Here is a 72089-nt window from a genome sequence, read left to right on the forward strand (position 1 = left end):
AACAGGTGCCCTCTGCAGTGGAGGCCTGGAGCCCTAACCACTGGACTGCCAGGGAATTCCCTGTCATTTTCTTTTCTTTTCTTTCTTTTTTTTACTATCTGAGGAGACGACTACTTATTGATACCTGAAAGTGATTGGAAAATTTAGAAGATGTGCTAGAGATTTCTTTTAGTGGTGAAAAACCAGAAGATTCAATAAAGTTAGGGTAAGTTATTGGAAATAATAAAATTAATTTGTTTGCACCCTACCAAGAAAGTTAATAAACTGAACTTTAATAAACTCAGTAAAGTTATACTCAATAATGCTTTGTGGAGAGGATGTTTACCTTGGAAATGAGAAGAAGAGATGAGTACTGTAAAATTGGGCATTGGGAGAACAAAGTTTGCAGCAGAGATGACCACCGTCCAGGTTACAGGGGAGAAAAGGACAGGATACAAAGTGCATGCTGATCATAATGTGACTCCCATTCAAAATGAAAACTCTGGTTTATGCTAATAAATGTTTATTTTGAAAACACGTATAGTCTGGTATTGGGTACTTTACACTGAGTTTCAATATCAGACATATGTGAAGGATAGAATAAAACTTTCATACCACAACTCAGATGTGAAAGAATTTAAACTGTCCTTTTTATCTATATAACCAATCACATCTTAATTTTGAGTTCTCAGCCTTGATAAAGTCATAAGAAAAATTTATGTCTAATCTGAAAATCAGTGTGGTTTTGGTGAGAATGAGCCAACAGTGAACACTGTCTTCTCTATTGGGTAACTGAGAGTAGCAACAAATTTTACATATTTCTGTAATTTAGCAAAACAACTGGCTACTAGGGAAATCTTGGGAGAAATTTGTACCCAAGAAATTCTAAACATTTTCACCACATTAGGGCATGATGTGAATTGTAGATCCAAGGGAGATAATGGAGATGTTTTGGTGGCAGCTGGTAGCAACAGGGTAGTCCTTTTGCCTCATTTGTATGGAAAACTTTGCAAAGGCTCTGTGCTGCCTGCCCTGAGGTAATTCAGCAAGCCGGGGGACTTCAAATCTGAAAAAGTTCTATCCAGTCTTGGAGGCTCTGATATTAAGAACTGGAGATGGCAAAGTCCATTTAAGGCCCAAGTCTCACTCAAAGTGAAGCGCACCAACATAAGAACCACACCCTGGGCAGGGTCCAGCTGTGAAGGCTCAGATCCAGAAGATTGTTCCTAAGAACTAACCATGTCTGCACCTGCTCCAGGGGACTTCCTTCTGGATCCTTTCTCCAGAAGTTGTGCAACACTTGAACAACTCTAATCCATACATTTCTGTCACAGTGAAAGAAATCTGTCACAGTGAATTATATTTCCAGAGCCCTTAACAAATGCCAGACACTGTTCTAGGAGCTCTATATGAATTAACTTATGTGGGTAATTTTATTACCCTATGATAAGCAAACTTGGTGTAGTAACTAACAGACCTTAATTAGATGAAAGAATTTCAAACCTCCTAAGGACCAAAGGGAAGATCTTCCCACATATTCAGAATATTGGAGCTGGAAGGAAACTTAGAAACTAACTGGTCCAGGGGTTTTATTCCACCAATAAAAGAAGGACTAGGTTCAGCCTTGTAGAAAAGAAAGTGCTGATGATATTTTAGAAGTGGGGGAAGAAGAAAGAGGGAAAGAATAGGAGAGATTTTTGAGTCAGAGAGCCCTCCCAATGGCTTATACCTTACTGTTTCACTTCTTTTAAGGGGACTATATGGTGGTTTTTAGCCTATAAACCATCCATTAAGGTCTCTTGGTCTAATTCAGGTCCCTTCTCTTCAAATGGAAACTGAAGGCCATAGAGGTGCAATGACAGTGGCGAGGGTCACACAATGCAGCGGTGGCAGAGTTGCCTCTAGAGCCCTGGATTCTAATTTCTTCTAGCACACTGTGGTACATTTTCCCCACGCCCTGTTACACAACACACAACTGTAGGTGGGTCTTCAGCAGATTTGCATTAACTGACCAATGTAATAATTCTAACATGGAGGGAGTGTTCTGGGTCAGGGAGCACTGGTATAGATTTGTGGGACAGTGACCACAAATGTCCACTTTTTACTCTCTTCTCTGTTTATGTTACAGTCTTGCATTTACACTGCTTCTTGAGGACATATCAAGTGGTAACAGCTACTACGTTGACATGTATGATCTTGAACAAGTTAGATAATCTCTTTGGACCTTAGTTTTCTCATTTAAAAAAAGACAAATAATACAACAAGCAAAACTCTTGATGCTTCTCTCTGCTAAGTTCTGTTCACTTCTCTCCACCAGTCAGACCTCTCACATGGATGACCCGTATGGGGTTCAGGGAACATAATTCAAGCATTCTTTATTCCCACACACTCTAGGAGAATAAGATCCAGAGAGTGGAATCCTCTCAATAGCTACGTTTAATCTCAATACATAATTAAAAACAAAACCAAAAACTCTCAGTAAACTAGAAATGAAAGAAAATTTCCTTAAGCTGATAAAGGATAACTTTGAAGAAACTGTAGTTAACAGTCTACCCTCACCACTTGTATTCTACATTGTACCATCTTTCCTAGCCAGTGCAATATGACAAAAATGATAAAAAGCATACAAATTAGAAAAATAAATCAGTAAAATTATTGCTTTTTTTTTTTTCTTTCGGTACGCAGGCCTCTCACTGTTGTGGCCTCTCCTGTTGCGGAGCACAGGCTCCGGACGCGCAGGTTCAGCGGCCATGGCCTACGGGTCCAGCCACTCCGCGGCATGTGGGATCCTCCCGGACAGGGGCACGAACCTGTGTCCCCTGCATCGGCAGGCACACTCTCAACCACTGCGCCACCAGGGAAGCCCCAATATTGCTATTTTTAAACAATATGATTGTGTCCATAGCAAACCTATGTAACCTACAAAAGAAAAACACCTACTAGAACTAATAATTTAATAATACTAGAGGATTCAAGGTCAAAATACAAAGTCAGTTGCTTTTCCATATACTGGGAAAATAATGGAAAATAAAATTTCAGGGAGTGGTTAGGTCCATTGGTAGGACTTGGTGCTTTCACTGTTGTGGGACTAGGTTCAATTCCTGGCTGGGAAACTGAGATCCCACAAGCTGTGCAACGTGGCCAGAAAAAAAAAAAAGAAAGAAAGAAAAAAATTTCGAACAACACCATTTACAATAGCATCAAAATACATTAAGTACCTAGTAAATGATCTAATGACATATATAGAACACCTCTACACCAAAAACTACAAAATATCACTAAGAGAAATTAAAGACCTAAATAAATGGAGAGGTAGACGGTGAAAGGGTAAGCTTTACACTGGTAACATGTCTATTTTCCCTAAAGAAATAGAAACTTGAGATGTGTCACAATCTTAAACATAAAACACAATCTGTCAAACTTCTGAAAGAAAACTTAGGAAAATATCTTCATGACCTAAGATCTGCTTAGAGACTTCTTAGGACACAAAAAGCTCTAACCACTAAAAACATTTGATGTTAGACTTTATCAAAATTAATTTTTTGCTTGTAAAAAGACACAATTAAGAAAAAATAGACAAGGCAGAATAGGAAAAAATGTTTGTACCTAGACTCTACAACAACTTGTCACAAAAAATGAAAAATGAGCAATCCAATTAAAACTGGGCAAAACCTTTGAGCATGATTTGACAAAAGAAGATATATGAATGATCAATATATGCATGAAAATGTGCTTAAGACCATTCATTAATCATTAGGTAAACTAAGGCCACAATAAAATATACAATGAAATATTTATCAGAATGCTAATAATTTTTAACCTGATAATATTAAATGTTGGTAAGGATGTGGAGCAACTGGAACTCTCATACATTGCTGGTGATAGTATTAACTGATATAATTACTTCGAAGGACTGTTCAGCAGTTTCTAAATTCAAACACATCTACCTTTTCACCCAGCAATTATGTTCCTTGATATTTATCCCATATTCCATAAAAATATATATCCTCAAAAAGACTTGGGGACTTCCCTGGTGGCGCAGTGGTTAAGAATCTGTCTCCCAGTGCAGGGGACACGGGTTCGAGCCCTGGTCCGGGGAGATTCCACATACCACAGAACAACTAAGTCCATGTGCCACAGCTACTGAGCCTGTGCTCTAGAACCCACGTGCCACAACTACTGAAGCCCACGTGCCTAGAGCCTGTGCTCCACAATGAGAGAAGCCACCGCAATGAGAAGCTTGCGCACCGCAACGAAGAGTAGCCCCCACTCGCTGCAACCAGAGAAAGCCCGTGCACAGCAACGAAGACTCAACACAGCCAAAAATAAATAAATAAATTTATTAAAAAAAGACTTGTACAAGAATCTTTGTAAGGATCTATTCATTATAGTCCCAAACTGAAAACAACCCAAACATTTGTCAACAGGAGGATGAATAAATAAATGATAATATATTCATATAGTGGTAAAATACTAAGCAATTAAAAAACACAAAGTACTGATATATGCAGAAACATTTATTCTTCCCAAAAACATTATGTCAAATTTTTTTAAAAAAGAAAAAAGAGAAGATAATGTATGATTCTATTTATATAATATCCAATATCAGGCAAAACTAATTTGTAGTGGTAAATCAGAAAGAGATTGCTTTAGAATGGGGATTGTACACTGATCAGAAAGAGGTATATGGGAACTTCTTGGGGTGATGGATATGTTCTATATTGGAGGGGAGGTAGATATATAAGTAGATGCAATTGTCAAAATACATCAAACTAAACATTTGAGATCTGTGCATTTTATTCGTAACTAATAAGTTTTTGTAGATTCTCATCATTAAAACAGAACTACGTTCATGTATAAACGAGTGTCACAAATTATAATGTAAAAAATCAAAAATACACGTGAATTTAGTATATGGTAATGATGTAATATTAATGGGGGAAAGATTGATTACTCAATTAATCAGATTGGGAACTCTAGTGGAGACCTGAAAAGAACAAAATTGTGTCCAAATTGGGGGGGGGGGAAGCAACAAAATTAAGAGACAATTTAAAAAATTAAAAATATCTATGACACTCAGCTTCAGTCATATTAGGAAAAATGTAAATTAAAATACACTGAAATACTATCAGATTTGCAAAGATAACAATCTTTTGCACATGGGGAGAGGGAAGGGTAAGCTGAGAGAAAGTGAGAGAGTAGCATTGTCATATATACACTACCAAATGTAAAATAGATAGCTAATGGTAAGCAGCTGCATAGCACAGGGAGATCAGCTCTGTGCTTGTGATCACCTAGAGGGGTGGGATAGGGAGGGTGGGAGGGAGACGCAAGAGGGAGGAGATATGGGGATATATGTATACATATAGCTGATTCACTTTGTTATAAAGCAGAGACTAACACACCATTGTAAAACAATTATACTCCAATAAAGATGTTAAAAAATATATGCAGTAATATCTTGAAAGGCCTCTTTTTTTTCTGAGCAGAAGGTCTCAACAGTGGGCTTAAAATATTCAGTAAACCATGTTATAAATAGATGAGCAGTCATTCGGGTTTTGTTGTTTTATTTACAGAACACAGGCAGAGTAGATTAATCACAATTCTTTTTTTATTATTAATTTTTATTGGAGTATGGTTGCTTTAGAATATTGTGTTAGCCTCCACTGCACAACAAAATGAATCAGCCATACACATACAGATATCCCCTCCCTTTTGGACTTCCCTCCCATTTAGGTTACCACAGTGCATTAGGTAGAGTTCCCTGTGCTATACAGTATGCTCCCATCAGTTGTCTATTTTATACATAGTATCAATAATGTATATGTGTCAATACCAGTCTCCCAATTCCTCCCTCCCCACCCCTTCCCCCCTTGGTATCCATACATTTGTTCTCTAAATCTATGTCTCTATTTCTGCTTTGCAAATGAGATCATCTATACCTTTTTTCTAGAGTCCACATATATGCATTATTATACGATCTTTTCTATTTCTGACATAGTTCACTCTGTATAACACTGTCTAGGTCTATCCTTGCCTCTACAAATGACCCAATTTCATTCCTTTCTATGGCTGAGTAATATTCCATTGTATATATTTACCACATCTTTATCCATTCCTCTGTTAATGGACATTTAGGTTGCTTCCATGTCCTGTCTAATGTATATAGTGCTGCTATGAACACTGGGGTGCATGTGTCATTTTGAATTATGTTTTTTTCTGGGTATATGCCCAGTAGTGGGATTGTTGGGTCATATGGTAGTTCTGCTTTTAGATTTTTGAGGAACCTCCATACTGTTTTCCATAGTGGCTGTATCAATTTACATTCCCACCAACAGTGCAAGAGGGTTCCCTTTTCTCCGCACCCTCTTCATCATTTACTGTTTGTAGATTTTTTGATGATGGCCATTCTGACTGGTGTGAGGTGATACCTCATTGTAGTTTTGATCTGCATTTCTCTAATAATTAGTGATGTTGAACATCTTTTCATGTGTTTGTTGGCCATCTGTATGTCTTCTTCGGAGAAATGTCTATTTAGGTCTTCTGCCCATTTTTGGATTGGGTTGTTTGTTCTTTTGATATTGAGCTGTATAAGTTGCTTGTATATTTTGGAGATTAATCCTTTGTCAGTTGCTTCATTTGCAAATATTTTCTCCCATTCTGAGGGTTGTCTTTTCATCTTATTTATGGTTTCCTTTGCTGTGCAAAACCTTTTAAGTTTAATTAGGTCCCATTTGTTTATTTTAATTTTAATTTTCATTACTCTAGGAGGTGGGTCAAAAAAGGTGTTGTTGTTATTTATGTTGGATTAATCACAATTCTTATGGGCCCTAAGATTTTGGAATGGTAAATGAGCATTGCCTTCAACTTAAAATCACCAGTTACATTAGCCTCTAACAAGGGAATCAGCCTGTTCTTTGAAGCTTTGAAGCCAGGTATTGACTTCTCCTTTCTAGCTATGAAAGTCCTTTATGGCATCTTCTTCTAGTATAAGCCTGTTTCATCTACATTAAAAATCTGTTGTTTGACTAAAAATAGAGTCACCATGTGATCCAGCAATCCTACTTCTGGGCACATATCTGGAGAAAACTATAATTCAAAAAGATACCTGCACTACAATGTTCATAGCAACATTATTTACAATAGTCAAGACATGGAAACAACCTAAATGTCCATGGACAGATGAATGGGTAAAGAAGATGTGGTATATGTATATGAATATTACTCAGCCTAAAAAAGAATGAAATAATACCATGTTGAGGCAACATGGATGGACCTAGAGATTATCATGCTAAGTGAAGTAAGTCAGACAGAGAAAGACAAGTAATATATGATATTACTTATATGTGGAATCCAAAAAAATGATACAAATAAACTTATTTACAAAACAGAAATAGACTCACAGACATAGAAAACAAACTTATGGTTACCAAAGGGGTTAGCAGGACAGGGAGAGAGATAAATTAGGATTGGATGATTAACAGATACACACTACTACATATGAAACAGATAAAAAGCAAGGACCTACTGTACAACATAGCAGTCCATTTCCTGATCTTCTCTAAGCCTGAACCCATGGTAGGAAACTTGAGTTTCTCTCTCAACTTGATCCCAACTTATTGGGTATTTGATTACACAACATCCTACATTTTAACATCCTCAAGAAAGCAATAAAGTAAACATCTGCATCTAGACTCTTTTACTCTTGATTCAAAATCTGATGGAGCCCAAACCTGGCACCTACTCATCATTCCTAGCCTTAAATCAGAGCCAAATGTTTCATATATACTCAAATCTCAAGATATCAGTCCTAAAGCAAGGATATCACTGACATTTCCTACACTGCACTTGGTTAAAACACTACCTTTAAAACTCCCATAAATGTAATACTTACTCTATTATTAGAGTTTACCTGAATCTCACTGAAAAGTTGAAACCCATTCTTACATCTGCAGTGATCCTTGAGTTGTCAGCAACATAAAAGTGAGTTTATTCTAATACTAGACTCATTTAATTCAAAATCACATGGAAAACTTTCTAATGATACTGGTCATTAATATCTTCTAGAATATATCTTGATGCCAATCCAAATGCTAATCTTAATTACCATGAAACATACTGACACCAGAATGATTTCTGGATGATTCCTGTTCAATTAGATTTGTAACCAGATGTACAGAATAAAAATAGAATAAGTCACAAACTAAAATGTACAACAATGATAATTTTCTCGTATTTTTTATAATTTAACTTCTATTTCTAATCTCCATTCTCCATACTGCCAGATAAATAGTCTTTAATCTTGCCAATTCTGGTTAATTTCAGATATGTCAGAGTTTTCTCACTCAACCGAATATTTCCCCCTTCCACTTATCTCTGAGAACAATTCCAGGATCAGGTGTGTGTGGGACACAGTGCAGAAAGGCATATATTGGTCTAGCCCTTTTTTAAAAGTCCCTTTTTAATCCATGTAGACATCTGGTTCATGCCATTTAGTCTTCAAGATCATTCCTCTATGTTGGCATCTCTTAAGATGTCCATATTTCTGTAGGTTTCAGATCATCATTCCATGCACTTTGCTTCTTTGTCTCAAATATGGTCCCTGCAGGAGACTTAGTGTGCTACCTTAAGCTCACTAAATATAAGCTCCTGAGAGGAAGGAATGCTGTCTATCTTGTTCATCATTGTTCTCAGAACATAGAATAACACCTCAAATGAAATACATACTCAATAAATGCTTGCTAGCTGAGGGACTTTTTGTTCCTTGATGTCCCCACCCAGCCATCTCTAACCTACTTCCGTGCTTTGGTAGAATAGAGAATTTCTATCATATTACTTATATGTATGTCTCTGGCCATGAATCAGCCATGAGAATTGGATTTCCCATAACTTATCTGGAGGTTTATGGAATCTACCCCACAATTGTGTCCTCACTGAATTCCCTAGAACATATGTTGGGTACTACAAGTCATGACCCTAGTGTACCCCAATAAATTGGGCTTCTAATATCTCTCAATATCCATTTTGGCAATTTGGCACTTTCAAAAAATACAGAAATTTAACCCCTCAAGTTATCAAACAGTAACACAGACCTTTATAGACTATCTCTTGAGTAGGTGGCAAGAGTGGGGAGCAGTAAGACGTGATGGATATTGCAACATACAGCACACAGTAAAACTTTCCAAAATTCCTCTTTAGAGATCTCTCTCCACAATGTGCATTAATCACAGCACCTGCCTACCCCAGACTCTTTAGATTTTTCCCAAATCTCCAGTTTCCTGATCTCACTCATGACCATCTTTCCCAATCTCCTTACTTCTCTTGCCCCTCGTCCTACCTTCTAGAGCTTTTTTCTATATCTTACCTTTGTGTACCTTCAAGTTTCCTCTTTTCATTAGAAAGACTCTAGAAGCTGTGGTTTCAGATACAGAAGCTGACATGTAAGACATACTGATTACAATCATATGCTATCCAAGTATCTATGAGAATTGTACTCTTGCCAATTAAAAACATAGAGAGAACCTGGAATGCAATTAGTTGAATCCAATCTAATGGCAAAGAGGCCTGATGGAGGACCAGTGGTTGGGGGTGGTCATAAACCCAAATTAGGCTTGAAATTTTGTCAAGATGAATTCAAGGACAGTGAGCTGCAAGACTATCCCATTTATAGGGCATGGATTTGAAGTATCTATTGGCATGGAGAGTGTAAAACAAGGTTTGACTAATTTTTCACAGTTTTGAGAAAATTAAACCTAGAGGTCTGTTCCATATGCAATATCAGTTCACCTACACCATAAAGCCAAGGTGCTTGACAGGTTATGGCAGAGACTGCTGGATGCCCACCAAACGTTCACTCTCTCCTTATTCAGTAACAACATGGGGCAATAATGTGACCAGATGAACATCCAGATTCCCCACTCACTCCCTTTGCAGATAAGAGTAGTCATATGACTGCATTTTGGGCAATGGTATGTAGGCAGAAGTTGTTGGGTGGTACTTCTGGGAAAACTCTTCAGAGAGGATGAGGCTGACTCAAAAGGGAAGGCTTTCTGTTCTTCTTTCTTCCTACTTCAAATGGGAAAATTGTTGCTACAACCCTGATGCAACCTTTAGGATGGAATCCATGTGCTAATCATGACAGAAAAGAAAGCTAGAAGGAGCACAGAACGTTGACAATTTTATAAAAGTCAAATTCAGTAGGAGGAAGATAATATCATGAGTGAAGGGTAGAACTTGAAGTGGTAGGGACCCTTCATGACCCAATTAAATTTTGTGAACCTCCTTGCAAAGACTTAATTTTTGCAGGGATAAGCATCTTTTAGGTAAAGAAAAACAAATTCCTCACATTTTTAAGCCATCATCATTTAGATTTCTGTGACTGGCAATTAATCAAATTCCTAACATTTAGTAACTTTAAATTATGTCAATATGCTAAAATTGTTTCTTTAATGGATATGGGGCTTTATTCCAATAAAAAGAGAAGGATTGATATGATAAAGTTAAAAAAACATTATTTTCTCTGTTGAAAAATAATCTTTAACTATTTAGTGTTTAAAACATTTGTAATATTTAAGATAATATGTATATTGAAATGCCTAACAACTATAAGACTTCAATATTTAAAATGTGTAATAAGTAAATGATTTAGAATTGGGGGTGGTGAGAAAAAATAAATATTTATTTGAGTTCTAATGTGTTTTGCACCTAATTCTCTAAACATTTTCTAATTAAGGAAGAATATTCATTATAATCTTAGGAAACAGCTCCAAATACTCTAAATAATTGGCATATTTTCTTGAAGACAGCACCTTTTTTTCTAATATTCCATGGATTAAATCTGATGACCTTGAAGTGATGATGTGTGTGTGTTCTTTTTCTCTTCATTGTGGTTCTCATTTGTCTCTTCATTTAATAATTTATACAAGCTGTCATTTTTCTGTTTTATATCATAAAGAATGGAATCCATAGAATAGCCAAATTCAACAAGAGCATAAACCTTACCTCTGAATTTATAAGAACACCCAGTGGAATGCAATCAGCAACTAACTTGCCAGATGCATTAAATGCAAGGGATCCAGGGGACCTTTAGAGAAACAAGTATCATAACAAAGTGTGTCAGAGCTCCAAACCTCTATTAGAAATTTTCTTTGGGTAAACATAGGGTAAGCATGATAAGTGGCAGCACAGGATCTGACCAACCCAGCTTGATAATGCTCTGGATTTAGAGAAACAATAACACAACATTTATTTCCTTGATCAGACCTCCTGGGAGACCAGTTAAGTAAGACAAACCACTAAATGATTGAAAGAGAATTTGTTTAATAGAATTGTTGTTTTAAGTTGAATGTTATGAGAGAATTTTACTGTTGTAAACATCATTGAGGAGAACATCAGAGTCACCACACTTTTTTTTTTTTAACATCTTTATTGGGGCATAATTGCTTTACAATGGTGTGTTAGTTTCTGCTTTATAACAAAGTGAATCAGTTATACATATACATATGTTCCCATATGTCTTCCCTCTTGCATCGGCCTCCCTCCCACCCTCCCTATCCCACCCCTCCAGGCTGTCACAAAGCACCAAGCCAATATCCCTGTGTCATGCGGCTGCTTCCCACTAGCTAATCTACCTTACGTTTCTTAGTGTGTATATGTCCATGACTCTCTCTCGCCCTGTCACAGCTCACACTTCCCCCTCCCCATATCCTCAAGTCCATTCTCCAGTAGGTCTGCGTCTTTATTCCTGTCTTACCCCTAGGTTCTGCATGACATTTTTTTTTCTTAAGTTCCATATATATGGGTTAGCATACGGTATTTGTCTTTCTCTTTCTGACTTACTTCACTCTGTATGACAGACTCTAGTTCTATCCACCTCATTACAAATAGCTCAATTTCGTTTCTTTTTATGGCTGAGTAATATTCCATTGTATATATGTGCCACGTCTTCTTTATCCATTCATCCGATGATGGGCACTTAGGTTGTTTCCATCTCCAGGCTATTGTAAATAGAGCTGCAATGAATATTTTGGTACATGACTCTTTTTGAATTTTGGTTTTCTCAGGGTATATGCCCAGTAGTGGGATTGCTGGGTCATATGGTAGTTCTATTTGTAGTTTTTTAAGGAACCTCCATACTGTTCTCCATTGGCTGAACCAATTCACATTCCCACCAGCAGTGCAAGAGTGTTCCCTTTTCTCCACACCCTCTCCAGCATTTATTGTTTCTTGATTTTTTGATGATGGCCATTCTACGGGTGTGAGATGATATCTCATTGTAGTTTTGATTTGCATTTGTCTAATGATTAATGATGTTGAGCATTCTTTCATGTGTTTGTTGGCAGTCTGTATATCTTCTTTGGAGAAATGTCTATTTAGGTCTTCTGCCCAGTTTTGGATTGGGTTGTTTGTTTTTTTGTTATAAAGCTGCATGAGCTGCTTGTAAATTTTGGAGATTAATCCTTTGTCAGTTTCTTCATTTGTAAATATTTTCTCCCATTCTGAGGGTTGTCTTTTGGTCTTGTTTATGGTTTCCTTTGCTGTGCAAAAGCTTTGAAGTTTCATTAGGTCCCATTTGTTTATTTTTGTTTTTATTTCCATTACTCTAGGAGGTGGGTCAGAAAGGATCTTGCTTTGATTTATGTCATAGAGTGTTCTGCCTATGTTTTCCTCTAAGAGTTTGATAGTTTCTGGCCTTACATTTAGGTCTTTAATCCATTTTGAGCTTATTTTTGTGTATGGTGTTAGGGAGTGATCTAATCTCATACTTTTACATGTACCTGTCCAGTTTTCCCAGCACCACTTATTGAAGAGGCTGTCCTTTCTCCACTGTACATTCCTGCCTCCTTTATCAAAGATAAGGTGACCATATGTGCGTGGGTTTATCTCTGGGCTTTCTATCCTGTTCCATTGATCTATCTTTCTGTTTTTGTGCCAGTACCATACTGTCTTGATTACTGTAGCTTTGTAGTATAGTCTGAAGTCAGGGAGCCTGATTCCTCCAGCTCCTTTTTTCGTTCTCAAGATTGCTTTGGCTATTCGGGGTCTTTTGTGTTTCCATACAAATTGTGAAATTTTTTGTTCTAGTTCTGTGAAAAATGCCAGTGGTAGTTTGATAGGGATTGCATTAAACCTATAGATTGCTTTGGGTAGTAGAGTCATTTTCACAATGTTGATTCTTCCAATCCAAGAACATGGTATATCTCTCCATCTATTTGTATCATCTTTAATTTCTTTCATCAGTGTCTTATAATTTTCTGCATACAGGTCTTTTGTCTCCTTAGGTAGGTTTATTCCTAGATATTTTATTCTTTTTGTTGCAATGGTAAATGGGAGTGTTTTCTTGATTTCAGTTTCAGATTTTTCATCATTAGTATATAGGAATGCCAGAGATTTCTGTGCATTAATTTTGTATCCTGCTACTTTACCAAATTCATTGATTAGCTCCAGTAGTTTTCTGTTAGCATCTTTAGGATTCTCTATGTATAGTATCATGTCATCTGCAAACAGTGACAGCTTTACTTCTTCTTTTTGGATTTGGATTCCTTTTATTTCCTTTTCTTCTCTGATTGCTGTGGCTAAAACTTCCAAAACTATGTTGAATAACAGTGGTGAGAGTGGGCAACCTTGTCTTGTTCCTGATCTTAGTGGAAATGCTTTCAGTTTTTCACCATTGAGGATGATGTTTGCTGTGGGCTTGTCATATATGGCCTTTATTATGTTGAGGAAAGTTCCCTCTATGCCTACTTTCTGCAGGGTTTTTATCATAAATGGGTGTTGAATTTTGTCAAAAGCTTTCTCTGCATCTATTGAGATAATCATATGGTTTTTCTCCTTCAATTTGTTAATATGGTTTATCACATTGCTAGATTTGCGTATATTGAATAATCCTTACATTCCTGGAATAAACCCCACTTGATCATGGTGTATGATCCTTTTAATGTGCTGTTGGATTCTGTTTGCTAGTATTTTGTTGAGGATTTTTGCATCTATGTGCATCAGTGATATTGACCTGTAGTTTTCTTTCTTTGTGACATCCTTTTCTGGTTTTGGTATCAAGGTGATGGTGGCCTCGTAGAAGGAATTTGGAAGTGTTCCTCCCTCTGCTATATTTTGGAAGAGTTTGAGAAGGATAGGTGTTAGCTCTTCTCTAAATGTTTGATAGAATTCGCCTGTGAAGCCATCTGGTCCTGGGCTTTTGTTTGTTGGAAGATTTTTAATCACAGTTTCAATTTCAGTGCTTGTTGATTCATCTGTTCATATTTTCTATTTCTTCCTGATTCAGTCTTGGCAGGTTGTGCATTTCTTAGAATTTGTCCATTTCTTCCAGATTGTCCATTTTATTGGCATAGAGTTGCTTGTAGTAATCTCTTATGATCTTTTTTATTTCTGCAGTGTCTGTTGTTACTTCTCCTTTTTCATTTCTACAGAGTCACCATACTTTTAAGAGCAATTTATTTGATTTGTGATTACTTAAATACATGAGAAGTTTTGTTAGATTGACCATTTACTAGGAAAGAAAAAAGAATGTAGTACACTAAATTTATAAATGCAGTTGAAAATGCCTAGGAAATATAATTAACTAAGCTATAAAAATCCCACTTAAAAATACTTGTTAAATTTTCATTAACATAAAGTTACATTGTTAAGTATCACTTTTGTTTTTCTGTTGCTTTCTTCCCCTATTGTTTGGGTTTTTGCTGTTGTTGTTACTCAGTATATTTAAAATATCTAACCATAAATATCTACAAAGTGTTTTATGCGTCCTCAAGCTACTTTCAGTAAATTCCAAAATTCACATTGACACTCTCCTTGGATTATATTGATCAGCCCAATAGAGCAGTGCAAACAAAGAATTTCTCACAAAAAACAAGGATGAGGGAAATGCCAGAAACTGAACACTGTAGGTTTTGTCCTGACAAATTTTCTACCCAGGAAAACTATTACAATCTTTTTAAAGAAGTTTAAAAAATCTCATTGGGTCTCTTAGAGTCCCTTCAATTTCAAACTTCATCCTCATCCTTGATATTATCTTGCTCTTATTGGGTTTTCATGGATTCTCTCTATCATTTTAGGGGTGGTTTTGACTAATTCATCCCAGAGTTGTCTGCAAAATTTGTTTTACAAAATTTTATATTTTGGAAATTTGCAACAGTCTGGAAAAAATACATTACCAGGGAGAGGGCAGAAGCAAGAAGAACTACAATCCTGCAGCCTGTGGAACAAAAAACACGTTCACAGAAAGATAGACAAGATGAAAAGGCAGAGGGCTATATACCAGATGAAGGAAAAAGGTAAAAACACAAGAAAAACAAATAAATGAAGTGAAGATAGGCAGCCTTCCAGAAAAAGAATTCAGAATAATGATAGTGAAGATGATCCAGGACCTCAGAAAAAGAATGGAGGCAAAGAGCAAGAAGATGCAAGAAATGTTTAACAAAGACCTAGAAGGATTAAAGAACAAGCACCTAGAAGAATTAAAGAACAAACAAACAGAGATGAACAATACAATAACTGAAATGAAAAACACAGTAGAATGAATCAATAGCACAGTAACTGAGGCAGGAGAACTGATAGGTGACCTGGAAGACAGAATGGTGGAATTCACTGCCACAGAACAGAATAAAGAAAAAAGAATGAAAAGAAATGAAGACAGCCTAAGAGACCTCTGGGACAACATTAAATGCAACAACACTCACATAATAGGGGTCCCAGAAGGAGAAGAGAGAGAGAAACGACCCAAGAAAATATTTGAACAGATTATAGTCAAAAACTTCCCTAACATGGGAAAGAAAATAGTCATCCAAGTCCAGGAAGCACAGAGAGTCCCAGACAGGATAAATCCAAGGAGAAACACGCTGAGACACATAGTAATCAAACTGACAAAACTTAAACACAAAGAAAAATTATTGAAAGCAACAAGGGAAAAATGATAAATAGCATACAAGGGAACACCCATAGGTTAACAGCTGATTTCTCAGCAGAAACTCTATAAGCCAGAAGGGAGTGGCATGACATATTTAAAGTGATGAAAGGGAAGAAACTACAAACAAGTTTACTCTACCAGGCAAGGATCTCATTCAGATTCAATGGAGAAATAAAAAGCTTTACAGAAAAACAAAAGCTAAGAGAATTCAGCACCACCAAACCAGCTCTACAACAAATGCTAAAAGAACTTCTCTAAGTGGGAAACACAAGAGAAGAAAAGGACCTATAAAAACAAACCCAAAACAATTAAGAAAATGGTAATAGGAACGTACAAATCGATAATTACCTTAAATGTGAATGGATTAAATGCTCCAACCAAAAGACACAGGCTCGCTGAATGGATACAAAAACAAGACCCATATATATGCTGTCTACAAGAGTCCCACTTCAGACCTAGGGACACATACAGACTGTAAGAGAGGGGATGGAAAAAGATATTCCATGCAAATGGTAATCAAAAGAAAGCTGGAGTAGCAATACTCATATCAGATAAAATAGACTTAAAAATAAACAATGTTGCAAGAGACAAGAAAGGACACTACATAATGATCAAGGGATCAATCCAAGAAGGAGATGTAACAATTATAAATATATATGCACCCAACATAGGAGCACCTCAGTACATAAGACAACTGTTAATAGCTATAAAAGAGGAAATCGACAGTAACACAATAATAGTGAGGGACTTTAAAACCTCAATTACACCAATGGACAGATCATCCAGATGAAAATTAATGAGGAAACACAAGCTTTAAATGACACAATAGACCTGATAGATTTAATTGATATTTTTAGAACATTCCATCCAAAAACAGCAGATTACACTTTCTTCTCAAGTGCACACAGAACATTCTCCAGGACAGATCACATGTTGGGTCACAAATCAAGCCTCAGTAAATTTAAGAAAGTTGAAATCATATCAAGCCTGTTTTCTGACTACAACACTCTGAGATTAGAAATCATTACAGGGGAAAAAAATGTAAAAAACACAAACACATGGAGGCTAAACAATATGTTACTAAATAACCAAGAGATCACTGAAGAAATCAAAGAGGAAATTTAAAAAAACCTAGAGACAAATGACAACGAAAACATGAGGATCTAAAATGTATGGGATGCAGCAAAAGCAGTTCTAAGAGAGAAGTTTATAGCAATACAAGCCTACCTCAAGAAACAAGAAAAATCTCAAATAAACAATCTAACCTTAAACCTAAAGGAATTAGAGAAAGAAGAAGAAACAAAACCCAAAGTCAGTAGAAGGAAAGAAATCGTAAAGATCAGAGCAGAAATAAATGAAATAGAAACAAAAATCAATAAAACTAAAAGCTGGTTCTTTGAGAAGATAAACAAAATTGGTAAACATTTAGCCAGACTCATCAAGAAAAAGGGGGAGAGCACTCAAATGAAGAAAATTAGAAATGAAAATGGAAAAGTTACAACAGACACAGCAGAAATACAAAGCATCCTAAGAGACTACTACAAGCAGCTTCAGGCCAATAAAATGGGCAACCTGGAAGAAATGGACAAATTCTTAGAAAGATATAACCTTCCAAGATTGAACCAGGAAGAAATAGAAAATATGAACAGACCAATGACAAGTAATGAAATTGAAACTGTAATTAAAAATCTTCCAACAAACAAAAGTCAAGGACCAGATGGCTTTACAGGCGAATTCGGTCAAACATTTAGAGAACAGCTAACACCCATCCTTCTCAAACTCCTCCAAAAAATTGGAGAGGAAGGAACACTCCCAACTCATTCTATGAGGCCATAATCACCCTGGCACCAAAACCAGACAAAGATACTACAAAAAAAGAAATTTATAGACCAATATCACTGATGAATATAGATGCAAAAATCCTCAACAAAATACCAGCAAACAAAATCCAACAACACATTAAAAGGATCATACACCATGATCAAGTGGGATTTATCCCAAGGATGCAAGGATTCTTCAGTATATGCGAATCAATCAATGTGATACACCATATTAACAAATTGAAGAAGAAAAACCATGTGATCATCTCAATAGATGCAGAAAAAGCTTTTGACAAAATTCAACACCAGTTATGATAAAAACTCCCCAGAAAGTGGGCATAGAGGGAACGTACCTCAACATAATAAAGGCCATATATGACAAACACACAGCAAACATCATTCTCAACGGTGAAAAACTGAAAGCATTTCCTCTAAGATCGGGAACAAGACAAGGATGCCCACTCTCACTGTTATTATTCAACGTAGTTTTGGAAGTCTTAGCGATGGTAATCAGAGAAGAAAAAGAAATAACAGGAATACAAACTGGAAAAGAAGAAGTAAAACTGTCACTCTTTGCAGATGATATGATACTATACATACAGAATCCTAAAGATGCCACCAGAAAACTACTAGAGCTAATCAATGAATTTGGTAAAGTAACAGGAAACAAAATTATTTCACAGAAATCTCTTGCATTCCTATACACTGATGATGAAAAATCTGAAAGAGAAATTAAGAAAACACTCCCATTTACCACTGCAACGAAAAGAATAAAATACCTAGGAATAAGCTACCTAGGGAGACAAAAGACCTGTGTGCAGAAAACTATAAGACACTGATGAAAGAAATTAAAGATGATACAAACAGATGGAGAGATATACCATGTTCTTGGATTGGAAGAATCAATACTGTGAAAATGCCTATACCCAAAGCAATCTACAGATTCAATGCAATCCCTATCAAATTACCAATGGCATTTTTTACAGAACTAGAACAAAATATCTTAAAATTTGTATGGAGACACAAAGGACCCTGAATAGCCAAAGCAGTCTTGAGTGGAAAAGACAGAGCTGGAGGAATCAGACTCCTGACTTCAGACTATATTTAAAGCTACAATAATCAAGAGAATACAGTACTGGCACAAAAACAGAAATATAGATCAATAGAACAGGATAGAAAGCCCAAAGATAAACCCACGCACCTACGGTCAACTAATCTATGACAAAGGAGGCAAGGATATACAATGGAGAAAAGACAGTCTCTTCAATAACTGGTGCTGGGAAAACTGGACAGCTACATGTAAAAGAATGAAATTAGAACACTCGCTAACACCATACACAAAAATAAACTCAAAATGGATTAGAGGCCTAAATATAAGGCCAGACACTATAAAACTCTTAGAGGAAATCATAGGAAGAACATTCTTTGACATAAATCACAGCAACATCTTTTTTGATCCACCTCCGAAAGTAATGGAAATAAAAACAAAAATAAACAAATGGAACCTAATGAAACTTAAAAGCTTTTGCAAAGCAAAGGAAACTACAAACAAGACCAAAAGACAACCTTCAGAATGGGAGAAAATATTTGCAAGCGAATCAACGGACAAAAGATTAATCTTCAAAATATATAAACAGCTCATGCAGCTCAATAATAAAAAAAAAAAACAACCCAATCAAAAAATGGGCAGAAGAGTTAAATAGACATTTCTCCAAAGAAGATATACAGGTGGCTAAGAAGCTCCTAAAAAGCTCCTCAACATCATTAATTATTAGAGAAATGCAAATCAAAACTACAATGAGGTATCACCTCACACCAGTTAGAATGGGCATCATCAGAAAATCTACAAACAACAAATGCTGGAGATGGTGTGGCGAAAAGGGAACCCTCTTGCACTGCTGGTGGGAATGTAAATTGATACACTACGCAGAACACTATGGAGGTTCCTTAAAAAACTAAAAATAGAATTACCATATGATCCAGCAATCCCACTACTGGGCATATACCCAGAGAAAGCCACAATTCAAAAAGACACATGCACCCTAATGTTCATTGCAGCACTATTTACAATAGCCAGGTTATGGAAGCAACTAAATGCTGATCGACAGACGAATGGATAAAGAAGATGTGTTATGTATATACAATGGAATATTACTCAGCTATTAAAAGGGACGAAATTGGTTCATTTGTAGAGACATGGATGTATCTATTGACTGTCATACAGAGTGAAATAAGTCAGAAAGCAAAAAACAAATACCGTATATTAATGCATATATGTGGAACCTAGGAAAATGGTACAGATGAACCAGTTTGTAGGGCAGAAATTGATACACAGATGTAGAGAACAAATGTATGGGCACCAAGGGGGGAAAGTGGTGGTGGGGGAGTGATGAATTTGGAGATTGAGATTGACATATATACACTAATATGTATAAAATGGATAACTAATAAGAACCTGCTGTATAAAAAATAAATTAAATAAAATTTAGAAAAAAATTACATTACCAGATATATCTGGCTCCTGTTGTATGAATATCTGACAATATCGGGCCTCTTGGTGAGTGAGGAAGAGGATCTGTTCACTTTTTTCTTCATGGGTGCCACCAAGTGTCACTCTTCTCCAAAACTAAGGTTAGTGCTAATGCAGGTACCCTTAGCTTCCCAAATCCTGGGACGTCCAGGATTTGTTACCAAATCTGTGCCAGTCATGGGGGGCATTGCAGGCATCAACAGGACCTTGCAAAATCTCACTTAATCTGCAATATTTCTTTACCTCCAAGGTTGGCCAACCTGTAAACTTCAGCAGGGTGCTTTTACCACTACTCCGTGTCTTCCTCTACCATCTCCTCCTATGAGTTTCTCTCGTCTATGGTAGCACATGGTCTCTACTTGTGGTTCCAGAATTTGTTTAATGGTGCACACAACAGCAATTCAGTCCCCAGAAGTCTTGTCTTACATGGTGCAGAAGGGCAAAGAGGTACCCAAAACCTTTCTCCTTATAAGAAAGACTCTATTAGGAAATTGTATTTCCAAAGTAGTGAGTTAAAAAACAAATTCCTGTAGGGGGAGTTCCTTAGACTTCATATGAAAGAGCTCACTGAACACTGCAATTCTGGTTCTCCATCTCATATAACCAGATCTAAACTGCAATTATTTCCTCAATAAGCATTATTAAGATATCATAATTTTCTCTACAATATCCTTTTAAATTTGAGGGTGTATTTTGAAGACCATTGTAACTTAATGGGGATATATTTCTACTTATTTATACTATAAGCCAAAGAGTGTGGGAGTCATGATGAAGGTTATCTCTTTCCTAACTACATTTTAAAAAATTTCATTGCACAACACAAAGTCAGCCTTTCCTCAGTATCTTGTTTCTATACCTTTCTCCCTCAAAATTGCACTCAGCATAACAGCTATTCCTTCCAAAACTTTTCAAATATCTCTTCCAACCCTGTTTTCCCTAACTCTTCTATTTCATCACCTCTTCTCCTATCTCTAACCTCCCACTCTCTTTCGTTCAGAATGTTTTTTCTACTGTGTTCCTTCTCTAGAAATCAATCACTTCCCTCTCAGCTTCTTCTAGTTCCTGTGACCTCAATCAGGCCTAGACACTGAGCAAAGCAACCAATGAATTTTACTTAGAAAGAGGAACTAGAGGAAGGGCATATATAGTTATATTTCAATATCTTCCTAGGCACAATGCAGTTAAATTAACAAAAATCAACATAAAGAATACATTGCAGTGATAGCAGATTGTTCAGAAACAAATATATCACTAGTGGCACTGGAAAATCATAGTTTTTCAGAAAAATAATCTTACAATATGTGAAAGGATTCATTCAAATTCTTTCTGATTCAGTGATTCCATTTCAGAAATATGCCCCCAAGAGGAAAGTAAATGTCAAAATGTATAATGATGTCTGAAGCCGTGCACTGTGAAGTGAGGTAACAGAGGGTGTCATAAGTACGATACCTGATTCACAGTCAAAATAATAATAGGAGCTGTCTATATAGGATGCAGCCCCAGAATCTGAATAAAAATAAAGTACTCCCATGCTGTGAAATGTAAGCAAACAAGATTCAACATATAATAGAAGGAATATGCCATGGTCTAGTTCTCCCCAACGGGAGTCCAGAAGAGTCATTTGTAGATTTGTTTTGATAAGGCTTGGTAGTTCCCAGTTCCCAAGAGGGCGCCTAAAGTGTACCAAGTGGCAATCAATGAGCTATAATGTTGGAAACCATAATATCAAATAGCAAGTAAAATATCTGGATTGACTATCAAATAGTTCTCAATCATTTTTGCTCCCTAATACTTTTAATGGATATCATATGCTCCAATCAGGCAGAGAAGCTCACTAGAACTAGAAAAGTTTTTCTCAATTAGTTGGATATGGCAAGGATGTGCAAAGATGGGTAGTAGGTGGAAGGTAAAAAGAGAAGAAGAGAGCAAATTAGTCTCCTTGAGCTTCTAAGACCTGTGTAGTCAGAAAAATCCACTTTCTTCCAAGATTTTGATACTGATACAAACCCGCAGGTCACTTCACCACCATCCTACTTAGCCTTGGAGAATCACTGTCCTACTCTAGGATCAAAGTTTAAGTATGTGTATATGCATCTCCAGTACAATCGGTAGAGAAGAAACATCCTTCTCAACTGATACAAGACAAAGTTAGAAAACACTTGTACTTCCAGTCAATGCTTCCAAAAGTATTCCATGTCATGATATTTTGGGGGTAATTTGGTATAAACTGGAGGGGATCTGAAGGCCCTAGTGAGGCTGCTGCAGCAGGAAATGAGTGGTCCAAGGGTTCCAACAACTTCAGGCAGCACCCCAATCAACTAAGGGCTTAGGGGATCAATATCTCACCTGGAGCATTGGGTCACAGTATAACAAAAGTTGGGAAAGTCTGTTTAGAGGAGAGGGGATCAAGATCTACCACAGTCCAAGTGACTTATCTATCATAAGCCCTTTACTCTGATTCTATGTCTTTTAAACATTCCAATGGCTGGATGAAACACCCCAACACAAGGTGTAGGAGGAGCAGGTAAATCCTCCATCCCTCGTTGCTCTCACGGACCACTTGGTAGCAAGATGTTTCACTGCAGCCTCTCCAGAGAAGTCTTGCCAGCCAAGTGGCTGTACCTGTTTTGTGACCTTACTGCCTTTCTTCACGCCTTTTTATGATCAAGACCAGCATGACAATGCACCACTTCATGGTCTCACATCTCTGCTGGTCTCATGCCCTTCTCCCAAGCCCTTGTCCACTTGAGTTAATGCTGCCCAAATAAAGGGTCAACAATTTAATCCTTGCCTCAGGTTCCAATGTCTAGAAACCTCGGGCTAAAACAGCCATTACACTTTCTCTCCTGTTTTCTCTCTTTTTACCTAAGCTGAGTTGTATTTTTCTCACTTGCGATCAAGAACCCTGACAACTGTAAGCTCAGTACAAATGTTTACACCACTGGATTTGTTCCTAGCACCCTATAATATTTCTTTGATCACTTTATCACAATTTTTAATGTCTGTCTTCCTGCATTAGACTCTAAGCATCATGGGAATAAGGGCCATATATTTTTTGTATATTACTAAAAAGTCAGCATCTACCACCGAATTCAGCATAAAGTAGGCAATCAGTAAATATTCAAATTTTTTAATGAATAACTGAATTAATTAATTAATTCTATCTTTCAATTACCTTGGGACTAAGGTATATGCCATGGTCTAGTTCTACCCAAGTGTTCAACCAAGTGTTCTAAACCTTGAGTGATATATTCAATACACAAAACTTTTAAAAATTGGTATTTCGGTTTGTAAATTTGTCTTCTGTGAGTCTGGCCAATGAGAATTAATCAAGCTGTATGTGTTTAGCTCTGAAACTAATAAATTTGAGTTACTAAATCTAAGACATACACAAACATTTTTTAGTAGTTACCAGCTCTGAGATTTGGGGTATGTCATTGAAACTCTTGGATATGATCTTTTCATTCACCAAATGATAATGAGTGTTTTCCTCTGCCAATCTTATAGGCCATTTTGAGGACCCAATACTTCAAATGATGTGAATGCTCTTTGTACCTGTGAAACGCTGCATATATGTTGTGTTTGTCATGAGTATGACTACAAATGACAACCACCACATAAGGAAGTTCCAGCCTGAAACAATGATCTCTGACTTTCTAACCCAGCAATGAGAAAAGCAACTGTATAATATTTTTGAAAATGATTTCCATATTGCTTAACTTTTTATTGTAACATTCAGAAGAATTTTAACTCTTCTTTGTCTACCTTCTACTGCCTAGATGTGGCATTAGGGTGGAAGTGGGGAAGATGATAAATTTCTTAACATAATCAAGGAGCACAGTAAAGTATTTTTCTCTAATAAAAGGCCTGTTATCTTCCTAAGATAAATTTTGTTTCCAATCTCTAGACTAATTGATATAAGTTGATATTGATATTAAGTTGAAATTAAATAGTAATTTCTTCAGACATGTAATAGGATCAGACTATAATGCTGCTTTATAACCTGATTTTGTTTGCTTAGTTACAAAGCAAACATGTATAGCTCTACATCAAAAAAAAAAGGATTTTTCCTTCATACATAACAACACATTTCATTTTTTTAATGTACAATGATTAACTAATTCCCTGAAATTAGACAGTTTCATTATTTTTAGTATAATTAATACCCCAGTAATGAAGTTCTTTTACAACCACCTTAGCTTGATATATTTTGGATATTTTGGGATTAAATGCAGGACATATAGTAGTTTAGATTTTTTAAGTTAGGAATTTACAAACATAAAGACACTATATTTAGGGGCTTCCCTTGTGGTGCAGTGGTTGAGAGTCCGCCTGCCGATGCAGGGGACATGGGTTCGTGCCCCAGTCTGGGAAGATCCCACATGCCGCGGAGCGGTTGGGCCTGTGAGCCATGGCCACTGAGCCTGCACGTCCGGAGCCTGTGCTCCGCAACGGGAGAGGTCACAACAGTGAGAGGCTCGCGTACCGCAAAACAAAAAAACAAAAAACCACTGTATTTAGCATCAAGTTTTTAATCAGTATTTTTCCATGAAGGGAAAGCAATGATAATTACCTATTCAGAAGTATCTCCCTAGGAAAAGATACAACTCATCCCTGGAAATCCCATCTACCCAGTTACTAATGCCTCTCCTAACCCATGGTTTCTGTCTCTAGATGACAGTTTTCAAAATTTATCAGTCCTGACCCAACAAAAACCCTGGCTCCAAGATCATCATGACTACTTTTTGTTAGAGTGAAGAGGGAAGAAGTAGAAGGGCTGCAGGGTCCCTGAGCTTCCTCCTTCACACGCAGCCTCTCACAAATCAGAAATGCCCTTGTTCCTTCTGGGAAACTACAGCAGCTTTATTCAGAAACACAGAAGTTGTGTACTGGTTCTCTGTCCAGATATTTGCTTCCTGGGGGGTAGAGAAAAGGAAGTGGTTTCAGCAATACCTCCTGACATCTGTGCCTCTAGTCCAATCTACTCTCTTGTGCTACGCTAGCCTCTGTCACCAATTCATATGTACTGTCCTTTCTTCTCCTGTCTAGGCACAGAACACCTCCCAGGTAGAAAGAAAAAAACAGAGACACCCTGCATAGGGCCATCTGAAGTAACATATGGAGGTTGACATAGCTGAAGTGTAATCCTTTTCCAAGTCAGTGAATTGAGGGTACAATAAGACTAAACTCTCAAACACTGATATTATTCATTCTTTCCACTGATGTTGAGCATTTGCATGTAGGAGGCACTATTAGGCATGGATGATATAACAGGAAACAAAGGAGAGAGTCTTTGCCCTTGTGGAGCTTATATTCTAGTGGGGAGAGAAAATGTAAACAAATAAAATATATAACACTTCATATATTGATAAATTTTATTTTTAAAGAATGTAAAGGAAATGGAGGAGAGAGTTTCTATTCCATATGAGTTAGTCAGGCAAGGCCTCACTGATAATGTGCCCTATGAACAGACATGTGAGAAAATGGAGGGATAGACCACACGGTTATCTAGGGGGGAAATAGTCTAAGCAGAGGGAACAGGCAGTGCACAGGCCCTGAGACAAGAGTGTGTTGAGCATTTTCACGGAATAACATGAAGGCTCCTGTGGCTGAAGTTGAGAGCATGAGGGGAAAGCATTAGGAGATGAGGTCAGAAAAGTATATCTGGATAGCTAGATGACATTGGTAGAGTCTAATAGAACACTGTGAAAACCTTTGTACTCTCTCTAATGTGAGATGGAAAATCACTGGGTGCATTTTAAGAGAAAACAAACATAATCTTTCTCAATCCCTGTTCAGCTGCTTGAGTGTAGGCTTTCCTGCGTGCCACAACTACTGAAGCCCACATGCCTGGAGCCTGTGCTCCGCAACAAGAGAAGCCACTGCAACGAGAAGCCCACGCACTGCAACGAAGAGTAGCCCCCGCTCACCACAACTAGAGAAAGCCTGCACATAGCAACGAAGACCCAATGCAGCCAAAAATAAATAAATTAATTAATTTAAAAAATAATAATAATGCTGACAGTTCTAACCACTGCAATAAGACAAGGGGGAAAAGGGCATACAAATTGAAAAGGAAAAAATAAAACTACCTCTGTTTGCAGATGACATGATTGTCTACATAGAAAATCCCCAAGAATATACAGAAAGAAAACCCAAAAAACAAACACACAAACAAACAAAAAAACACCTCCTAGATCCAATAAATGAATTCTGTACGGTCAATGAATACAAGATCAATGTGCAAAAATCAACTGCATTTCCGTATACTGACAGCAAACAGGTAGAAATATAAATTTAACACATGCTACGTACTTACTAATTTGTTAATAAGTACAATGTGTTAATTGTTCTGGGATTGTTTTTGCAGGGTTTTTTGTTGTTGTTGTTTCTTTCTTCTTCTTCTTTTGCTTTCTTCCCTGTGGTTTGATGACTATCTTTATTGTTATGTTGGTTTCCTTTCTCTTGTTTGTGTGAGTATCTATTACAGATCTTTGGTTTGTGGTTACCATGAGGTTTATATATAGCGATATTTTATATATATATATGATTATTTAAGTTGCTAACTCTTGAGTTCAAATGCATTTTAACCCTCCATTTTTACAACCTGCCACACATGTGTTTATTGTTTTTGACATCATATTTTACATCTTTTTATTTTGTGTATCTCAAATATTTATTACAGATATAGATGATTTTATGACTCTTTAACCTTCCTACTAGATTCATAAATGATTAATTTACTACCTTTACTGTATATTTTGCCTTTACCAATGAGATTTTTCCTTTCATAATTTGTATATTTCTAGTTGTGGCCTGAACATCAGTTTAAATTTTATTTTGGTATCTCTACTCTTGGAAGTGGAACTTTGATACCCCCATATTCCAACATGACCTCATCTTCTTGGACAATATGTATATGACACCTGCTTCTGGAGCCTGACTCAGAGCCTTTGGGCTTGTACTTATACCCTTTCCTGATCGTCCTCAGTCCTGGAGAAAGACAGGAATTCCTACTAGTGCAAGGAGGCGTGAGAACATTGAGGATTTAGGATATTACTATAAATATGACCTTGCTATAGTCACTGAATTCACCATGGGTCTCCCCATGTTTACTTTAGGCTAATGGCCATATCTAGAATACAACCTAGAATACATCACCTACTGGCCAAAGGTACCACAGATTTCAGGCTAACCCTTCACATTCTGTACTAGACCTTGAGATACCACTCCAAAGGGAAAAGGAAGATTTTGAAAATATTTCTATGTCAGCATCAGTGACCTGGGTTAGGTGGAGGACAGGAGACCATTGTAGGGAAAGCACCAATAGAGACTGGACATATCACTCATAAAGTCTGCCACCTGCAGTATTCCTAGAGATCCTGGGAAAGATTACTTCTCTCTCAAATTTCCCTAGAACCTGAGAGGAGGTTATTTCACATTTAATTGGATCTTTTCCCTGAATCTCCACAGTCTCTCTGCTCCAGTGGGTATGATAGACCTGCCAAACAAGGTCTGCTGTCAAGTGAATTGACTCATTGCCTTTATGACTCTTCCCATTCTCCTGGCAATCTCCTCCATTCTGGAGACATGGAGGCAAGACAGGTAAACATTCACAACATTTCTCAGAGCATCGCAAGATTTAAAGTTTGAAAAGTCCTTCCTATGCTAATTGAAGAACCTTCACCCCCTAGTGTATAAATAGTTTCATGAGTTCCCCTCCTCTTCATTCTTTTGAAACTCTGGGTACTATGGCACCATAAGACAGAAGTCTATCAGATGCCTCTTTCAGCGGCAACTGACTGTCCAGTCCCTTTTGCCAAAGTTTGCAGGAATAAGTTCTCCTGCTCTCCAGGTTATGATTGCTCTGAGGACATACTAGTCCCTACCTCTGACATTTGCCCATTCTCTTGGTTTTAAGTGAGGTTTTCCTCACCCAACCTGGGAGGGTCACCACATCTATAGAGAAGATGTTGTGTGCGGAGCTGGAAGATGTGGGGCTAAAAGATGCTCCAAGATCTCTATTTTCCCTAGCTGTGCATCCTTACCAAGAGGAATGGAGGATGCTCTGGCGAATAGGAGCCATGGCAGCTCTGAAAGCTTAGGAGCCCTATGGTCTCTTATTTGGATAATAAACTGGCAAAAGCAAACCAGGTTTCTTTTCATGTCTTAAAATTCTAATTAACAAAGAGAAGTGCCAGCTTTTACCATCCACTAAGAAAGTTGTATTTTTCAGGAATTTGTGCTTTGTATAATAGTCCATCTCTATCTTGGCTAGCCTTTGTGCTTCACAGCAGTAGCCTAGTGGCTCTTAATCTGATGTCCCTGGATCATTTATGAAAGTTTTGAGCCTCCCAAGTTATCTGAAAAATTTCTACCTTTGTGTCTTTGTATATTTGAGAAGATAAAGTGTCCATATATTATAGTAAGATCTCAGAGGAACATGTAATAATGAATATCCATCAAGTTTGCAGTTCATCTGCTCCTTAACTGTCATGTCTTACTATTAAATCCTTGATTCATGGTTGGAATGTTCCAGTGGCACCATTTCTTCTCTGTCTCTGGTTCTGTCATTCATTCCCATTTTTGTCATATAATCTTGTTCTTTCTCAAACATTGCTTTGACTTAAACCACCTTTATATATCTACCTCTGAATAAAAGCTTACCCAGAACATTTATTTGTCACTCTTCTAGAGGGTGAAATATCAAAGGCGTTATAAAACAGAATGTATATGTATCTATATGGATGGAATTTCTTTGTTACCCTCTCTTCTTCCATATATTCAACAAGGCAGGTCTGGAGTCTGTGCCCTCAGATGCTGCCTCCTCCAGACTCCTGATCCTCACAGATGCTAAACATAAACAAATCAACAGAGAAAGACCTGCACCTAGTAGCTTAGACAAGCTCTAGCTTGTTTCAACGCTTATGCACACATCTGTATTCCAGGGGTAGATTGACTCAGGGAAAAGGCTTTGTAAAGTCATAAAGGTCTATAACATAGGCTAAAAAGAGCTACCTTTGGAATCTGGATCTGAAATTGTGTTGGAGGAGGTAACCAAGAGGACATGACCTCCAGTTGACCTGAGACCCAGACCTGGGCAATCAGAAGCTCTTCATGCCCTCCACTGTATTTGAAGTGTACGTCCTGCCCACTGTCTTCACACTGGGAGCTGTTTTCAAGGATACAGCCTTGACAGAACAATGTGTTGTTGAGAGCATCTGGAGAGTATACATGACTGAACCCAGTTAAGGCCTCTATATAAACTTATAAGATTTGGCAAGAGGGTGCAGAAATCTACTCATCTGGTAGCCATCCAAGACAAGCCTCCTAAGTAAGTTTCCTTGCTTGTTAAACCTGCCACCTACCAGTCTGGAGTGCTTTGCCTCTTTCTTCTGTCTCTCCTTGCCTTCCGTGTATGGGGGCCAGTTAGTGACACAACAGTTGGTGAGCCAGCCAGGAGACCAACATTATGGGCCTTGGGAAACTGACATCTATGGGGGAAATCCTGAGTTGGTCATCAACCTCTACATGCGGAGGGGTGGCTTCTGTGCTAGATGTGTGTGGACTGCCAAGTGAGTACAGGGATGCCCTGAAAATGCCAGCTGCTTTAATACATTTGTTTGAGAAACTACACATAGTGAGTGCACTGTGGCAAGGAAGAGAAATGAATGGCTGCTTCAGTGGGCTGCCTCTACTTGGGCAGTTAGGCTGGCCACCAATACCCAACTGGAAGCTGAAGCCTGAATTAGAAAGTTGCAACAGGAGGTGAAGTTAGAGAAGGATGTGCTGTTGTCCACTGCTCTGCTAGCTCAGGGCTGGCAGAAAGGTGGAAGAGCAGAATAATCAGTTGGAGACCTTGACGCACTGTTTTACAAAGGTAGGAGGGCACAATCTGCCACAGGTTAAGGTCCAAGTGCTTGTGACAAAGCCTGATTAAGATGTTAAGAGGTAAAATCCCTGGGAAAGTGAACAGAACAAGGGGAAGGATATTATGATGATTGACCATAAAGCAGACGGTGCTCCTCATGCCATCTGAGCCCCCATACAAAGGAAAATTTTAAATAACAATTACTCTAGACTTCCAATAATAGAGAAATATAGCCCAAAACACCTAGGAGAAAACTTGCATTCTTTCTCTGTCCCTCGAAGTTGTAAATCTTATCATGTCTTTAAAATATAAACACCCCAGGAGATAACTAAAACACTGCCCAACACAGTGGGCAAATACTGAAAGAAAGCCTGGGAAGGGGGACAGAATTTTTAAATTACAGACTGCTATAGAATCTCTCTTGCTCAAAATCTAATCCACAGCCTCCATAAGGTTATTCATCAAGGACAAATACAAATCTTAAAAGTCTTCCCCAAAAATACTAATAAAAAGCATCTGCCATTTAAGTGGGTACCTGATTCATGGCTAAAGTTTTTGAATAAAAACTGTGGGGTCTATGTTTAAATTTCTGTGTATGTTTACATATATCTATGGCTATATGTTATGTATATGTGGTATTTTTCTACCTCTGAAGGATATTGCCAAAATTATTTTTTAAGAGCTCTATTTAACTGACATAAAGAAAAAATGAAACTTGATGTCAATAATATACTTATATAAAACTGAAACTTCATTTTATTTCATCTACTAAAAAGACAAAATTTTCTTATATTATTGGTCAAATAAAAATTGATGCTAAACTTTCTTTAGGTTTATTTTATATAAATGTATGTTATTAACATAAATGTTCTTACAAAAGTGCTTCATCTTCAAGAGACTCATGAGAAAGATATCTTACAAATAAGGTTTCTGATAACTAAGATCATTTTGCTTTCACATGGACCTTTCAAGAACTTCCCCAAGGTTACCTGCACAGTTCCACAATATGTCATGGGATGATAATTCAAGATCTGTCCTTCCTTTTCTTCCTCACATCAGTAAAATGGGCCCATTACATTAATAATATAATGTTCACCTGAAGACTTGCCTCTGCTGCAGGACACTCTGTAGGCTTTGCTGAAACATCTGCAAGACAGAGGATAAGCAGTGAACCTGCAAAAATTCAATGCCTAGGCACTACCATGAAGTTTTGGAAGTTGTCTGGTCAGGTAAGATGTGCGCTGTCCCAGGAGCTGTAATTGATAAGATGCAAGCCTATCAAACTCCTAAGAATGTAAACGAGATGAAAAGCTTTGCAGGGATTTGGGGGTTTGGGAAGAGTTTTATTCCACCTGGCACAGCGCCTCTGTCCCTTATACTTCTTAGTAAAAAGAAGGCATATGGGGGGCTGGGGATCAGAGCAGCAAGCCACCTTTGAGAAGGCAAAAATACTAATGAAACAAATTAAAGCTCTGGGCATCACCCAAGCAGGGCTACCATTTGATTTAGATGTATCGGTGATTCTGGAAGGTGTGAGTTAGGCACTGTGGCAGAGACAAAAGAAGGAGAGAGTATAGTTAGGATTCTGGAAGGGGGCAGAAACCCGATAGACTCCCACAGAGCAACAGCCCCTAGCAGTGTACACAGCACTCCTCAAGGTACGGCATCTCACAAAGGAACAGCACATCATGGTAAGAACTTCCCTTCCTATCAGGGGGTGGATTAAAAATATGTTCCATCAACCCACCTCCGCCATGGCTCAAACCCCCACTCTAACTTAGCTGCAGCCTATTTGCAGCAAAGGAGCACCCTATCTGCCAGCCCACTGTCTCTAAAAATGTGGGCACTACTAGGCCTTGTAGAGTATGTAGATTCTCCAAATAGCACCCCTCTATTCCTGTGGTAGCCCCCTGAAGCCTATAAAAAGTGAATGAAAAACATTCCCTCTGGGGCTTCCCTGGTGGCGCAATGGTTGGGAGTCCGCCTGCCGATGCAGGGGACACGGGTTCGTGCCCCAGTCTGGGAAGATCCCACATGCCGCGGAGCGGCTGGGCCCGTGAGCCATGGCCACTGAGCCTGTGCGTCCGGAGCCTGTGGTCCGCAACGCAGAGAGCCCACAACAGTGAGAAGCCCGTGTACCGCAAAAAAAAAAAAAAAAAAACATTCCCTCTGTGTCTGGTATTCAGATGCCTGCAAACACAGAAGCCAGTGGGCTAGCCTCAAGCAGTTTGGCTGGCGGATCATTCATGAACTCGGGCCATTAACCCCTTGTACTGACTGCTGGGCTTTTCTAATGGGATTAACCCTATGGCTTGAACAATGGGGAGCCGAGGGGTGGACGATCATAAGTAAGCCCCTGGGAGTCAGGGTATGTGGAAAGACATTTGGGTTCACCTGCAAGAGCCTGAGGCCATCCTCACTGTCTTCCATGTTCCAGCTCATTAGACACTGACATCTCTTGGCAATCAGGAAGCTGTTGCCCTAGCTTAGGTACAAGCCCTACAAACTGACCCTTCAGTAGATACAGCGGATTGAGTGTACAAAAAGAGTGGCCACCGCAACACCTGGGTAGGATGACGTAGTGTCAAGGATGCCAGGTTGCCTTTAAAATATAGTGACTTGTTTAATACAGTAACGGCATGTTTTGTGTACTCTAAACAACATCCAAGGCAACTGCCAAAGTAGTCTGGAACCATCCAGCAGAGTTCCCAATTGGTGAGGGATTGACAGATTGATTATATTACCCCCTCCCTCTGAGTGAGGTTTCTAAGTATGCCTTGGTGAGTGTGTATACTGTGTCTGGCTTAACTCAAGCTCTTTCCTGTTGCCAAGCAAATCAGGCTACCACCATTAGGGGTTTAAAGAAGCTGAGAACCATGTAAAGGTACCCTCATCAAATAGACATTATTTAAGGGTCACATTTCAAAAGTCATGATATGCAAGACTGGGAAGAAGAACAAGACCTTAAATGGAGGTTCCATCTCCCCTATAACCTGCAAGCAGCAGGTTAATAAAAAAGAAAAATAGAATATTAAAACAGCAGGGCTTCCCTGGTGGCACAGTGGTTGAGAGTCCGCCTGCCGATGCAGGGGACACGGGTTCGTACCCCGGTCCGGGAAGATCCCACATGCCGCGGAGCGGCTGGGCCCACGAGCCATGGCCACTGAGCCTGCGCGTCCGGAGCCTGTGCTCCGCAACGGGAGAGGCCACAACAGTGAGAGGCCTGCGTATCGCAAACAAACAAACAAACAGAAAACAGCAGAGTAAATTACTAACAGGAAAACCCACCTTGGCTGGGTGGACCAAAGTCATGTCCCAGGCTTTCATACATTTGAATGATTAACCAGCAGGGCCTGTTGCCCTATGTGCCAGACTGGGGACCACTGCTGAGGCACTAAATATCGTAAGGGTATGGGAATCACAAGAAACAGCCATTGGATCAATGAGCTATGCTGCTGAGAACATCAAGCCCCGTCACGCCTAGGTAAGGAATTGTCTACTGAAATTTTCAGTGGGACATCCTGTCATCGGGCCCTTTCCAGATTCTTAGACAGCAATATCATAGAATTGAATATGGCCTCCACAAGATTCTTAGGCAAGCAGAGCTTTTTATTTAAAGAGATAACTTGCGCGGAAGAGCGAAGGCAGAAGAAAAGTGCCAGCTCCCCCCGTAGAAGGGCCGAGTTGCTTTTATAACAAAAGTGAGGTTTTGTCTCATTTCCAGAAATCATCAGACTTCTTTGATCTGCAGCAGGTGATCAAAGGGTGGCTATCAGGAATAGGGAGTGCTTCTGTGAGGGGAAAGAAATGCATGAGACTTTTCTGCAAGAAAGCACAGGAAGAGGTAAGTTTAAAATGTATAGTTGAGTTTTTTGTCTTGTGGCAACCAGGTATACTCATTAGTGTAACAGAGATAAAGCTAACTTTTTATTCCTAGTTTTTTATCTCTGGAACTCTGGCCCCCAGGGCCTTTGTTCCTTAGCTGGCAAGGCCTGTTTTGCTCAAGGCCGTTCCCTGGTCCTTTTCCAAAATGGCTGCATTCTTGTCTTCCTGTCTCAGTCCCGCCAGGATGGGTGAGATACTTCACACCCCTGGGTGAGGGAGAACTACTAGATCTCCATTGGGGCCCAACTGCCCTGCTACAAACTGGACTTGCTGAAACACACTGTAACTGGAACGGGATACACACCATTAAAAGAGGAGAAAAGGTAAGGGTTCTGGTGTGGCATATCCTACCCCCAGACCATGTCCTCATGCCTGACCGTGCTGCCTCACCCAGAGCACACCTGAGTCAAGTTCCTGAAGCTGCCAACCTCATTCTCCTCGAGGTCGGGTGGGCATGTTCTGTTTTCCATTAGTACGGTCAGTTTGGCTGTTGTCTTTGTTCCCTCCGTTGGCCTGGAGGACAATACAGCATATATAGAAGTCCTTACAAAGTTGACCCAGCAAGCCTTAAATGACAGCCAGCAAAGCCTGTCCTTATCAAACACTGAAATGCTCTCAATGGAGGAGAAAAGTTGCTCTCCAAAATAAAATAGCCTTGAACGTTATTATTGCCTCGCAAGAAGAAACCTGGTGCCATGATCCAAAAAGTGTTGTATGTTCAGAGCTGAATCTGCCAATGTTATCGTCTTTAAATCATATAAAAACACAAGTAAACGAACATCCTGAGTGATCGGACCCCCAGCCTAGGGGACTTAGTAAATCAGTGGTTTGGATCATGGGGCTCTTGGTGGAAAAAACTGTTACTTATTTTAGGAATCCTTATCTTGATCTGTGTTTTCTCTTACAGGTGCCCATATTGCTGCTGTGGTATCTGACTCTGGTGCAGCCAGATAACCGCCAAACGAGCCACCTCCACGCTGGTGAGACCCCTTGCTGACCACTCAGGGCACATCGTTGGAGAGGGGGCTCTGTGAAGTTGTAAGAGTCGATCACGAGGGGTAAAATGTTGGAGGAAATAACCAGAGCACATGACTGCCACTTGACCCAAGAACTGGACCCGGACAATCATAGGTGCCTCACCCCCTCCCTGTGCTCCCACAGTGGGAGCCATTTTCAAGTACACAGCCTTTGAGAGAGCAGTGTGTTCTTGAGACTGTCTGGACAGTATATGTGCCTAACCCAGTTAAGGCCCCTAAACAAACTCTTAAGATATGGCGGGTGAGGGCAAAAATCACTCACTTGTGGCCGCCCAAGGCAAGCCTCGTGAGTAAGTCGCCTTGCTTATTAAACCTGTCACGTACCCGTCTGGGGTGGTCTACCTCTTACTTTGGTCTCTCCTTGCCCTCCACGTACAGGGGCCACTTGTGAGCCAACAAATTGCTAGTAAAGAAGAGTTCATTTGCCTTGTTTATTCCATTGTCAATATTCCTCCTTGGGGCTTCCCTGGTGGCGCAGTGGTTGAGAGTCCGCCTGCCGATGCAGGGGACGTGGGTTCGTGCCCCGGTCCGGGAGGATCCCACATGCCGCGGAGCGGCTGGGCCCGTGAGCCATGGCCGCTGAGCCTGCGCGTCCGGAGCCTGTGCTCCGCAGCGGGAGAGGCCACAGCAGTGAGAGGCCCGCATACCGCAAAAAAAAAAAAAAAAAAAAAAAAAAAAAAAATTCCTCCTTAATGTGGCTGACTGAGGATCATCAAGGTGCTGTTTTGCCTCACCCAAATATCTTCTTGGTCTCATCTCAGCAACCCACACATTGACAGTATCAGGAGGGGAACATGGACAAAGAAAGGTTTTTGCTGGGAAGGAGCTTCTAATGCTGGTATAACCTTTTTCCCCCCATTTAGGTCTACACTAGTTACTCTTGATTTGAGCCACTCTCACCCCACCCCAGACCCATGCTCTGCCCTTCTCTGCTGCTCTGTGCCCTGGGACGCTGACTCCTGCAGACTGCATCAGCCAGCCTCTCTGGTATACAGTTGGACTCCATCAGTAGGAGGTGCTAAGGGGAGACCAGGCAGCAAGCAGAGGCCAGGGCATTTTCCCCCTCCTTCTCAGTTTCAGCGTCTCATCTCCAGCAGTAGCTTCATCCTTCCACAGTCACAGCTCCGCCTGGCGGCCCCTCCTTGGTGACTCCAGTTCTCACTGGGCTCTTGTAACAGTCCTTCCTCCCCTTGCTTCTTCACACTGCTTCTTCAGCTGAAACAGTGTCCCACTGTGACTGGCCTCGTGGTGACCCATCATGTTTAGTTTGTTGTTTCAACCCTGTCCCCATCTCTGTGAGTCAGTCCTTTCATTAAAGTCGCTTCTTTTAAACACTAGACTGATTCTATTTCCAGCCTGATATAAGAGCTCTCTTTCAAAATTTATTCTTGAACTTTGAAGTGTGAGGAGAGAGATGTGACCTGCCCTCTGTGTGTTAAAGCTCTTCAGACCACTGTAAAGTAATTTGGGGCTAATGCCTCAAGGTTAATACCACAGAGTGTATTACTTCTTCCATTCTGCTTGTATCAGTCTGGAACGTCTCATGGGCAGGGATGACTTGGGTTGGGTAGAATTTGTATCTTCCTGAGTCCCCGGACTACATAATACCAACTAATATCATCCTAATCCACCATTATTTTTAACAAATGCTTATTTATTTCTTCACGTCGTCTGGGCATATCTCCAAAGAGTGGCAGCCATGCAGTGTTAGCGTGGTGTCACAATATTAGGAACTGCATAACGGACCATGCATTCTGAGTGGTAAAGGGGATTTCCCTTTGAAAGAGACCATGCACGTAATTTGAACTTTAGCAGGTACAGAACTAAATCGGCAAAGTCAAAACAAGTTAGAAAGCTTCCCTAGAGGGACTTTAGCTATAAGGTGAAGACATCTTACATTTTAAGGAGAATTTCTAATCAATACACACATATCTGAGAAACTCTGTAAAGAAGAATATTTATTTTCTCAGCATATGTGGGGCTGGGGGTGGGGACAATGCTGATTGTCAAACAGAGAGCTTTCCTACTTCCTTTTTTTCTGTTTCTATAAAATCCCTGCTGAACCACAGTGCCCAATCCTGGCTTCACAGTCCATGGGGATAGACTGTGGATTCTGCTCTAGGAACTGAGCTGCACTTGTCACTGGGAGAACTTCTTGTCTCCAACCTTATGTTGCTGTGGCCATTGCTTCTGGTACTTGGTGGGTAGGATGCTGGAGCAGGATTTGGGGGCAGCCAGGGCAGAACCACCTGTGCCTGGGCATCACAGAACCTCTTCTTCTTCTGCTGGGATGAGTAGGAATGGACTTCAGCTTCTAACTCAGGACCAATAGGTAATATGCAGATGGGTACTGAGCAGAGCAGGGGTCTTAGGAAAAATAAAGTACTGTGAGTTTCTTTTCCAAATACTGATGCCTTCTCCCTCTGTTTAATAACCATTTCTACTTTGATCTCTAGGAAAATTGGAAAACTTCTTAAAAGGACATCAAAGGAATTTTCTGTTAGGGTAAATTCTATTTCTAGCCCATGTAAATCCTACTCTGCCCCCAACCCCACTTCCACTTCAAGCTACCATATTTTTGGCTAAGCTCTAACTTTCCTAGACTTAAATTTTGGAGAGGCTTCAAAGATGATGGGATGAGATTGTGGTTTTTGCTGATTAATGACTCTTGTATATGGATGCAAATGCAGTACTAGATCTAAACAGGGATAAAGGGAGAAACAGTGTCAACTAGATGTGAGAGGACACCTCCATTTCCTTCCTGGTCCTTCCTGGCTTGTGTGTTGCCACCAGGCAGGCAAAATGTCTCAAAAAAAAAAAAGTCTTAAAAAGAGAAGGTGAAAGAGGAGAAAATAAATCACAAAACTTCTGAGATTTTACCTACAAAATAACCAACTTCTGGTAAATGAGATGGACTGTGTTTATAAACTGTGGGTCTTACAAAACAAGTATTTGATTCTACGAGAGCGTTGCTTGTGAGTCAGGGAAGAAGGAAAGATGGAGGGGAAAAATAGGAGGGAAAATAAATAGAGGAACTGAGGGAGGGAGGATAGAAGGGAAGGGAGGATGAGGGTAGAGGGAAGAAGGGATAGAAAGAAAGGGAAAAAGAGAGTTGTTGGGAAGGTTCTTAGAGGGTTATAACTTTTTTAAAAAAGATCTTTATCCTGGTCCTGTGGTAACTCTCTGACTCTATTCTCTCACAGCTCCTCTCAGGGTGCAGTCAGGTGAGTTACTTGCTTTTTCGTTCTTTTCAGTCTCTGGGAATCATACTTATTCTTCCATGCAAGGAAGGTACCGCCTCTCTCAGCCTCCCAGGGATCAGGGCCTGGACTGGGGTAAAGAGAGCAGGAGGCCAGTGTCTCACCCTAGTTCCAGCCGGGGTAGGAATACTCCAGTGTCACATTCATCTTTGTTACCTGCCTGTTTGACGGGTGAAAGACCCTATCCTGACCCTCCAAGGCAATGAATTCTTTTCCCTTTACTATTAAACCCTGGGACAGGAAAGAAGTTAACTGTGAAGGAAAAGCAAACAATGCAAGGTACTGTTGGCAAAACGTTCTCCTGGTTCTGGCCACAGGAGCTCAACGGCCTCCACCAGAAGCACTGGAGGCAGTGATGGAAAAATATTTATAACAGAGAGAAAACCAGTGGGCAAGGGAGATGCTCTGAGTCGAACAAGAACTTCCCTCAATCTTTTATTTGGATTACAAACTATCTGTGCCTAACTTGTTTTCCTTTCTTTCTTTCTTTTTTTTAATTAGAATTCTAATGTAATGAAATAAAGCGGAAAGCTTTGTTTTATATTAGACTGGAAAGTTACATTTTCTTCCTGAATTATTCCTTTGAGAAAGTATTCATTATATTATAGGGAGGGGAAGTGATACTTATAAATCTAGTACTTGTATGTCTGATGATATAAATTACATTATATCTGACATAATTTTAAGCAAGAGTGTTCTTAACACATTAGAGGGTCTCTGAATCAGCCTCATAGGATCCAGTGAACTCCCTGAAGTCATGGTAAAAATGCGTGCATATGTACAATTGTACCTTCGTCTAAGGAAAGGGTCTGTAAGTAATATGTCAAAGTTAAAGGCCACTTATGGTCCAATCCTTGTTCCAGGCTCAGTGTAACCTGGAGTCATCCTTTCTTATTCTCCCTTGCCCTGTCATTATTACCAAGTTGGTCACATAAATCTTATTTCTCAAATATTTCTTTAATCAAATAGATTTCATCTCTATAATCTTTACTGGAAAACTTACCCAGTCTCAACGTGGAGGAAGAAATCTTTTGGCCTCCAGGAGGGCTTAAGATTTCTTTTTCTTTATCAGTATTTATGCCCCCCTCGCCCTCCACCCCAACCTCCTAGTCTAATGTTGGAACTTTCAAAGTGGCTAAAAGGTATAGCGTAGTTGTCTCTGAACTTATTTGATCACTTTGCTCTATCAAGAAAAAAATTTTCAGCATGTACTTTAAATGTATTACATAGATATAGATCCCTGTATTGATGGTGAATGTTGTAAAACATACACAAAAACAGAACATTTTGGGGCTTCCCTGGTGGTGCAGTTGTTAAGAATCCGCCTGCCAATGCAAGGGATACGGGTTCGAGCCCTGGGCCGGGAAGATCCCACATGCCACAGAGCAACTAAGCCCGTGTGCCACAACTACTGAGCCTGTGCTCTAGAGCCCCCAAGCCACAACTACTGAGCTCACGTGCCACAACTACTGAAGCTCACACGCCTAGAGCCCGAGCTCCACAACAAGAGAAGCCACTGCAATGAGAAGCCCACGCGCCACAACGAAGAGTACCCCCCGTTCACCGCAACTAGAGAAAGCCTGCGTTCAGCAACGAAGACTCAATGTAGCCCAAAAAATTAAATAAATTTACAAAGAAAACAGAAAATGTTTTGATGAGGAAAGATGAGGCAATGTTTAATATAATATGAAAGTTCTAAATGCTTTCTCTCCACCTCCTTATAGATCCCACTTTGCATGTTTTTAAAGTTGAAGTATAGTTGATTTATTATTTTCTGTCAGATTCTGCTTTTCAGCAGAGTGATTCAGTTATACATATATAACTGAATATATGTAACATATATGTTCTTTTTCATATTCTTTTTCATTATAGGTTATTACAATATATTGAATATAGTTCCCTATGCTATACAGTAGGACCTTGCTGTTTATCCATTTTATATATAATAGTTTGTATCTGCTAATCCCAAACTCCTAATTTATCCTTCTCCCCCTTTCCCCTTTGGTAACCATAAATTTGTTTTCTATGTCTGTGGGTCTGTTTCTATTTTGTAAATAAGTCCATTTGTATCATATTTTAGATTCCTCATATAAGTGATATCATATGATATTTGTCTCTCTCTGACTTACTTCACTTAGTATGATAATCTCTGGGTCCATCCATGCTGTTGCAAATGACATTATTTCACTCTTTTTTATGGCTGAGTAGTAGTATTCCATTGTATATGTTGTACTGTATATACGACATCTTTATCCATTCATCTGCCAATGGACATTTAGGTTGCTTCTGTGTCTTGGCTATTGTAAATAGTGCTGCTATGAACTTTGGGGTGCATGTATCTTTTTGAATTAGAGTTTCACAGATCCCACTTTGAAGATTGGATCTTGACACAATGAGAGAGCTGGCACTCCTTCCTTCCACCATAAATTTGTGGCTGGAGGGGTGAGCTGGGCAGACAGCCTAAGCAAACCCTCTCAAGTCCAGTCTCTTTCTCCATTCCATTCCTTCATGTCTGACATCACCTCTGTTTTACACTGAAGGGGAATGATCCAAAGTTCAGGCCTGGGATTAAGATTTTTTTTTTAACATCTTTATTGGAGTATAATTGCTTTACAATGGTGTGTTAGTTTCTGCTTTATAACAAAGTGAATCAGTTATACATATACACATGTTCTCATATCTCTTCCCTCCTGCGTCACCCTCCCTCCCTCCCTCTCTATCCCACCCCTCTAGATGGTCACAAACCACTGACCTGATCTCCCTGTGCTACGCGGCTGCTTCCCACTAGCTATCCACCTTACGCTTGGTAGTGTATATATGTCCATGCCACTCTCTCACCTCGTCACAGCCTCCCCTTCCCCCTCCCCATATCCTCAAGGCCATGCTCTAGTAGGTCTTTGTCTTTATTCCCGTCTTACCCCTAGGTTCTTCTTTTATTTTCTTAGATTCCATATATATGTGTTAGCATACGGTATTTGTTTTTCTCTTTCTGACTTACTTTGCTCTGTGTGACAGACTCTAGGTCCAGCCACCTCACCACAAATAACTCAATTTCATTTCTTTTTATGGCTGAGTAATATTCCATTGTATATATGTGCCACATCTTCTTTATCCATTCATCTGATGATGGACACTTAGGTTGTTTCCATCTCTGGGCTATTGTAAATAGAGCAGCAATGAACATTTTGGTACATGACTCTTTTTGAATTATGGTTTTCTCAGGGTATATGCCCAGTAGTGGGATTGCTGGGTCATATGGTAGTTCTATTTGTAGTTTTTTAAGAAATCATACTGTTCTCCATAGTGGCTGTATCAATTTACATTCCCACCAGCAGTGCAAGAGTGTTCCCTTTTCTCCACACCCTCTCCAGCATTTATTGTTTCTAGATTTTTTGATGATGGCCATTCTGACTGGTGTGAGATGATATCTCATTGTAGTTTTGATTTGCATTAATGACGTTGAGCATTCTTTCATGTGTTTATTGGCAATCTGTATATCTTCTTTGGAGAAATGTCTATTTAGATCTTCTGCCCATTTTTGGATTGGGTTGTTTGTTTTTTTGTTATTGAGCTGCATGAGCTGCTTGTAAATTTTGGAGATTAATCCTTTGTCAGTTGCTTCATTTGCAAATATTTTCTCCCATTCTGAGGGTTGTCTTTTGGTCTTGTTTATGGTTTCCTTTGCTGTGCAAAAGCTTTGAAGTTTCATTAGGTCCCATTTGTTTATTTTTGTTTTTATTTCCATTTCTCTAGGAGGTGGGTCAAAAAGGATCTTGCTGTGATTTATGTCATAGAGTGTTCTGCCTATGTTTTCCTCTAAGAGTTTGATAGTGTCTGGCATTACATTTAGGTCTTTAATCCGTTCTGAGTTTATTTTTGTGTATGGTGTTACGGAGTGTTCTAATTTCATAATTTTACATGTACCTGTCCAGTTTTCCCAGCACCACTTATTGAAGAGGCTGTCTTTTCTCCATTGTATATTCTTGCCTCCTTTATCAAAGATAAGGTGACCATATGTGTGTGGGTTTATCTCTGGGCTTTCTATCCTGTTCCATTGATCTATATTTCTGTTTTTATGTCAGTACCATACCGTCTTGATTACTGTAGCTTTGTAGTATAGTCTGAAGTCAGGGAGCCTGATTCCTCCAGCTCCATTGGATTAAGATTTTTATCAGAGCAACAAACAGTTTCTCTGCAATTCATCCCAATGTGCTACAATTCCAAATTGATTTTTAATAATTTCTAGCTCCATTGCCAACTGAAAAATTTCCCCCCAAAAAGCCCAAGCTGTAGGGCTGGGTCACAGAACAGTGTGGTGGCTGGCTACTCCTTCTTCAAGGATGGCCACACCCTGAGGTCAGACTGGAGCTCACAGAGTTTTGGATCTCATCAATACGGAAGGAAGACTCAGGATATTACTGGTGTGAAGCGATGACAGCATCTCACAGTATCTCAAAACAGAGCCACCAATCCTATATACAAGTGTAGATTAAGCTTCAGTGCTGGACTGCCAGGCTGGGTGGCACAGAGAAGAACAGTAGCTCCCATTCAGACCTGTGTTTGTCTTTTCAACTGTGCTTCCCCCCATCCCCGTGTGTGTGGGGGCTACAATGACCCATCTGGGTTCTGCTTTATTAACTGCTACCATGGCACCATTTCCCAATAGCTTTGCTCTCCCTGTCAGAAAATAATCCCTCTCTGGAGCATTTATGTATGCCTAGCACTGAAGTATGCTCAGTGAACCAAGAGATAAATAAATCATGGTCTCTGTCTGCAGAGAATGACTCCCAACTAGGAGGCACATTTAACCCAGGTAGAGCAATGAAGGAACAAAGTGATGATGGTGATAATGATGATGAGATGATGATGATGATGATGATGATGATGATGATGATGATGATGATAGAAACAACAATAAGGATCCCCAGCATTTATAATAAGTTTACTAAATGCTAAGCCTGAACCCAAGCTGTTGTACTCAATTCAGAACCCCTCTGATGCTCAGAAATATTTGCAGAGGGGAAGACTTGTAGAAAGTTTACCAAGTACTAGGAAGGCACTGCTCAGAGCAGTTTTATGTTTAGTCCTCACAGCAACCCTGTGAAGTAGGGTGAAAGTATCTGTAAAATGGATACTACTGTCATCCCCATTTTACACATGAGGAATTGAAAGCACAGAGCTGTTAAATGGCCTGACCAAGGGAACCCAGCAAACAAATGGCACAGCTGGAATTTAAACCCAGGCACTCTGGTACCAGTGGTTGCCCTTTTAACCATCTTGCTACGTTTCCTACCTCAGCCAGGCCCGTGGAGGGTGGTACCAGTAATAGCTACCATTTGCTGGACATCTCCCGTGTAATGGGTGCTTTATACATCTTGTATCTTGTTTCATCTTCATGAGAACTCTATAAAGTTGGTATGATTATCCACACTTTATCTTTGAGAAAACTGAGGATCAGAGAGATTAATTTATCTACCAAGATCATGCAATGAATAAGTGGCAGAGGTGGGTGGGGACTCCCCCTGTCCCCCTCCCACCATACCCACTGCCCCAAGTTTATCTGGAGATCAGGAAGGAGCAAGATCACTGTAGGCTGTGGGCATTAGTGAAGGCTAATGAGTGTGGAGAAAGTGCAAGTTTGAAGTTTTGGAGTGTTCAGTAGCAGGGTGATCCTTCCTGAAGGCCCTCAGCATGCACCTCCCCGATGAAAAATACGCCTCTGCCTAAACCTTCTACCATCTCCACCTGCCATAATGCTCAGCAGGTAGTAACAGCCTCCGCATCAGGCCCTCACCTGCCCTCTTACGTTTACACAGGAATCCCCATGTCTGGAGCATTCCTGGAGACCCAGCCCCAGGGAGACCAGGCAGTCGAAGGGAAGATGCTGGTCCTTGTCTTCTCTGTGGCTGAAGGCACAGGGGACATCATGTTCTCCTGGCACAGAGAGGACACGAGGGAGAGTCTGGGGCAGAAAAGTCAGCGTTCCCAGAGAGCAGAGCTGGAGATCCCTGTTATCAGGGAGAGCCACGCAGGGGGCTACTACTGCACAGCTGACAATGGCTACGGCCTCATCCAGAGCGAGGCGGTGAACGTCTCCATGAGAAGTAAGTAGCACTCTCCTAATTAGCCAGAGAGTCCCAACTGGGGTCAGTTTCCTTCTGTGGCAGTGAGGATGTTCCAAGGATGATACGGAACAGGGTTGTGAAGAGGTTAAGAAGCCATCTGAACATGCTAGGATTGTTACTGTAATGGTGTTGGCGGCGGTGGCACTGGCTACAGTGGCAGAAGAGCTAAAGGAGATGACAAGGGGATACAGGAGGCAGGCTACGTGGCACGGCCAGAGGCACGCTCTCCAGAACTTATCAAAGCTCTACGGGAACTGTCTCTGCAGTGTTGTTAGATCAGGAGGTGCGACAGTGAGAAAGAATCCCCGGGACTCGAGGGATACTGTGTGGACAGTTGGGTGAGGATGGAGTGGGTTATAAGTCTGTGCTGGCACGAGAGACCCTCTTTGATGGACCGTCCTGCCTTTATCAGTTCCAGTGTCACATCCTGTCCTCACTTTCAGTACTTCTGGGGCCCAGGCCTTCACTGGGGACATGGTGGAGCTTTGCTGTGGGAACAAGAGAGCATCTCCCCCCATCCTATACCGGTTTTATCATGAAAATGTCACCCTGGGGAGCACCTCGGTGCCTTTTGGAGGAGGAGCATCCTTCAACCTCTCTCTGACCACAGGGCATTCTGGGAACCATGCCTGCGAAGCTGACAGTGGCCTGGGGGCCCAACGTCACGGGAAGGACAAGTCCAACATCTCCTTCCACAGTACTAGTTGCCATTATGCCAAACCATGGCTTGTGCGTCCTTTCCATGGATTTTCTTCTCCCTCAGGGAATCGAAGCTAGCCTAAAGAGCCTGTCAGCTCTTCCAGTCTCTCCTTCTCATTGGTCTAAACAACAGCATCACTGGCCTTCCTGTTTCCCTGTCACTTACCTCATCAGATAGGTGTGAAATAGGTACTGTACTAGGATCAAGGCAGTACTGGAAGTGGGGTAAGTGTATGCTCAGAGCTCTCAGTGAGCAAGGAGTTACAACCAAACCTTGTAAATACTTAAGGAAAAAGTAGAAACCCCAGGAACAAACCAGATTCTAGGATTCCAAACGATACTAGGATTATCTCATTTAATCTCCATTAACAACTCTCATTTTACTAATGAGGAAACGAAATTTAGAATAAGTAACTTGCCCACCGTCACACAGCTAATAGGTGCAAAGATAGAACTTTAGGCTAGGGCTACAGAATTGAAAAACTTTGCTCCCTGCCACTATTTTAATATGATGGTTATATAATTTTTTTCCTTTTAATTTATTATTGTGGAGCAGTGCATTAATAGATTCCTAATATGGAACAATTATTGAATTCCTGCTATAAACCCTTCTTAGTTGTTATATCATCATAGGTAGCAGCTACATACAACTTACTAATATTTATTTCAAATGTTTGCATCTTTATTTAAAAGTGAGTTTTATTTTTTGAACTAGTTTTGGTTTCAGGGATAGGTTAGCCTCATAAGAATGTTTTCAGAGGTTTTCCATATTTTCTGTGCCCTGCAGCTTAAAACCGTATTGGAATTATCTGCTATTTGATAAGTCTTTGGAACTAGCCCAAACAACATTCTGAGCCTGTTAGATCTTTACCTCCATTGTCAAATCCTCTTTTTTATTATTCTCCAAATTTTCTATCCTTTGTTAAAATAATTTGGATGATTTTACCCAAATTTAATACATAGTATTCTCATCGAATTTTCAGACAGCCTTTATAGATGTGATTATGCGCTCTTCTCATTTCTGGTTTGTGTGACCCCTTTCTTAACCATATTTGCCAGAGGTTTGTCTTTATTCCTCTTTTTAAAGAGCCAGGGTTTTTTTGTTTTTGTTTTTGTTTTTTGTGGTACGCGGGCCTCTCACTGTTGTGGCCTTTCCTGTTGAGGAGCACAGGCTCCGGACGCGCAGGCTCAGCGGCCATGGCTCACGGGCCCAGCCGCTCCGCGGCATGTGGGATCTTTTCGGACTGGGTCACGAACCTGTGTCCCCTGCATCGGCAGGCGGACTCTCAACCACTGCGCCACCAGGGAAGCCCTAGGTTTGTTATCTTTAATTCAAATCTATTTGGTTTTTGGTTTTCTAATTCATTTATTTCTCCTTTATCTTCAGTATATCTTTCTTCCTTTTTAAGTTTATGTGGTTCTTTAAAGTCTTATTCATTTTTCATCTTTGTTTCCTAATAAGTGCATTAAAAACTGCATGGTTTCTTCTCAGTACCATTTTATCTCATCCTACAAGTTTTGATGTATAATATTTTTATTTGTCTAATTTCCAAAGCATGTGAAATATGTTTCACATATTTATTTTATAACTTGAGACAACCATTTCTTATGAATACATTTTATCTTCTATTTTATTAATTTCTTATAGATTTCTTTTTTTTAAACTTTTCATTATAGATTTTTTTTATTATCCTTGTATTAAATTTTATCAAAGAATATGGTCTGCATAGTTTTTACACTGGGGATTTACTGAGAATTTCTTTATGACCTAACACACAGTCAACAGTTTTCTAAATACTATAAATGGAATTTGAAAAGAATGTGAATTTTCTGTTTAGGATATACAAAGTTCAGTATTTATTTTTTTATTAAATTAAGCTAGCTGCTTGATCTATTCAGTTTCTATAGAGTCTTACATATGTTTGCTCTTTTTAATCTATTAATTTTTGAGAATCATATTCACATTATTACCTATAATTCTTTTAAATTTAGCTTTTTACAGAGGCTTTGCCAAGAACTTGGTAATTGACTGTGTAAGATGTGACATTTTGGTTGTTAATGACAGAAATCCCATACAAAAGGGCTTGGTCCCAAAAAAAAAAGAAATGAAGTTGGTGGCAGGGGTCAGGTATGGACATGGCTAATGTGCGACTGGCCGAGCATTCTGTCTTTGCCTCCCCTCTTTCCTCTGCATTTCTCCACTAGCTTAACTCTCAGACAGGCAAAGCTGGCCACTGACATCTCCAGGCTTATATCCCTCCTTTCTGCTAGATACCCTAGAGAAAAGAGTCTCTTTACACATTACTCCAGTGTAAAAAACAAAAACCAAATAAATAGACAGACGGCTTCCCTGGTGGCGCAGTGGTTGAGAGTCCGCCTGCCGATGCAGGGGACACGGGTTCGTGCCGTGGTCCAGGAAGATCCCACATGCCGCGGAGCGGCTGGGCCCGTGAGCCATGGCCGCTGAGCCTGCGCGTCCGGAGCCTGTGCTCTGCAACGGGAGAGGCCACAACAGTGAGAGGCCAGCGTACTGCAACAACAACAACAACAAAAAATAGGCAAATATTAGGGATTGACCAGTCTGTGTGATGTGTTCACCCCTTTCTCTCTGCAGAGAATATGAGCCTGTGATTGGTGAAGTCAGTAATAGAGTGGAGCAAAAGGAAACTGAGTAACTCAACTGACCTATTCTAGGCCTTTCCCTATTCTAAGCCTCGGTGTCCATTTCTGGGAAAGATCTAGTTCTAACCTTCTCTTTTTCTAAGGTCTTTCTCAGCTCATAAGAATCAAACCATAAGTCTCTATGTGCCCATATTCCTTTGTTTTCAGAAAGCAAAAACTTTTCCTAGGTGTCTTTGAGTGAGGGCCTTAGGTGGGGTGAGATGCTCTTAGGAGATGGTAATAGCATAGGATAGAGCAAAGCTCTGTGGTTCCCAACTCAGCAAGCCCCCTACCCCCACACCACATATCACCACCACTATCAAACAACCTCTCTTAACACTGGGAACTGCCCTAAGAGGACATTTCTTTTTTTTTTTTAATTATTTATTTATTTATTTATTTATTTTTGGCTGCGTTGGGTCTTCGTTGCTTCGTGAGGGCTTTCTCTAGTTGCGGTGTGCAGACTTCTCATTGCGGTGGCTTCTCTTGTTGCAGAGCACGGGCTCTAGGCGCGCAGGCTTTAGTAGTTTTGGCACATGGGCTCAGTAGTTGTAGCTCACGGGCTCTAGAGCGTGGGCTCAGTAGTTGTGGCGCCCGGGCTTAGTTGCTCCATGGCATGTGGGATCTTCCCGAACCAGGGCTCGAACCCGTGTCCCCTGCATTGGCAGGCGGATTCTTAACCACTGCGCCACCAGGGAAGCCCAAGAGGACATTTCTCAGTGTGCTCTGACCCCTTCTGTTTACAGAACATCCACCTAAAATCCGCTTGGTGAATGGTGCCCACCACTGCAATGGGCGGGTGGAGGTGGAAAAGGAAGGTCGCTGGGGCACTGTGTGTGATGACGGCTGGGACATGAAGGATGTGGCTGTGGTGTGCCAGAAGCTGGGCTGTGGAGCAGCCAGACACACACCTGCAGGCATGTTGTATCTGCCAGTGACAGAAGAGGACTGACCTGTATTTATTCAGGTAGCCCTGTGCAATGGGACAGAAGAGGCCCTGGCTGAATGTGAACAGATGGAGACCTTTGACTGTGGGCACGATGAGGATGCAGGCGTAGTGTGTGAAGGTGGGTGATGGCAGGGCCTGGGGCATGGGAACTGGCTTACCCCCCTCCGAGGCCCTTCTCTATGCTGCCTCCAATCCACCTTGATACTCCCCATTGCCCCTGCTGCCTTTAGAACCACTCACCCATTCTATACTAGCATGTGGTCAGGACAACACTGTTAGTTCATATTAGGTAGTCCAGAATTATAAAGGACTCTCTTATGCATGCTATTATTAGCCTGTATCTGCCACCTCAAAAGATAAGATGTTGGCATTTTCACAGCCATGAGTTTGGCCATAATCCCAGGAAAATAATTATGAAAGCATAGAATTACACAGTTGAGTGATTTTAATCCAGGTCACACTGCTTATATTGTTCTGTAATCCCAGCAGCTCTTCTGCCTTCTGTCCCCTAAACAACTCTACTCATCAAAATGAATCCCAGAATAGAAGGAGCACAGGGTGGGGAAGATCCAGATGCTCCTTCTCTCTCAAGATCCTGATGGGACAGGGGCTGCGGGATGGGAAGGACATTGGAAAGACTCTGGGTCCGTCAAGGAAACCAGGCCACAAACTGAGGGTGGAAGTAAAATAAAGAAAGCCCACTGCAGATCCCAAAGCCTCTATAACACTTGTGACTAGAGCAGAAGCCAGTGGGACTGCTCCCTCAGGCCCAGCCGCAGACCCTATCTCTGGCGGAGCACCCCAGTGCCCTGGGCCAGGAGTGCAGAAGCAGCCCTTGAGAGGTGGTGAAAAGAAGGGTATTTAGAACTATTGAGCCCATGCCCAGTTTTAGGAGCATCTAAAGGCCTGTGGCTCATTCAGGGAAATGAATCAGCTTTGGAAACCAGAAAGGTTCCAGGATTTATAGTCAGCTATGCAGAGCTTGAGACCTGCCTGCTTCACCCACTTACCAGCCATAGAAGCAGCAAACTTCTCTGAAGCTCATTATCTCTGTCAGAAAAGTGAGATAATACCTGGCCCAGCTTCCTGACAGAGCTGGGACAAGATTGAACACTCATCACTCATAAAGACCTTTTGGAAACAGCAAAGTCCAGGAAGAAGCCCCAGGGCCAGCTTACTGATTTGGGATGGTCTCCATGAGAGGGACAGGTCTGGGGCTCAGGTTTGGCCTTCTTCCTTATACTGGGCTTCACCTCACCAGGGAGACACGGTGAGTTTGTCTGGAAAATCCCTTTTCAGATCTCCCTCTTCTGACCTCCATTTTCCCTTTTCTCTACAGCATTCTGGCCTAGTTCTTTTTGAAGATAGGGAGACTAGAGACTGGAGACTGAGCAGGCCTCAGATTCTCTCCTTTTTGGCCTCCCAGGCCTGGTTGGTCCAACAGTTCTGGACAGACCTTAATGCTTTACCTGCGGCTCCATTGCGGCTCCCCTCAACAGGACTCTAAATTGCTCTTCTGAGCCAAAGTTTCAACTGTGCCTGCATCTGGGGCAAAATCCAGCTCCCAAAGAAGCCAAGCTTGAAGAAATTCTCCCTCCATACTGACTCCTTGGCCCCGGCCCTGGCTTTTCCAGTCTCTTCCAGAACTGTCTGGGGATCCCAATACTACTTTCTTGGGCAGATGTAGCTGCTCCTGAGATGAAACAAACAAGGAATTAATTGAGATGGGCCCTACATCTGTTGGTAGACTTGTGGGCATATAAAACAGACAAAATAAAAGAAAGTGTAGGGACTTCCCTGGTGGCGCAGTGGTTAAGAATCCGCCTGCCAATGCAGGGGACATGGGTTCGAGCCCTGGTCCGGGAAGATCCCACATGCCACGGAGCACCTAAGTCCATGCACCACAACTACTGAGCCTGAGCTCTAGAGCCTGCGCACCGCAACTACTGAAGGCTGCGTGCCTAGAACCTGTGCTCCGCAACAAGAGAAGCCACCACAATGAGAAGCCCATGCACTGCAACAAAGAGTAGACACCGCTTGCCGCAACTAGAGAAAGCCCATGTGCAGCAACAAAGATCCAATGCAGCCAAGAATTAAAAATAAATAAAAATAAAGAAATTTTTAAAAATAAAGAAAGAAAAGAAAAGAAAATATGGGTACAGTATTTAATTTTGTTTCCAAGTGACTTGGGAAGAAACTAGGTCCTAAATAATTTCTTTTTAAAATATTTTCTTAAATTACAAATATAAAGCATATTATAAAAAGAATAGTATGCAAAAAAGAAAATGAAAATTAGCCAAAATTTTAATACTCAGAAGTAACTGCTGTTAATATTCTGATGATTCTAAAATGTTCTGTGAATATATAAATATATATGAATGAGTGTATTTGTTTGTGTATTTTATACATATGTGTGTGTGTGTGTGTGTGTGTGTGTGTGTGTTTTCACAAAAACTGACCTCTCAGGAGAATCTTGTCCTACCCGGTTACGTGGACATTTTCTTGCCCTTTTGGAAGTCTGAGATCTTCTGCCTGCATTCAGTAGATATTCTGTGAGAATCATTCCACATGTATCAGTAGATGTATTTTTGATGTATTTGTGGGAGGAGGTGAGCTTCATGTCCTACTACTTAACCATCTTGATCGCTCCCCTCAGGAGAATGTTGATTCATAAGATCTTTTGTTCTGCTGAGTATCTTGATTGGGTTTGGGTGTGCAAACTGAAGAAAAGGAAAAAGCCACGTGCTCCATGATGTAACCTATCCTGTGAGCCCCCCAAAACTTCAGTAGTGTCTAAGTCTCAAAAAATATTTGAATGGGTGTTTTCTTTTAGAAATTTGTACCTTAGTTTTGAATCTTAGTGGATATGGGAAGAAGAAAACTGAAAATATATATTCCTTCATTAACAGTTTTCCTGATGATGAATAATTATCGCAATCTTACCTGGCTATGACATATATTAATATCCTACGGAATCCAATTTGATAGTATTGATATCTTATGTAAAACTTTTGCATAGATATTCATAATGAGGATTTCTCTGTAGCTTTTTATGCTTTCTTTGAAAAGCTTTGATCAATGCTGTGTTGGTTTCTTTTTTTTTAATTTAATTTTATTTGTTTTTTTATACAGCAGGTTCTTATTAGTTTTCCATTTTATACATATTAGGGTTTCTTATTATTTTGGAAGTTTTCTTTCTCTGTGATTGCTCAAAAAATGTTTAAATACTACTAAATTTATCTTTTCTTTGAAGACTAATAAATAGTAGTGTGTGAAACCATCTGGCTTGATATGTTTGTAACGTGTGGCTCCTAACAATGTTCTCATTGTTTTTCATGATTATTGTTCTGTTTATTTAACTGCCTCTATCTGCAAAAAAAAAAAAAAAGGTAATTTCTACTTTTTAGAAAGTCATCCATTTAATGCAGGTTTTCAAAAGTTGTATATTTACTCATTGTCCCCTCTTTCTTGATCAGTCTATTCAGTGGTGTATCTATTTTTCATAGAAAAGCTTTTGAGTTTATTCACATATTCTGTTGGGGTTTTTCTGTTTGTTTTATTCAGTAATGTTTGCTTTTATCTTAATTAGTTTTGTTGATATTTTCCTGTTCTTAATTTCAATGCTTAGTTCATTTATTTTCATTTTTCCTTGTTGGTACTCTTTCCAATTGTTTAAAGACGAGTTTTAATCATATTCCTTAAGTTTTGATAGGTAGTGTTTTGATTATAATTATTTTCAAGTCTGTAATATCAGTTTTATTTTCTTCTTTGACCTTGAAATTTATTTAAAAGAGGAATTTTTTAATTGCCTGATGAAAGGATTTTTCCCATAATTTTGTGATTTTTAAAATAATTTGATTGCTTTTATAATTTTTAAAGGTTTTCTTTGTGACCTAAAATATGGTCAATTTTGGTAGATCATCTATGAGTACTTAAAAGAAAGTGAATTCTCTGTTACCAGAATTGGGAGTTCAATATATATTCATTAGTCACTTATTAATCATATATCATTTGAATCATATGCACCCTTATTTTTTATCTACTTGATCTGCTGTGGGTCTACAGGCATCATTTGTTTTTGTCATTGTGATTAAGTTTATTTCTCCTTCCATTTCCTGCAGTCCATGTGTCAAGTATTTTGATGGCATGGTATTTAATTCCAAAGATTTATGAGGCTTAGAGCTTTCTCATATATTTTAGCCTTTTCCACTCTCATCCAGTGCTTTTTGGCTTCATATGTCTTTGTCCAATCTTTCACTTCTAACTTTCTGAGCAACTTTCCTTTAGATGTCTCTTATATGTACCATATAGGGTTTTTTTTTGGTTTTGGTTTTGGTTTTTCATTTATTTTATCCAAGTATAATTGATTTACAGTGTTGTGTTAATGTAACATACAGTTTTTTGGTTTTGTACTGAATACAACATTTATTTTATTAGCAGTTTGCTTTTTTATTCTATATTTTCTCTTCTTATTACTTCCTTCATTTTTTGGTGTGTTTTGTTTTCCTTCGTCTCTATTTTGTCACCTCTGGTGCCTAGTTAATCACACTCCTCAGCTCATGCTCACTCCCACTGTGGGCCCATACCTATTTTCTCCAGTTTTCTTTACTTACGGCCTTGTATCTTTAGTGGCTATTCTCATTCCTTGGCCTCCAATCATTCTAATATGTTTGATGTATTTCCTTCACTTACATGTGTTGAATATTATTTTTGGTGAGCCTAAATTTTTTATTTACCTATGGTATTGCTCTGTTTTTCACTTGGTGCTATTTTTTGATCCATCCATGCTGTTGTGTGTACATCTAGTTCATTGTTCCTAACTTCTGCACATTATTTCACCACACTTTCCTTATCTAATCCCCCAGTGATGGACACCTAGATTATCTCCAACTTGTCACTACTGCAAACACTGACAAACTTCCTTTTTCATGTCCCACCAAGAACCTGTGTGAGAATTTCTCTGAATATATATCCAGGAGTGGGATTAATGCAACAAGTACTGCCAAGTGGTCCCCCAGATTGCTACTGCCTCTATCAGTGCATGACCATCCCCTAACCTGACATCCCAAGTAACACTTGGCATTAGTTAGTGCTTCAATTTTGCCAACCCAGTGGGCATAAAGAGAGATCTCACTGGCATTTTTGTTTCCATTTTTCTAATTATCACGTGTGTTAGCCTTCTGGGTTTCCTTTTCTATGAAATAAATACTTGCCCATTTTTAAAACCTTTTTTTAATTGAAGTATACTTAATTTGCAGTGTTGCATTAGTTTCAGGTGTACAGCAAAATGATTCAGATATATATATATATATATATATATATATATATATATATATATGTATTCAGATACTAGTAGTCTATGGAGGAGTTCAAGCACCAGATTCTTCCAGATATGAGTAACCCAACTTTACACCAGCTCCTGCAAAATGGGCAGAGCTCTGGCAAAAGGCTGAAGCAAACCCCAGGAGTTTCACATTCTGGGGATAGAGGGAAAAAAGCCTCTGGTGTAGTGATGACTGGGAGAGAATGCAAAGGTCACCATGTATGAGAAGAGAGTCAATAATCCCAGGCTCATATAAGCAGTGTCAGAGGGACCAGTCTGCCAGACTGGGGCTGAGAAGAGGGGGACTGTATTTGTTTCTTCTTTTTCAGTTTTGATCTTGGAAACGGGGCTCTGCTTGAAAGCAGATAGGTCCTGTCAGCCATCCTGGTCTCCTCTATTTCTCATCGGTGCATAAAACTGGGGAAGTTATCATGATATTACAGTAATCTCAAGATTCATAATTCCCCTGCATCCCTGTAACCTTGCTCCTTCCAATCAGTCAAACCACCAAGTATTTACAGTAATTATGGGGATGGGGTGCCATCAGCTGACCACAGAGGTTGTGGGGGTATGAGGAGTGATCCCTTCTGACACTAAGCTGGAAAACAATTGGGAGCCACCACTCACAAACCTGGAACATTACAGAAGAGAGAAAGACAGTATAGACTGGAGCAGAGAGAAGATGGGGTCATGGCCACACTGGAAACACTTGGGCTTGAGATAAGTGTGGAAACATGAGAAGAAAGAGGGATTTATGGTCTTTGGGGTGTCCTTCAAATGAGGGTTAATGTTGTCCAGTGTCCTCCCCCAGATCTACCCGATAAGCCCCCAGGCACATGCCCAATGATGTCACTGTAGCTGCCTACCCTGACCCTCCTAGGGAAATCAGAATTCCTGAAATGAGTTCTTGTTTCAGGAGACCATATGTTCCTAAGCAAGGAGGTAAGAATTCTGCCCATCTCCACAGATATATGGTTAAAATCGACTCTGATTTTGTGTAATGGATGCTGTGATACACCGCCCAGATCCTCGGTCAGGAATGGAGGACTTATTCCCCCAGGTGCTAGGATTTCCACTGGCAGATAGCCTGCAGTCATCGGCCCTCTTGGGAAAGTGCCTTGGTCACTTTATTCAAGATCACTTTCCTTTCCCACAGTAATGCATCCAATGGTTGATCATCACTGGGGTATAGAAGCAGGGCCCCTTCACTCCAACTCAGGACCACTTTGAGAGAACCTCCCAGCCCACGCTATCTATGGGGGTTGGCTGAGACCTTTGTGGAGACTGCTTCAAAGCCCAGCTTCAGCTTCTCCCTCTATACAAGCTTGCTTCCTCTGGCAATTTTTGATACTGAGATCACTCCCTGATAAATTTCCTACATGCTAATTTCCATGTCAAGGTCTGCTTCTCTGGAAACCCAACCTGTGACATCTTGTGCTCACCCAGTGAGCTCTGAATCTAGAGTGATCACTGAGTCCCAGCCCAGCCCCTTCCCCAGAGCAGGGGTAAGTTATTGAGAGAAGCTTGTTCTTGTCTTCTCAGTGAAAAAGAGTGCCACATTCTCCTGGTGCACAGCAGGCAGAGAGAATTTCCGGGGAGGAGCCCTCAGTACTTCCAGAAAGTGAACTGTTGTGAGGGAGAGTGATTCTGTGCAGCTGGGAATAGCCATGACCATATTTTTAGGGGATGGGTAAATGTCACTATGAGAAGTACATTTGCACTCACTCATCTCAACGAGCAATTCCCAAACTAGGGTCATTGTCCCCAGAGGGATCATGAGAACTTTTCAAGGGTGACCCAGAGACCAGTCCTACAGAACACATTTAGCTACTTTTTTCAGGCCACGCCATGCAGCATGCAGTATCTTAGTTCCTCGACCAGGGATCGAAACCAAGGCCCCTGTATTGGGAGTGCAGAGTCAACCACTGGACCACCAGGGAAGTCCACATTTAGCTACTTTACATGGCAGAGCCTATGAGATACCTTGCTACCTCCTTGGTGATACTGCTATTATTTGTGGTGATGGTAAAAAAAGGTACTGAAAGGCCCTGGGAAGATCACCATGTGGAATTTATGGAAATCCAAGATCAGGAAGGTTGCACAGAAAAATGCTGTCCAAAATTCCTCATAAGAGCTCTAGGGGTGATTCCTCTGAACATAAGGTCAGGACTGTGGGGATGCTGTATATTAGGAATGGACTATTTGCCTACTCTAGCCCCCTTGAGTAGATGGAGAGATAGGACAGGGTATTTGTGGAAGCAGTGAGGCCTTTTCTAACAGCTCCTTTATCTCTGTCATCTCCAGATTCTCACTCTGCCATAACCATCAGGGCTCCTGGGATTCAAAATGACATGGGGGACATGGTGGAGCTCCACTGCCAGGCTTAAAGAGAGAGTCTCTCCCGCAAACTTGTATCAGTTTTATCATGGGGATAACATTTCAGCCCCTTTTGGAGAAGGACCATCCTTCGACCTCTCTCTGACCCAGAACATCTGGGAACTATGCCTGTGAGGCTGACAAAGGCCCCAGAACCCAGTGCAGTGAGGCAGAGACACTTTTTGTCACTGGTTGGCTATCCCTGGGCCATGAGCCACAAGCCACTGATCTGACACATAATTTCAACCCTTGTGGCCCAAAACTACTGTCTGATTTGAGAGCATGTGGCAGTACCTCTGACAAGTTGCTCAAGTGAGAGATATCTAAGAACAAGATTTCTCAGTATAGTGATTCTACTTTGTGCACTCAAAAAGCTTTGGGCACCATGCTTCCTGTGTCATCGGGTCTCAGTTAAAGAAACAGAACCACTAGGCAATATATAGAATAAAGAATATTACTATAGATATTTGGCATTACACAATTCTGGGAACTGTCAAACAGTCTATGGTTGGGTTGAAGATGGACTGGTTAAAGAGCTTTCTGTGTCTGATGTGGCAGGCTGACGTCCACAGAGCAGGCATTTATGAGAAGCAAGGACACTCTGGAACCTGCATGAATGAGTGGTACCTATGAGAATGAGCTGAGACATGCATTAGTCGCTGAGAATTGCAAGCCATCCACATTGATGATGAGGTTGCCCTGCAGGAGAAGTCAGCACCCTTCATCACTAAGCTAGACATGAACGAGGCCCAGGGGTCAGAGAGCTGAAGGAGAAGATCTGGTAGGAGCTGAGCTGCAGACTGTTGCCCCACACCAGCAAAGTGAGCTACTAGAGAGAGAACCACACAGCGTCTTGGGTACAGCTATGCCTCTCAAAGCAGAAAAAGGATAGAGAGTTACTACTTTACTTCCACCTTGTGAACCTTCCACAAATATCTTGTGTGATCCACGCTTACGTAGAACTATGCAGGGGAGGGAATTCTGGGGAATTTAATTCCTGCTTAACTAAGTTGACACAGTGCAAGTCTACCACACTTCCCATCCTGGCCCACTCCCCCTAACTGGGGAGGAAGCACGATATGATGGCAATATCATGAATTTTTTTAGTCAGACAGACTTGGATTCAAAATCCATCTCTACCAGACATGTGTCTTTAGGAAAATTATCTAATCCTGCAGAGCCTTTCAGCTTCCTCTCCTATAACATGGGCATGTCAATTCCTAGTTTGTTAAATGGGAATTGGCCTTGAATGTGAAGATGCAAACTACCCTATTAAGCATTGATTCTCTTTCTTTTCCACCAATTATTGATTCTCTTAGAGGCTACTGGAGTAAAGATTAATTAATATCTTTATTGCTCAATCTGCACCTGTCACATTTTCCTCCTGACAACTTCTCAAGGATTCACTACATTCTGGGGGACAAAGAAGGAGTGTGTCTTCTATCACCTAAAAGTCCTACCCATGCCATGGGCCTTCCAAATGCAGTGATCATTGAGTCTGTGTCTCCTAGAGTTCCCAGGCCCTGTGGACTTCACAGCATGGCTAGGCCTTCACTGCCTGAGGGGGCTTTCAGACATACAGTCTGTTTCCCTGGCCTGTGGTGGATGCATATCTCATGAGGTCATTGGTTCAATCTTGACTGCATATTGGAATCACCGAGGGTCTTTAAAAGGTATGGATGCTTGGATCTCCCTCCCAAATTCTTTAAGAATCTGACGTGATGCCCGGGAATCAAGATTTTCTAATTCATTTTATTCCCCAGGTGATTCTAATATTTAGACAAACTGAAAACTACTTAAGATCTTACAGACCCCTGCATTGATTGCTGGCCCTGAGAGGGATTGTGTCCTCATTCACTAGATCATCCTCCATGCTGCTGATATTCTGATTTTCTTTGGATCCAGAAAAGAGAGTGATGGATAAACTATATTTGGTCTTGTATTCGTTTTCCAGGACTGCCATAACAAAGTACCAGGGTCTGGGTGGCTTAAACAATAGAAATTTACTTTCTCACCATTCTGGAGGCTGAAAGTCCAAGGTCAAGATGTTGGCAGGGTTGGTTTCTTCTGAGGCCTCTCTCCTTGACTTGCAGATGGTCGTGGTCTTCCTGTGTCTTCACATGGACTTCTCTCTGTATGTGTCTGTATCCAAATGTCCTCTTGTTATAAGGACACCAGTCATATTGGGATTACAGCCCACACTAATAGTCTCATTTTAACTTAATTGCCTCTTTAAAGGTCCTATCTCTAAATACAGTCACATTCTGAGGTCCTAGGGGTTAGGACTTCAACACATGAATTTCTGGAGTACACGACTCAGTCCATAGCACGTCTCCTCTGTTATCTCCTGTTGGTCGATTTAAAGTTTCATGACCACCTAATGTCTAATCACAATAGCCTGATAGGACTTCCCATTCTTACCTTCTCTGCAGCAATTGACTTTGAGTTTGCAACCTCATCTCTCCAGCAAATCTCTCCCTTGCTTCCCTAAATCTCTTGGGGCTCAATCTTACTCCAACCTCACATTTGCTCGGTCCTTTGTGGACTTCCTCATCCTTTTGATGGATTGTTTCTCAAGGCCTTGTTCTTCCCTCTAGCCTTTATACTCTCAAGAATCCCATCACTTTCAGAGCTTTAACTATGGCTTCTATGCAAATAATTCAAAAATCTGTATCCCCTAACTTCTCTCCTGAGCTCCATGTTTAAAGGACTGTTCCACTACTAGAAGTTTTGTTCAGGCATTTCAGTCATCTCAACTTAACTCATCTAGAATCAAAAACCTCTTCTTCTACAGAACTAAGTCCCTTCCTCATGTCCTATTTCTGTTGTAGATTTCAACATTCTCTCACTGGCCCCAGCTGCCATCTCTGAGTCACTCCTATCCTTTCCTGTTCCTTGCCTCAAGTCAGTAAGGACAGCAGTTGTCACTACCTTTTATTCTAAACTCTTGTCAATCTCCCTTCATCATAGTTCTCCCCTCTTCCCTGTATCATTGTCACTCCTAGAAAAGTGTCCCCATCAGCACAGAGACTGAGGTTCTCTCTTAGATCAGAGAGTCTGTCTGTGGTCCCTACTAGCTCATATCTGTGAGCTCAGAGCCCCATGGGAACCACAGAGTGGGCTACTGAACCCCTCCAACTCACACGACATAGTCCCTATGGGGGACATGAACCTCCACCCTTGACTCACACAGATGAACATGGACACTTCCACCCTGCAAGAAAAAGGGCACTACTGTGTGTTGAGGTGGGAGTTGATTGAATCTCTGTCTTCCAAGCGATCTTATATCTAACCCACATCTCTCAATCTTCTTGAGAACTTCCACTCTCTCACAGAGTCGGTTTCAGTGAGCAAGACAAGAAAAATCAATCTCAAAACACCTCTTTCTCTTCCCTTCCTAACACTGGATGGTAAAATAAGCAACCAGATGCTGAGTAGAGAAAACTTGTCCTGAAAGGGCACCTTGCTTCTTAGTTTTTACAGAGGTCACAGTAACTTAAGCTGTCCTTTTGTGTCAGGCTGACCATAGCTACCAGTGGCTTCTGTTCTTAGATACTGGAGCTGCCCTGAACAGACCTGCCTTCTCCCTATGCAAAAGGAGGGAGAATGCAGAAGGCATTCTTCAACAGATTCTTGTCTTCATGACTCTGCAAGCAAAGAACTGAATAGATACTCAAAGAGAAAGCGATGTTTTCGGTGCTAAACGTCTGCTGGAATGTTCAGAACTGACTTACCAACTGCAAACTCTTTGGAGCTGTTGTCATGAAACCTCTGTTATATAATATGCATGGCCTAAGGTATATATAGAGAAAGATGAGTCAGACATAGTTCTTCACTGTTAGGGAGTTTCATAATCTAGTATCAGACATGTATATGTAAAGATTCCTCTTTAAATCCAGTGTTCTGGAGTTCCCTGGGGGTCCAGTGGTTAGGACTCAGTGCTCTCACTGCCATGGCCCAGGTTCAATCCTTCGTCAGGGAACTATGATCCCGAAAGCTACGTGGCATAGCCTAAATAAATAAATAAATCCAGTATTCTGACAGAAATAGAATCTATCTTTACAGATGGTGAATTTTATTAAGATTCTATAAAATTACCAAGAATAGTTCTCTTAGAGGCTTACTGTGTGCCCCACACTGGGATGAGCAACTTTACCAGCATTATGACTTTTAACTATCAGAACAGCCCTCTAAGGAAAATTATGTTCTTCCCATTTTATTAAGTAAGAAGTAGGTAACCTGTTCAAATTCTCATGACTAGAGATGGTGGGCTAGGGTTCACACTAAGGTCTGTCTCCCCAAGTGGTAACCACTGCTTTCTATGGCCTCCTCAAAGGTACGTTTAAACTGGGCAGAGTAAGTGAAAGTTCAGTAGATAGGAAGTAAGGAACAGGATAGTACCATTAGGGACTAGCAGGTGAAAAAGCCACAGAAATATGAAAAATCACAATGTGTTTAGAGGTTGTTATGGACTGAATTGTGCCTCACCAACCATTCATATGTAGACGACCCAACCCCCAATGTGATTGTATTTGGAGACTGGATCTTTAAGGAGGTAACTGAGGTTAAATGAGGTCGTAAGGACACCAATATGACTGGCGTCCTTAGAAGAAGAAGAACTGGCACCAGGAGTGTGCTTGCACAGAGGAAAGGCCACGTGAGGACACAGTGAGAAGGCGGACACCTGCAAGCCAGGAGGAGAGGCGTCACCAAAAACCAGCCCTGATAGCCCCTTGATCTTGGACTTCCAGCTTCCAGAACTGGGAGAAAATTAATTTCTGTTTTTTAAGCCACCCAGTCTGTGGTATGCAGTATGGCATCCTGGGCTGACAGATACAGAGGTCAATGAGTAAAATGATACAGAGACATTAGACAGGCAAGTTGGAACTTGACTGTAAAGGGCACTGAATGCTCCAATAAGGAGCTCCTTACTTGGTTGGTGCAGGAAACCTCTGAAGGTTGATAAGAGGATAAGAAACACTGTTCATCCTATTTTACGAATACCCTGTTGGTGGGTATATGGAGAGTCCGAAGAGTAGAGAGACTGATGAGAAGGTTGAGAACACAGATAACACACTTTTCCCAAGCCCAGGCCAGCAGTACAGAGTCCATCAGCCCTGATCACAGTCATTATACCTTAACCCATGTTTCACCATGGGCAGAAGGCACCAGCACAGTGCACACTCAGAAGATTTGCTGATTTGCTATAGGCATTCAGGCATCTAATTTGAACATCAGGGCAGCTTTGGGATGGGTCAGCAAACAGTGGGCACCATAGTCTCCTTTTCATTACTAAGAACAACCAGGAACCCCAGCAGATTCTACTTGCGTTTCCTGTACTTGATCAAAGCATTTGACCTATCAGATGTATGAGACATCCTGGAGAGAACTGACCCCTCCGAGAAGTTCATATACATCCTTCGTGAGTGAAAGGGAGATACCAGGTGCCTTTTCTGTAACTGCCAGCACCCCAAAAGGCCATCATCCTACCTGACTTTTGTTCACACAAATGACACTGCAGAGTTTTGTGCTGCTTCATGAGGATGGTTCAGACAACAGTACGATTTTCAAGTCAGATGGGGGGCAGATCAATCAGAAACTCTGAAAATCGCAGCCAGAGCTGCCATTGCCCATTCAAGGCTTTCAACGTGAGCCAATTATTCAGTTATCATTCAGAAGCAGAAGGCTAGTTTCACCCTCAGCTGGGTTCTAACAGCCAGGACCCAGAGGCCCTCTATTATTTTTTTTATTAATTTTTATTGGAGTGTAGTTGCTTCGCAATGCCGTGCCAGTCTCTGCTGTACAGCAAAGGGAACCAGCCACACATATACATATAGCTACTCCCCTTCAGATTTCCCTCCCATTTAGGTTACCACAGAACATCGAGTGGTGTTCCCTCTGCAGAGGTCCTCTATTATGATACTGACCTCCAGGTCATCACTATTGAGAGTTCCTATGGCTCTAAGACCTATGGCTACAGGCAACTCACATCTGATCAACTGAATTTACAGCAAAAGATAATACCCCATACAAGTAATAATTGCATCTTGATAGAGAAAGAACAGAATATTCCAGACCTGCTAGCAGATCCACAGGGAAGAAGTTTTCATGGAATCTGAATATTGAAGTTAGAAAGAATCTTAGAGATCAGCTTGGTCAAGGATCCCCACCTTTGTGGATGGAAAGACAATGCTCACCCTAAAAGCATCATGGGAGACCATAGTGGCTTCTAATATGTGCAAGGAGGGGCCAAAAAGATGTATGGGGGGGGCCCTTCAGATTCAGTGGAACCACCCCATGATGGACCCGTTGAACTGCCAGGTGGATCTGACAGTGCTACTATCATGATGGCAACCAGTCTGCAAAACCCGTGATCAAGCTGATCTTCCCCCTCTCTAGATGAAGAGAACTGAGAGCTAGAGAGATGAAGTAACTTGCCCAAGCTCACCATGTTTGGTGGGAGCAGAGCTGGCACTAGCTCTGTAACATCCCATACTTCCTTCTCGCATTTAGAATACTTCTAACTATTTCATTTATGTATAAGGGTTTTTTTTTAACCATCTAGATTGTAGGCTCCATACAGGTACTATCACATCTGTCTTCACCACACCATCCCCAGCTCCTGACAGAGTCCCTGAAATATTACAGAATACTCAATAAATATTTTTTGACAGACTCACTAAAGTGAGAGCTTCTTGAGAACAAGACTAATAGTCAGCATTTAATGAGAGCTTATGTGTGCCAGGCAGAGTTCAAAGAACTTATTTGTGTTAGTTTACTTAACCCTCAGAATAACCCTGAGTCATTATCGTCTTTGCCATCTTAGAGAAGACAGCACAGCCCAGAGAGATTAAGTAAATTACCCAGGATCACACAGGAAGTGGCCGGCCTGTGTCTCTCACCCAGGCATTGTATATCAGAACCCACTCTCTTTTTTTTTTTTTTTTTAATGACTGACAGTAAGACATCTCTTGTTTATTTCCAGAAATATTCATTAAGACGAGGCAGGAGATTTATCCAGAGCTGTAAACTTGGTACAGGCAGATAGAGACACTAATAAGATATTAATGATGTTATATATTGTTTATTTTTGTTTTTTTTAACATCTTAATTGGGGTATAATTGCTTTACAATGGTGTCTTAGTTTCTGCTTTATAACAAAGTGAATCAGTTATACATATACATATGCAGAACCCACTCTCTTATTCACCATAAAATACTGCCTCTTCATCCATCTCTTCTGTATCCACAGCTAACACATAGACGGCACTCAATCCATATTTATAGAATAAATGCCACATCAACAGACAACAGCCCAAGTCTATGACTCTTTCAGCATCAGGTAGTCCCGCTGGTTGCACCACATAGGTGGCCACTGTCCCAGCTCTGACTGAGGCACCCTGATCCCCTCTGGCTGAAAAGAATGGCTAGTTGGGTTTTTTCTTATTCTGGCTGAGCCTTCCTCCCTCAGCCCAGCCTTCCAGAGTCAGCCCCTCCCGTTAGGAAAGAGTGCCCTCTGCTGACACAGACCAGCTCTTGTTGTGTGCATCCCTTTGGTACTGCAGTGTGAGCTGTGAAAAACATTCAGCCAGTTCCATCCAGCCCGAGTCCTCTGGACACATCACCGCCTGCTGCTGCATCCAGATTAATTTTAAGACCAAGCCAGATGGAGAATTGAGGTTACTGCATAATGAGCACGCTTTGGCCCTGAGTCTTGTTGCCTGTCCGTTCCTCCTGCTGAGGCACCCCTTGGCCATCTTCTGCCTCTTCCTGCCCCTCCCCCACTACGGGGTCCACACTGAAAAATCCCACACAAATTGCATCCCTTTGTTAGCAGTATAGGGTCTTTGGTTTTCCTGACTGCTGACTTTCTGAGATTCTCTCTCTGAGCCCTATTTTCTTACCAGCTCCTCTCCTATTTTCACTTACTGTCTCAGTGAATACTATGTTTTCCTTGCTGCCACAGGGGCTCACATGCAGCCTGGGATGGCTCCCAGAGGCCCCCCTATTCCAATTCCCCTGCTCCAGTGGGGCTGCATTCAGTGTGTAGCAATGATGATGATTTCCTTTGGGCTGAAATTCCAGAACTGAACCCAAGGGGGAGGAGAGATGTGGTGAAGTCACCACTGGGTGAGGATTGGAGGGGTCTCCTAACCACTCCAGGTCCTGCTGAGGTTCTAAGGAAAAGAAAAATGACAAATGATATTATTGTCATTCATTTTTTAACTTCCCCTTCATAAATTCTTAAAAATGGTATAAAAATGAATCCAAGGGGCACTGCGAGAAAGAGAGAGAGAGAGATTGACAAACATAGACAAGCATCTACCCAATGGCCATGGTCCAGATATAGCATGGCAAACCATTGGCCATACAGGACAAGAGCAGGAGAGGGAGACTTTTGGACACCAGAGGGGCAGACTCCCTGAAAAAACATCGGCTACATGGCCTCTTAATGGTCCAGCTCTGACCATCCATGTTGGAAGACTGTGGGAAAGTACTTCAATGACTTCATGATACAGAAAATTTGGGTGGAGCTTCCCTGGTGGCGCAGTGGTTGAGAGTCCACCTGCCGATGCAGGGGACACGGGTTCGTGCCCCGGTCTGGGAAGATCCCATGTGCCGCAGAGCGGCTGGGCCCGTGAGCCATGGCCACTGAGCCTGCACGTCCGGAGCCTGTGCTCCACAACGGGAGAGGCCACAACAGTGAGAGGACCACGTACCGCAAAAAAAAAAAAAAAAGACCCAGATGCCTCTGACACCTCTACTTCTTATGCCCATCACGATGCTCCCTTCCCAATTTCCACATTTATGGGTATCAGTGGGCTGGACCAGAGTCTGGGTCCTAGACGTCCCTCCTCTGGAGACCTCTAAGACTCCAAAACTTCCACTTTCCTGATTTCATTTCCAAGGAGCGAACAGATGAAGCTTGTATGAGAAACCATCTCTCTTCTTTCCACTTCCTTTTAATACATGACCCCTATACTGTTCGCAAATGCTAGTTGTGCTTATCGGGATCCTTAGTTGTAGTTATTACTCCAAGTGATATATAATTAACTACTTAGTTCTTTTTTCCTTCATTAACCTGTAAGCAAATTGAGAGCAGAAGCTTCTTCTTGTTTTCTGTTCCATCACCTGTAACTAGTACAAGAATTGCATCATTGCTATTCAATAACTGATGGTAGAAGAGATGAAACATTTGCTTAAAAATAAGTTGCGCATCCTCTGGGCTCTGGGCTGCTTTGGGAGCCCACCCAAGCACACATGTCAGATCACCTGAAGCTGAACATCATTGTCCCTGGAGAGGACCTGCTCAGAGTTGCCCACTCAGTTCTGCTAAAGAGAAGCTGCTAGGGTCTCCTATGAATGGACCTGCTCAGTTTGCATCCAGCCACAGGAACTAAGCTCTTTTGCACATCATGTGCTTCTAGGATGGGCAGCATTCCTGGCCCTCCTGGAGAGCGTTAGAAGGCGCCCTGTGACAGCCTGGAAGGTACACTGCTCAGATCTCCCTCTAAGAGAGAACCTGTCCCCAAGAATGAACTTTCAGGATCCACTGCAGCATTTGAAGCAATGTTAACCTCTCCCCAGATGGCTCCAGCCACTGAGCACAGCAGGGGTGCTGTTGATCCTGGGAGGAAGACACTCATGTGCGTTCCCAAACATCCAGAAATCATGGCTTCAGTGCCAGACTTCAGAAACATTGCCTTGCACATGTCTCTGATTCTTGTACAACAGGATTTGGAGGAAGGGTCCAATAAGAGTGTCTGCCACATAGACGGAGGAAGACGTGAGATGAGGATGTGTGACAGCCCGGGGAAGATGCCTTTACCATGTACACTTTATTGTGTAAAGCAGTGGAAAATTGTATTCCCTGGAATTCCCAAAGGTTCTGATGGTTGTGAGAAAAGCTGCAGTCATATGTGTGAGTAGGGTGAATTATACTTCCCAGGGAATACAGTGCAGCAAAACAAGTTCACAGGTCTGCAGGTGTGTGTGTGTGTGTGTGTGTGTGTGTGTGTGTGTGTGTGTGATCAACAAGGGAGAACTCCACAGTAGGGAGATGCCTAGAAAGGCAGAGAAGTGCACAGGAGAGCTCAGTGGACTCAGGGATAAGGGGAGTTCGTGGAAAGGAGAGAGAGAAAAGAGAGGAAAGAGTTGGTCCTAGACCCACTGCCTGAAGAAAGAGACAGACTGAAGCTAAGAGGGTGTCTAAAGAGGACTGCACTGTATGAACATACGCTTCCTGGTGAAACACTTGAAATACTTTCAGTTGCATTTTTCTACCAGACGCTATTTCTTTAAATGTGACTTAGTCCAGGCTCAAAAAGTAATACTCTGATCACATTTTGTGTGGGCACCTCCTCCCTTGTGCTCTAAGTATTTACACTCTGGGCCAAGCATCTTTCATGGGGTCCCATGACCCTACTGGGGGTGCTGAGCTATGAAGACATAACTCAGGGACCAGTATGATGCTGAAACTAAGCCTGATTTACAAGGTACAGTTAAGTCAATCTGTGTGAGTTGCAGCTATGTGCACAGCTGTTCCTGAGCTGCCTGCCATTATACAGGGATGGTTCACATGCTTCAGAGTAAACAAACACATTGAGCTCCTGCTGAATGACAGGCACTGGGTGCTCAATGGCCTCAGATCAGTGGTCCATGACCTGGATTCAGAGCCCACCAGGTGCCACTCTTGCAGAATTCTTACTGAAAAGGAAAGTTAACAGGATGAACATCATTCAAGTATCCTTTCCAGGAATCCATGTGTCCTGAGTCTAGTCTTTCTCTCTGCCTTCTAGCTACAAAGTGGTTTCTGAAAAAGTGTTCTGTGGGAAAGGATCTGATATTATGATGTCTCACTTACTAAAAGTCAGTGAGTGAGTATATGAGAATATAAGACACATGGATGTTCAGTGTAACATTGTCTATAATAGGGAAAAACTGGAAACAGTTAAATGTCCACCAACAGGGAACTGATTAAATATATCACCATATATCAATACAATGACATATTAAACTGTTTCTAAAAATCTATGCTACTTGGGGTAAAGCGGTGCATCCCTAGTGAACACAGGCATTTTCAAATTCCCCAACCTTTCTTAAGACACTCCACAACAATTAAAAAATGCAAAATCTTAAAAAAGAAGAAAAAAATTACTGCTTGCTATACTAGGCAGTTCTAAAAATACTGGTTTATGAAATGGTCACGCGCACGAGAGAAGAAAAGAAGAGAAATGTGTGAGGAAAAATAAAATGCAACTAAAAGAAAAAAGTAGATCTACATATAATGACAGAAAATATGCCCAAGATATAGTATTTTGCTTAGCAAGAAAAGTAAATGGTAGAATAATATGTGTAGAATAATCCCATCTGCTGAATTAAATTATATGGACTGTCTTTAAGTTTCATTTCAAGCCCCAAAGCTGAAAACGGTAGGTGTTAAAGACCCCTACATTCTAAAGGGAAGTGCCCTAGAGAGAAGACTAGAAAATCAAAGGGAAGTTTAGGTTACTCATATGAATAGAGTCTTGTGATGCTTTTCTTTTTCCCCTCAAAACCAGCCAATAGATGAAAATCCCAAGGGAATAATTGACAAGACAAGAGGTACCTACAGGAAAGGGAGACTGGCTTCTTACTGCCTAGCTTAACACTTGCATCTCATAGGCTTACCTAGGTGTACCACAGCGTAACAAGGTGAGAGTTCTGAGCAAAGGACTGCTGCCTACTTACCACTGGCTGGAGCTAGACATGACGGAGGACACGGGGAGAGGGGTCAGTGGTTGGGCAAGCTGCACTTCCAGCATTCAGTGGGTCGAGACTTTTTCCATTGGATTTCCTATGAGTTTCCTATAAGCCTAGTGGATGCTATGAAGAGTAACCATACTATTCCTTTTTATGGCTAACATTCCATTGTATATATGTACCACGTCTTCTTTATCCATTCGTCTGTCGATGGACACCCCGGATGCTTCCATGTCCTGGCTGTTGTAAATAGTACTGCAATGAACATTGGGGTGCATGTGTCTTTTTGAATTAACCTGTTGTATAGCACAGGGAGCTCAGCTTGATGCTCTGTTGTGACCTAGATGAGTGGGATGGGGCGGGGAGGGAGGTCCAAGAAGGAGGGGACATGGGGATATAGGTATACATATAGCTGATTCACTTCGTTGTACAGCAGAAACTAACACAACTTTGAAAAGCAATTATATCCCAATTAAAAAAATAAAAGTAGCCATACTAGAACCGCTTTGATGAGATCCCACCCAACAAGGCTGCCCTCTGGGGCAAAGGGAGTCCACCGGTAAGAAGCTATTGATTGTACCTGTAGGGGCAGGCCCCGAGTAAGGTTCCCAATAGGTCAGCCAGCAGGAAACTGGAAAGTGAGGAGGTCCCCTATGACAGACCTCCCAAGAAGTTGCTGCCACACTAGAAGATGTGTAGCAACTACGTCAGCCGAGAGAGCAGCCACTAAATAAAAAGAACTTTATCCCTTTATCCCTCTTCCTCTGGTCCTAGGAGGAGGGGACAGAAGGAGAATGAATGGCCCCTTTCCCACTGCAGGTGTCTGAGCCACAGGTCAGGCCGATGATTAGGGGAAAAGAAAAGCTTTGAACTGGATGTGACACTTAAGTTTTAAATGGAACTAAACTAGACTATTTTTTCACTGCCTGAAAGTGGTCAGAAAGCTATTGTGTCTGCTCAAGCCAGTCTTCAGGGGCAAGCAAGCTTCTATATAATGTGATAGATAGCAACAGCAGAGCTAAGAGAAAAATGAAGCTGTTTCTTGTTTCAATTTCAACCCATTCAATAAAACTATATATATAGCTATTCTTCTGTATCCACAAAAGAATTCTAGAGAAACACAAAAGGAAATGACAGTGGATATCTCTGCAACCAGAAGGGATAAATGGAGTGAGCGCTTGACTTTTCAGTTTGTACTTGTCCTGTGTTATTTGGGTGCTCCATAACAACCTTGTATTACCTCTATAATTTAAATAATTCATTTTCTAAAAATGTGGGTATGCTAACCAAAGTGTCTAGTCCAGAATCTTGTAGTCTCCCGCTCAGCTAGTGAGTTTTAGGAGGAGAAGGGTTTGTTCGGTGATGCAATGGTAAACCAGTGGCTGGAGGAGAAAAGCATTCCTGGATTTGTATTATTTACCGATTTCCATGGTGTAAACACTGCAACCACAGTTGATTTCAAATTACCAACAGTTTAACCACTGGCTCCCCAAATCCCTGGCTATTTAACAAGTGGCTTAATCCAGCTGCAGCATAGCAGAAGAGCACCGCGTAGGAGGCAGCGGCTGGTGTCCTTTTCCTGGACCCTGGCAGTTCGTCTCCAGGCTCTGTTAATTACCAGCTGACTGACCAGAAAAGGGTCCCCAGAAAATGTCAGGGCATTCCAGCTGGGCGGTTGGACCCCAACAAACTGCCCATTTGAGCCACGTGGAAGATTCTAGCTCTAGGAGAGCTGGGAGGGCATTAACAGGCAGAACGGTGTATCAGAAGAGACAGAGGAGCGGTGCAAAACCTCAGTCATAAGTGACCCTTTGCAGCCATAGAGCTCCTCCGGAGCAAGGGTGAGAAGAATGTTGGAAAGTCACAAAGATGAATATTCTACTTCAACCTGCCGCTGTCTAATAATGGTAGTAATGTGACCATAACAATTTATATTACATATATATATATATATATATATATATATAGTCTTTTACAGATTCTTTTCCATTATAGGGTATTGCAAGATATTGAATATAATTCCCTGTGCTATATAGTAGGTCCTTATTGGTTATCTATTTTATAGGTAGTAGTGCGTATCTGTTAATCCCATACTCCTAATTTATCCCTCTCCCCACCTTATCCCCTTTGGTAACCATAAATTTGTTTCTATGACTGTGAGTCTGCTTCTAGTATGATAATCTCACCTAGTATGATAACTTCAAGGTCCTAGTATGATAATCTCAAGGTCCAGCCACGTTGCTGTAAATGGCATTACTTCATTCTTTTTATGGCTGAGTAATATTCCATTGTATATATATATACATATATATATATATATACACCACATCTTTATCCATTCATCTGTTGATGAGCACTTAGAACAACGACAATTTATTGAAAGTTCACTCTGTGTTATATGTTTACTATGTGCTAAAACGCTGTATACCCCTCACAGCAATCATACAAGATAAGAGCTGTTATCATTTCCACCTTACAGGACAGGAAACTGAGACTTAGGTTAAACAACTTGTCCAAGACCCTCAAGTTTGTTACTGGTAAAACTGAGATTCAAACCAACGTTTTATTCCAAAGCAAAGCTGGATTTCTGCACAGGTGCATTAAGCCTCGTGTCAGAGTGAAGCAGTGTCCCCCACAGTAAACCAGGATCCAGTAGCAGATGTGGAAATCTGACCTGAAAATGTCCAGATATAACTGCCACCTCCCGGTCTCCCCCAGGACAGGAGTGGATCGGGGCACAGCTGCTTCTTGGGGATAGAGTAGAGTCCAGGAGCTTTCTAACGTTGCTATGTGAGCTTTGGGCAAGTCATTTCATCTCTCCTAGTCTCTGTGTCACTTATAAAAGTAGAGAATTGAATCAAATAATCTCTAAGAATGACAGACCCTTGTGGACACACCCATTTCTCTAACAGTGCAAATACCAGGAAGCCTGGGGAAATGAGTGTCTATTTTATGTAACAGTCGTTCCACAAATACATATCAGTACGCATCAGGCATGGTTCTGAAAGACATTGAGGATACACTCTTCTCTAACAAAAAGCTGAGGTCTTCAGAAATCAGAAAAGGGAGATGAGTTGGTCGAGGAAATTAGCAATTCCACACATCGATGTACTGAGGGCCTATAGAGTGCCTGATATTTCACAAGATCTGGGGAACCCACTCAGAAGTCACATTATTACAAGAAGAAACGGAGGGCCGCTGGAGTCAGACTGAACTGCGGAATTATGTGGCCCTGGGCAACCCATCCCCAAACCTCTGTTTCCTGGTCTTTAAGTCAGGGATAGTGCCAAATTCCCTTCTCAGGATAAAATTGAGATAGCCTATGTAGTAGAGAGCTCAGTGCAGTCTCAGGCATGAGTGGACCCTCAATAAATGATATCTGTGCTGATGATGAAGAAACAGCCTACTTTATTGGGATCCCACAGGCACAGTTGTTCCAGAATGGGCAGAACCCACGTGGCTATTTTGATGGAGTCAGGAAGTAGTTGAGCTCCTGAAAGGAGGCACAGGGGTGTCACGTATCAGGACTCAGCAACATCTATGTGCTACATAGGTTTGGGCGCCTGGAGGTTCCAGAGCCTCTGGGGAGGATGAGGAAAGAAGAGGATACCCTTGCCAGGTTTCCTTGAGCTCCACAGAGATAGACACACATTAAAAGCCGCTGATGCTCCAGATATGGACAGCTGGGGAATCTCCCCTAGATATACCTCCAAGCTTTGAGGATAGCAAATCCAGGAAAAACATATTGCTGTTTTCAAGGCCTTCCCACACCTCTGTTCTGCACCCTTGGCCCCAGAGCCCTGAACTTCACAATGTTCATATTACAGTCACCCCTGTCTAACTCCAAGGGGAAGGCCTACGGCTTTTCAGAGCTCTTTCTCCCTCTGTATCAGTTTATTCACTGGTACCT

At 40.9% G+C, this 72089-nt stretch overlaps 1 protein-coding gene across 1 annotated transcript; it reads left to right on the plus strand.

Moving 5' to 3' along the window:
• Window positions 1-31324: 31324 nt before the first annotated feature.
• Window positions 31325-48864, plus strand: LOC113613963 (Fc receptor-like protein 3). The gene is given in 8 exon segments (XM_027095152.1): window positions 31325-31351; window positions 33847-33966; window positions 34915-34987; window positions 38248-38268; window positions 44121-44408; window positions 44842-45090; window positions 45520-45534; window positions 48521-48864. Coding segments are annotated over 8 exon segments (1137 nt in total).
• The last annotated feature ends 23225 nt before the right edge of the window (window positions 48865-72089 follow it).

Source organism: Aethalodelphis obliquidens, unplaced genomic scaffold, assembly GCF_003676395.1.
Source record: "Aethalodelphis obliquidens isolate GAN/ISIS:26980383/991018 unplaced genomic scaffold, ASM367639v1 scaffold90, whole genome shotgun sequence".
Classification (NCBI taxonomy): domain Eukaryota; kingdom Metazoa; phylum Chordata; class Mammalia; order Artiodactyla; family Delphinidae; genus Aethalodelphis; species Aethalodelphis obliquidens.